Raw genomic sequence first — 72,089 nt, 5'->3', positions numbered from 1 at the left:
GTATTTCTCAAGAAATAAATAAATATTTTCATCACAGAAGAATACACACCCGAATAAGTAAACATGTATCCACCCTCCCTTGTTAGTCGAATGAATAAATTTTTCTTGATAATCATCCACATGTATGTAGCTAAATCCTTGATTGTGGAGGATATAGAATAATATACTACCATTCTCCACATATATTCCAATGATATTAGTATGACATGAATTTCAAACATATTGAAAGATACATAGTCCTTCACTTCACAAATAAACCTTTTGTAAGATGTAACAAGGGAAAAAGCTGCTGTTGAGAGCAAATGTAGGTTATTGATAATAGATATCTGTTCCTCGACTGAATAGAGATGCTTTCAAATGAGAACATCCACATACTGTATGTTATTGAATGTTGCAAATAATCGCTTAATGCTGAATTCCAAATTTCTTTTCACTAGAACTGAATGGAATTATCAATACCATCATAGATCATACCTCTATACCAGGGGTCCCCAAACCCCAGCCCGCAGCTCATTCAGAGACTGCCTACTTGAATTCCTCTCTGTGCTCTTTAGGCAGCAATACAGAGCAGAAGGCAAGCGGGGTGATGTATGTGTGCCACTGTTAGAATAGATCCAATGAGGCAGAGGAAGGTGCACCGCTGGGAGGATTTCAATGTGTGCAGGGAGGAGGCAGGGCCCCGCTGTCAGGAAGCACGGATGTGAGAGTGGCGGCAGAGAAGGAGGTTGGGCTGGGGGAGTGGCGGCAGAGGAGGAGCCTAGAGTGGAGTGGAGTGAAGTGGAGAAGGTTCCTACTCTGTGCAGCTACCACCGCCAGATTTGTATGGAGGTATTGTCCTAAAGCTCTCAGATCAAAGCATTATTCAAGAAGTAAAACCCTTTATGTAATAGTCACAGCCTGCTGTGAAAGATAGCTGTGGTAATGCAGGGAGGGATAGAATGGATCACATTTAGCCCTGGTTCACATTAGCGTGACATGAATTTTGTGCGACTTCCAAAAGTAGAAAAAACCTCTATTGATGGGATTTTTAAGGCAACAAAAAGAAAAGAAAAAATATCTATAAATGATAATTTATATATTTAAAAATTAATTTATTTTGTAAAATAGTTATAAATAGTCACATATACAATTCATAGAAAAATTCATGGAAAAAAACCAACATACATATCCAATTTTTTTAAAAGCATTGTTAAGCCCCATACACACGATCAGATTTTCTGCTGATTTTTGTCTTCAGATTTACCAAAACCATGTAGTGCAAGGGCCTGTCTGATTGCATACAAATTGAAATTCCTAAGGTTTGACCTCATATTATATGGTTTTGGTAAATCTGAAGACAAAAATCAGCAGAAAATCTGATGGTGTGTATGGGGCTTTAGAAAGAGTGATACTGTCCGCTTGATGATCCAGAGACCTCCAGATGACTGGTGGTGATGGAAAAGGCAGTTCATTCAACGCATTTCAACATGTAATAATAAATAGTGCCACTTACTGATATGGATAGGTATAATGCATATATATAATTCACAATAGAACACTACTTGCTGTTGCTTCTTCCAACATATATTACCTAAAATATTGGGACGCCTGCCTTTACCCACATATGAACTTTAATGGCAACCCAGTCTTAGTCCATAGAGTTCAATTTTAAGTTGGCCCACACTTTCCAAATTCCAGCTATAATAGCTTCAACTCTTCTGGGAAGGCTGTCCACAAGGTTTAGGAGTGGGTCTATGGGAATGTTTGACCATTCTTCCAGAAGCGCATTTGTGAGGTTAGGCACTGATGCTAGATGAGAAGGCCTGGCTTGCAGTCTCTGCTCTAACTCATCCCAAAGATGTTCTATCAGGTTGAGGTCAGGACTTTGTGCAGGTCAGTCAAGTTCCTCCACTCCAAATGCATTCATTCATATCTTTACGGACCTTGGGTTCATTCATGTATTTATGAACCTTGCTTTGTGGACTGGTCCAAATCATTTGGTGAAATGGGGATTATGGTGAGAGGTTGTTTTTCAGGGGTTGGACTTGGCCCCTTAGTTCCAGTGTAGGGAACTCTTAAGGCATCAACATTCTTAGCCCTTGTACACACGGTCGGACATTCTGATGGAAAACGTCCGATCGGACCGTGTTGTCGGATAATCCGACTGTGTGTGGGCTCCATCGGACTGTTTCTGTCGGAATATCTGACCGACAAAGTTTTAGAGCTGGGCTATAAAACTTTCTGACAACATGATCCGATCGGACTTTGTCCGAATTGTGTGTAGAGAATTCCGATCGGACAAAGTGCCACGCATGCTCAGATCAAATTGCTAGACCAAAGCTATTGGCTACTAGCCAGAACGTAGTCCCGTCGTAATGAAATAACGTTGTCACGTTACGTACGATCGGATTTTCAACTTTGTCCGACCGTGTGTATGCAACACAAGTTTCAGACAAAATCCGTCGGACAAAATCCGACGGATTTTGTTGTCAGAATGTCCGACCGTGTGTACAAGGGCTAAGATATTTTGGGACAATTTCATGCACCCAGCTTTGTGGGAACAGTTTGGGGATGACCCCTTCCTGTTCCAACCTGACTGCACACCAGTGCACAAAGCAAGGTCCATATGGACATGGATGAGCGAGTTTGGGGTCTAGGAAATTGACTGACCAGCACAGAGCCCCGACCTCAACCCAATAGAACACCTTTGGGATGAATTGGAGTGCAGACCTCATCTAACGGAAGAATGCTCGAACATTCCCATAGACACACTCCTAAACCTTGTGGACAGCCTTCCCAGATGAGTTGAAGCTGTTATAGCTGCAAAGGGTGGGCCAACTCAATATTGAACCCTGCGAACTAAGACTAGGATGCCATTAAAGTTCATCTGCATGTAAATGTAGGTGTCCAAATACTTGTGACAATATAGTGTATCTTTCAGTGCAGATTTCTTTTAACAGAAATATTGATGCCTGCTATTTAAACATCATTTTAAAATAAGCCAATTAATTTTTAGTAGTCGTTATATACTTGCTTTAGTCCTCCAGTGTTACCATTTAATATATTTTTGTAAAAGAAGACAAGAGGTCAGGACAGACACGTCGTATTACACAACGATGTGTCTGTGGCAGCAGGGATGTGAAGTATGTGGCATATCACACTGTAGGTGGCACAGCTAATTCCTTTGGAAAGAGCAGCATGGCATCCTGAAAAATGTACATATACACAGTGATCCTCAGCAGCTGTTAATACAAGTTACAACTGCATCTGTGGAACATGTGTGGGCTTGAAGAATTACATCCATTCCTTGTCAACAGCTGTCTGTCTGCTGGGATGCACATCAGGTGTCTTGGCATGTTTGCCTTTACTGTAATGTCCACAGCTGGCCCCCTATACCTCTGGTCTTCCTACAAATCTGATCCCACAATATAATCCCTATCCATAGCAAGTAATTGTGAGATCACTCTACATTTTTATGCTATTTCCGAATGCTCAAAGCTATCAAAGTAAATTTTACTTTGTCCTATACAATGGTTCTGGGTAATCAGTAAATGGTTAAATCTTTCTCAATGTTCACTGATCATTTTACAATATGATCTATGTGTTTCATTAGTTGGGGTACAGATTTACCTATAATAAATGTGCTTTAGCAAATGATGTATGCATTTGTTTCCACAATGTATGTGTTTCAGTGGAAAAGGTATGTGTTCATCAAGTATGAATAATGTCCTTAACGACACCACATTATATTACTTGGCTGGTATCTGCTCAGCATTGCACATCCATTCCCTCGTGACCGTGAAGACAGGAGCCCGCAAAGACACACATATCAGGAGCTGTCACTAGTTAGATGATGCCTTGCATGTGTTTATGGTTTTCTGGATATGAGAGCGAAAGTAACCACACAGCAAGAGAAGCGGAGATGATTTCCAAAAAAGCATAAATAAACAATGAATGCATTTATTAACTATTTCACGTCAAGGGGTCTGTCTATAGCTCTGGTTGCTGAAGTTAGAAAGATGCATTTTTTTTAAGAAGGCTACAAAGTACTTGTGTTTTCCCCTTATTATCAGTGGCAGAAAGTCTGCTGAGCTATCCATAAACCTGTAAATTTGGATCAACTGAGCTTACGTATTTACTTCCAATGAGAAGGGATGGGAGCACAGAGGAAGAGGATAGCACCAACTTATCAGGAATAACAATAGCAATCGGGGCAAGTTTTCTAATCTGATCATTCATTTGCTCTGATAGCAACTGGCGTGTAGAGTTATAGGCCACCTGTAGACATAAGATTGTCCCTTCATTGGGCTGAAAAATAGAGTATAACTATATCTATAGCAGACCAGGCAACTTTTATGATGATCAACACCATGGGAAGTACTGTAAAAATTGATTTATCATTACGGCAATAGCATTTACTAAATGATTTCAGGCAGTCCCCAGGATACAAACATGATAGGGACTGTAGGTTTGTTCTTAAGTTGAATTTGTATGTATGTTGGAACAGGTACATTTTTTAAGTGTAACTCATAGTTATATAGTTAGTAAGGTTGAACAAAGACACAAGTCCATCTTGAGTGAGTATGGGTGCATGTCTACAATTGTCCCTATCCCTGTACTTTATGTCTCATTAAGGTGCTCATCTATTATGTTATTTAAAGTATCTATATAGCACCATCAATTTACGCAGTGCTCCATACTCACATCTGTCCCTACCCTCAAGGAATCTACAAGCCAAGGTCCCCAACTCACATTCATATACTAGGGCCTATTTTGGACAGAGGCCAATTTACCTACCAGCGTGTCTTTGGAGTTTGCGAGGAAGCTGGAGCAAACCCACACAGGCACTGGGAGAACATGCAAACTCCAGGCTGGTAGTGTCATGGTTGGGATTTGAACCAGTGACCTGTGTTACTGCTAGATGAGAGTGCTACCCACTACACCAATGTGCTGCTCCAGCCAAAAAAAAAAATCTTACATTTTTTGGATAGCATAGGGAAGGGTTACCACCCCTGTAACATTTGTTTTGCTTGTTGTGCCCCCCGTTCAGAAGATTTTACCTCACTTTCTGTCCCTGTGACAATTTAGGTTTTGAAAATTTTGGATTGTTGTAGAAACAAGGATTCGTGATAAAGCTTTAGTGGAGACATCTTTTTCTCATGATAACACTAATGCCCCATACACACGATCGGAAATTCCGCCAGCAAAAGTCAGATGAGAGCTTTTGATCGGAAAATGCGATTGGACTTTTGCAGGCAGAATTTCGGTCAGCAAAAGATTGAGTACATGTTCTCAATTTTTTGGTCGGAAAAAGTTCCTATCCGAAAATCCGTTCATGTGTATGCAATTCTGAAGTGCAAAAACGTACGCATGTTTAGATTCAAGTATGAGATGGAAGCGCTCGGTCTGCTAAAACTACCATTCGTAATGAAGATGGCACATTCATCACGCTGAAATTTTTTAAATAGTTTAATGCAGCGCATTCTCTTTTTCTTTAGAATGCTAAAAGAGTGAGTTTGTTTTGCTACTCATATTCACACAGAGTTCTCACAAACTTCTTTCTTTATTATTTCTTGTGATCTCATGAATAACATAAATTCATTTTTTCGTCACATCTCCATAATAAGTCGATAATAACAAAATTTTGTACTCATCAAGATTTGTTGGTGTCAGAAATAGGCGGAACCGGCTGGCCATTATCCCAAAGGTATTCTCCATGACTCTTTGAGCTCTTCTCCGGGTTGAGGGTCCTCTGGGGGAATTGCCTCATCATATGATCACCCAGACCAAATGCTTCATCAGCAATAAAAACAAATGGGAGTCCTTCGACATTCTCTTCCGCAGGTGGCAATCCCAAGCCACCATTCTGGAGACGTCGGTAGAACTTGGTCTGGGCAAAGACTCCACCATCCGACATGTGGCCTTTCTTCCCCATGTCCACATAGAGAAACTCATATGTTGCTGAAACCACCGCCATCAACATGATACTATGAAACCCCTTATAGTTAAAATAGTATGACCCCAAATGGGGTGGTGGGACTATGTGGACTTGTTTCCTATCCATTGACCCTTCACAGTTGGGAAAGTCCCAACGGTTGGCAAAGTGGGATGCCACAGTCTGCCATTCCTGTGGCATTGAAGGAAACTGTGGAGTAGAAACAGAAAAAAATATAGTAATTTTGCACATAACATTGCAAGCAGATTAGACACAAACATTTTTGGCCAACATCAGCATAACATTTTATTTGAAGGACTCTTTAAAGACAAAAATATCAGGTCCACTTATCAGATTCCCGACCCCCCCCCCCCCCCCATGGGCCCATTCTAAAAAATAATTAGGGGGGGTTTGGACAGGTAACCTTCTCCACTTCATTGAGAGCTGAATGCAAAATGTGTGTTATTTTGGCCAGTCCCTCCTTGCTTACACTATTGGCAGCCCACTGGACAGGTAAGAAGTGTCATAATACAAAAAATAAAAATACACACTGTACAAATGGAAGCACATTTTTAGCATTTGAAAGTATTAAGGCAGGCCCTTGCACTACAAGCTTTGGGGAATTCATCCCTAAATCTGACTGCAAAAGAGGTAGTTTTAGTGTATATGAGTTTGGCAAAGTCAGTAGATAGAGTATTTGTATCAGTTGACTAAGGGGTTGGGTGGAGGGTGGGTTCCAAATGATTTTGGGACCCTGAAAAAAAGCCTCTGCCACTCTGCATGAATTTAAGCACACACATAACATTTGTACACATTTAGGGGGTGTTTAGGGTAAAGCACTACAATGGAGCTGACAAAATACATTGTTAAGTGACTAGGCTATAGGTGCGTATGGGCCCAGGATAGCATGCTGGGGAGGTTAGTGAAGGCAGGAAAAAAAAAGGAGCATTAAAAAAAACCAGCATGCATGAGGATAAAGGGGACATTCACAGCTTATTCCAATCATGGTAATTAGGGAATGATGAAATAAATACAATACATTAGAAAACATTATATACATAAAATGTGATGTTAATAAAGGATAAAACTTACCCTAATACAGTCCTTCTGCAGGACCTGCATAATGGCAGAACAGGCCTCTGGAATAATGATCCCCAGAGCCTGGGGGGAGATGCCTGTCGAGAACTTGAGGTTCTGTAGACTTCTGCCTGTCACCAAGTACCGCAACGTGGAGACTAGCCTCTGCTCGGGAGTGATGGCTTGCCGCATGCAGGTGTCCTGCCTGCTAATATAAGGGGACAGCAAAGCCAACAGATGGTGAAAAACGGGGTCCATCATCCGGAGATAATTCATGAAATCATCAGGGTTATTCTCCTGGATCTCACGCAGCAAAGGGATATGAGAGAATTGGTCATGCTGGAGTAACCAATTCTTGGTCCATGAACTCCTCCTCACCCTGTTCATGGACTGGGCTTGGGTCAAAGTAAGAACCCCACCACCAAGCTCCCGCACAGCACAAACAGTACGATGAGTACGTAACCGTAACATGGCTTCAAAACGGTCAGCTGGTCAGAACAAACTAAACAGAACACACTGAAGGCCTTTGAAGAGCGAGCTGAAAATCAGTAACAAGAATACAAGAACGCACTGAAAAACAGATACGAACTGACTACATGCACTGAAAACCAGATACAAACCCACAAGCACAAACTGAACAGCAAACCCACAAGCACAAACTGAACAATGATCTGAAAAAAGCACAAGTCTGAAAAGCGCGAATCGTCTCTCACTAAACTTCTACTAACACGAGATTAGCAGAAGGAGCCCAAAGGGTGGCGCACTGGCTATTGAACTTCCTTTTTCTAGACCCGTCATACATGTTGTATGTCACCGCGTTATTGACGGTCGGAATTTGGTGTGACCATGTGTACGCAAGACAAGCTTGAGTGGAATACCATCAGAAAAACTGCATTACAGGAGTGAATTTCCCTTCCTAGGAGTAGATTTCCTCTCACTTCCTGTTGTCTCCCTCTGTTCATAAGTATGAGTCATTTGTAAGTCAGATGTTTGTAACTCTGTGACTCCACAGTGGAGCTGTCTTGATTTACTACAGGTACTTATAACGTGCTGCCAATTTACACAGCATGTTACATATATATGGCACATTTACATCAATCCCTGCCCTCATGGAGCTTTCAATCAAAGGTCCCTAACTCACATTCATATACATACAAGGGTCAATTCCAGGATTGAGGATTAGGATTTTGCTTTTAGTAAGTTAGGCAGAGAGGGTTGATTTACTAAACCAGGATAGTGCAAAATCTGGTGCAGCTCTACATGGAGGCCAATAAGCTTCTAACTTCAGCTTGTTCATTTAGGCAAGGGGTAGTCAACCTTAAAGAGGTGCAGATCTACCTGAACAACATTGGATAAGTCAAAGATCACTGGGAGCAGTGTCACCACCTGACACACAGCAATCATGGGTTTAACCTCCCTGGCGGTACGATTATTTCGGATTTTAGGTGCTAAAAGCGGTACCATTATTTTGCATGAAAATTTGGCGTTTTATATTGTAGTCCTGCAATTCTTAGGAATAACTCTCTTAAATCTGTCCAAACCAGAGTCTAGCAGACATCCCGGGTATGATAAAGTTTGAAAAATTAAATCATAAATTATAATATAATAAATAATTATAAATAATTGTACCAAATAATAATATAACAATAATAAAAATTATTCAATAATGTAATCAAATCAAAAACACTGAAATTTGCTCAGTTGCAGAATTGTCACTGTCATTACTTTTCAGTATTTGATGACAGATCTCCCCACAAATTGCTATCGCTCAATTCTGCGAGTGATTCTAATTTATTATCGCTGTTTTCTAGCTGGTCTAAAATCATTTTTGATGTACAGTGACAGTTTTGGTTGCTATGGGCAATCTCCAGTTTCCAGGCATAAAGAACAGTTTTTATTATATAAAAATGCATGCAGGACACTGGGCAGACCACTAGGGACAATGGGGATGTGAAATATTTACATACAGCAATGTAATCTGTAAGATTACATTATACTGTATGTTTACTGTTTGTTTCACTTTTTGAATTTGGCGCCGATCTCCGTGCCCGTGCGTCGCAACGCTCGCAGGGCACGGAGATCGGCGATGTAATGCATCGAGCGAGACACGGCTCGCTCGTACAGCGGGGAGACAACGCTGGATCCGAGGGAGAAGGTAAGTAAACCTCCTCCTGGATCCAGCGATGCAGTCCCGAGTCTGACTCGGGGATACCGCTTTTGGTATAAAAAATCCACCCCGAGTCAGACTCGGGAATACCGTCAGGGGGGTTAAATCAGGTCATGGGGAGGCAACATTTCGCCACCTCACCAATTGTCAAAAACACACTCAGACCACTTTTCAGAGGAGCAGAAGTGCCTCGTGCAGTTGTGAATGAGCCCTTTGTTGCAATCAGCAGCGGCACCCTTGGCTTCTGCAGGGTCCAAGGGGTTAAAGCAGGTGGTAAGAAAGCAACACAACGCTGCTATTATGCCCAGGGTATTGTTTCACAGAGATCTGAAGATCTCTTCTTTCCTGCTGCTGGCACCACTCTGGAGACCACCAGCTGGGATAAGAAGTAGAGGGCAGTTGGTATCACTTCAAATGGGACAGGAGTCCCCTACACCCCTGTTTGATATGGGAGTTTGATAGCCAGGATAAATTATAAAGCATTTTATCGTGTTACTATTTTGGATAACTGTATCACAGACAGTGAGATGTTCAAGGTATACATAAAGCCAAAATGTTATTTTCTTTTTAGTTTTGTCTAGATTACCGTATTTATCGGTATATAACACGCACCCCAAGTTTAGGAGGGAATTTAAAGAAAAAAAACTTTTAGGAGGGAAGTTTGAGGAAAAAAAAAAAACTTACATTTAAATGCCCATCAATGCAGCCTTATCATTGTCCATCTGCAGCCTTGTCCACCATTGCAGCCTTGTCAGTGTCATATGCAGCCTTGTCCACCATTGCAGCCTTGTCAGTGTCATTTGCAGCTTTGTCATGCAGCCTTGTTCACCATTGCAGCCTTGTCCACCATTGCAGCCTTGTCAGTTTTATTTGCCTCTCTTTTTTTTTTAAATGCCGCCGCCGAGATACAGAGCCGGATGTCCTGTGTATCTTGGCGGTGCGCGGTAGTTCTCGGTGGCCTTCGGCTCTTCTCGCCAGATTTTGGCTGCCTTCAGGCGGTCTTGGTAGCTTTCGGCCGCCTTCAGCCATTCTCGGCAGCTTTTGGCCGCCGAGATAGACCGAAGGTGGCCGGAAGCTGCCGAAAACGACCAAAGGCAGCCGGAAGCCGGCGAGAAGAGCCAAAGGCGGGCGAAAGCTGCCGAGAACGGCCGAAGGTGAACGAAAGCCGACGACAAGAGCCGAAGGTGGCTGAAAGCCGCCCAGAGGCTCAGAACTGCGGGGATCGGCGTATAACACGCACTTGCGATTTTCCCCTGCTTTTAAGGGGGAAAAAGTGCGCGTTATACGCCGATAAATACAGTACTTTTTTTGTTCATTGCCTTTGTCCCCACTGTTGTGACTTCCTTTTACCTCCTTTCCTGGTGATGCAACAGTAAATTTAAAATAATTTCTCTACAAAGTAAACAAATATCCAATATAAGAGAGTTCTTACCAGAAAAGGTTTTTTCATTGGACGATTCTCCCTCACCTCCTGCTACAGTCACAACACAAACATGATGGATCCACTGTTATTTTCTGCACCAAAGACAATGGTCACCAGAACCAATAGTGAGGAGTGAATTTTACCAGTGGTGACATGGTTACATAGGGGTTGATTTATTAAAACGGGAGAGTGCAGAATCAGTTGCAGCTGTGCATGGTAGCCAATCGGCTTCCAACTTCAGCTTGTTCAATTAAGCTTTGGCAAAACAAACTGGAAGCTGATTGGTTTCTTTGCAGGGCTGCACCAGATTTTGCACTCTCCAGCTTCAGTAAATCAGCCCCATTGTTATACTGTTTTAAAAAAGGCACAAGTCCATCTAGTTCAACCAACAAAAAAAATGAATGAACGAATGAATAATCAAATAAACCACAAAAAACAAAAACAAACTTTAAAGCAGAGTCCCATTTGCTCCATCAAAAACAAAGCCCTTCTTGATCCTCTAAGGCAGTGATGGTGACCCTTGGCACCCCAGATGTTTTCCCATGATGCTCATACACTCTGCAGTTTAGTTGAGCATTATGGGAAATGTAGTTCCAAAACATCTGGGGTGCCAAGGTTTGCCATCACTGCCCTAAGACAGTTGATATTCCTTGGATAAACAATCACTGGTTATGAAACAGATGACACCCTTAAATCGTCAGCTGCCAAAAAGGGATATTTACTGTAAGAGCTGTGAAATTGTACTTTATGTAAATACATAAATAAGCTAGATGGAAAATTTATAAAAAGCAACTATACAATCACCAGAAAAGACAGAGTGGTAAAATACAAAATAGGACTTAACCTCCACCTGCAATAGAATGGTTGAATGAATAAATGAATGAATAATTTGTATAGCGCTCAAAGCGAACTGAATCGCATCAAGGCGATGTGCTGAGCTTTGTTGTCCAGCTTCTAGAAGAGGAAGGTCTTGAGTTTTTTCCTGAAGACCTGGAGGTTTTCTTCCAAGCGGATGTTGGTTAGTAAAGCGTTCCATAGCCGTGGTCCTTGGACAGCGAATCTCCATTCCCCCTTAGATTTGTACCGAGATTTGGGAACGAGGAGGAGGTTTTGGTTAGAGGATCGAAGACTGCGGTTGGGCGTGTAGTCTTTTATTTTCTCGAATAGGTATTGAGGAGCGTCTCCATGCATGCATTTGTGGGTGAGGCAGAGGGTCTTGAATGTGATCCGATTCTTTACAGTTAGCCAGTGTAGGTTCCTCAGGGTAGGGGAGATTGATTATCAGGATTTTTCCCTGTTATCAGCCTTGCCACCGTGTTTTGGATAAGTTGTAAGCGTGCAAGTTGATATTGGGGTAATCCTAAGTAAAGGGAATTTGCGTAATCAAGCCGTGAATTAATGACTGTTCCAACTACCACTGCTTTGTCCTTCTGTGGGATGAACGGGATTAGTCTACGTAGCAGGCAGAGCAGATGGTGAGAGCCACTGACTACTGCTCGAGTTTGGGCATCCATAGACATTTGCGAGTCAAAGATGACCCCGAGACTCTTGGCCTTGGTCTTTGGAATGCCGGTCTGTCCAAAAATGGTGGGGGTTGTCCAGGGGATCTTGGTTTGGGACTTATGGTTTGCATGGAGGATGAGAAGCTCTGTTTTTCATTCGTTGAGTTTGAGGGAGTTAGTGGTCATCCAGTCTTCTATCAGAGCGAGGCAATTTTCTAATTGCTGATGATGGTCTTTTTGTTCAGTGATACGAAAGTAAAGTTGCGTGTCATCAGCGTACAAGTGAAAGCAGAGGTTCCGATGATCTGATGATATTGAGGAGTGGGCGGATGTATATGTTGAAGAGCACTGGCGACAAGGGCGATCCTTGGGGGACTCCGCAGGAGACTGCCTTGGTTTCAGAGGGGAATTCTTCTAGTTTCACTGTCTGTGACCGATTTCTTAGGAAGGATGCGAACCACTGAAGATCTGAGCCTGTGACTCCTGCTACTTCTGTGAGGCAGATGAGTAGAGTATTGTGGTCCACTGTATTACTGTTTTTCAAAAACTGCAATATTCCTCCACATAAACTGTCTTTAGGGAATACAGTAGATTACTTTAAGCACTTGACCTCTGAAAGATTTACCCCCCCCCCCTTCATGACTAGGCCATTTTTTGCGATAAGTCACTGCTTTACTTTAGTTGACAATGACGTGGTCATGTAACACTGTACCCAAACAAAATGTATGCCCTTTTTTCCTGTAAATAGAGCATTCTTTTGGTGGTATTTGATCACCTCTGCATTTTTGTTTTTTGCGCTATAAACAAAAAAAGACTGTCAATTTTGGAAAAAAAAATATATTTTTTACTTTATGCTATAAAACGTATACAATGAAAAAATGTAAAATATTGAATTTCTTCATAAATTTAGGCCAATATGTATTCTGCTAAATATTTTTTTTAAATAATCCCATTAGGTGTGTATTGATTAGCTTGCACAAAAGTTACAGCTGCTACAAACTATGGGATATACAGTACTGGAATTTTTATTTATTTATTTATTTTACTGGTAATGGTGGCGATCAGCAACTGACACCGAGACTGCGATATTACGATGGACATTTGGACACTAAATTACACTTTTTTGGGAACCAGTGACACCAATATTCTCAGTGCTAAAAATATGCACTGTCACTGTACTAATGACACTGGCTGGAAAGGTGTTAAACATCTAGGGCAATCAAAGGGTTAAATTTGATCCTAGCCAGTGTTTTGGTGTACTGTGTAAGGTGCTTTTACTAAGGCAAATAATGGATTTCATTCCCTGCTTTGCGGGAAAAGAAAATCCATTACTTTCCCACTGACAGGGCAGAGCTATGTCTTATTTACATAGGCAGGGCTCTGTCCTGTGTAAATTCCGGATGATCCAGCCAATAGATTACTGCTGGCACCCGCTGATGGATATCTGTGTTTAATCAGACCACTGCTGGGTTGCCTCCTACCTGGAAATGCCAGATCATGTACCTAGTACTTAATCTGGCACAGCAAAGTAGCCTTGCCACATATATCTATGTTAAAAAATCTATAAATGCTATTTTAAAAACGACAGAAATATCAATAGGGTTACAGTTACATCGTAGAATGGCCCAAGAAATTATTCAGTTGTCGTTAGTGGTTTAGAAGGACTTATCCATGTTATAGAAATGGTATCATTAGCAGTAATAAGCATAGATTCATGAAGAATCGTTCTTGCCAAACCAATCTATTGACCTTCTATGAGGAAGTGAGTTGCCATCGAGATAAAGGCAGACCCTTAGATGTGGTGTATCTGGATTTTGCCTATAGCATTTGACACAGTTCCCCATAAACTTTTATTGTACAAAGTAAGGTCCATTGGCATGGACCATAGGGTGAGTACATGGATTGAAAACTGACTACAAGAGTGAGTTCAGAGGTTGGTGATAAATGGGGAATAGTCAGAATTGTCAGGGGTGGGAAGTGTGGTCCCCCTGGGTCCTGTGATGAGACCAATCCTATTTAATTTATTCATAAACGACCTGGAGGATAAGGTAAACAGCTGAATCTCTGTATTTGCGAATTACACTAAACTAAGCAGGGTAATAACTTCTCCTCAGGATGTGGAAACCTTGCAAGAAGATCTGAACAAATTAATGGGATAGGCAACTACATGGCAAATTAGGTTTTATATAGGTAAATGTATGCTCATCACACCCATGGAGAGCAGACGTGCTGTCTGAGAGCTCTCTGATCCCCGGGATGCTAAGCAGAGTGTAACGGCAAATAGCAGCCCCTGCTGGTCAAAGCATGACTACACGCCACCGAGTAGCATCACAACCAGCCAGTGACAAGAAGAGCATAGGGGAGGAATAGAAGCTTACCTCTCCACACACATAGCGGATGCTGAGCAAGCGGACAAGATGGCACCGGACCGTGAGGAAGAAAAGGTGATGGGGAGTGCAGCAATATCCAGCGGGTGCCCGCTGTAAGTTGGCCACGGTGCTGCGGTAACAGTGGGGGGGGGGCCTCGGTGATAGAGCAGGATCCAATGGCAGTTACTGGAGGTACCCAGATGCCTGGATGAGCAGGAGAGAGATCTCCAGCACAGTACAACGGTGCTCCAGTAGAAACCTATGGCAGCCCCCACTTAAAGAGGAATCCAAGGCCTCCAATCAACAGAGCAGGTCTATACTAATGGTGTAGTATCCTGCATGCTGCAGTAAGTTCAAATGTGTTTGATATTGATAAGGATTGACCTGTGGCTCAAACAGGATTAAATAATGCAGAATTGGATTGGGACCTAAGAAAACATATAAAAGCCCTCCCTACAAAAAGTGATAATCAACCATTGATAGCTGCAGTGGAACTTTCTTGCAAGCAAGCAGTAGTGGGACTCAAAGAAGATACAGTGGCATTGGGGTAGAGAGTGGAGATAGTAGAAAATAGTCAGGATGATATTAGGCAAGCAATGGCAGAAGTATAAGATGCAATAAAAAATCATGAGGTGGTTATGAGCTTTCTTTTGGACCGATTAGATGACTATGAGAACAGAAACCGTAGACAAAATATTCGTATACGAGGGCTACCTGAAACAATTGAGAGTCCTGACCTCCTTCAAAGTATACAAGGTCTATTTTGACAGATTCTGGGAGATTCGGTACCAGAAAAAAATAGGAAAATAGATAGGGTATATCGCACCCTAATGTCAGCACCCCCTAACACAGAAAGGCCAAGAGATATTATTTGCAAGTTACATAAATACTCTACGATAGAAGTCATTATAAAGGTGGTGAGTAGTAAATCTACTATTGATTTTGAGGGAGGTCAGATTTCCTTGTTTATGGATTTATCAAGGCGCACTCTCATGCAATGGAGAGCGGTCCGACCTCTACTAGAGGCAAATGTTAGCTATCGTTGGGGATTTCCATTCTGTTTAATGGCCTCTCGGAATGGTAAGAAGGTGGTGTTACGGACTAAAGATGATTTACAGCATTTTGTGGAAACACTGGACTTACCAATGATTGATTTTTTCAGATTGGAGGCTGAATAGTTCAATGCCACATATACAGCCCCTAGAACGCTGGCAGCAGGTTCAGAACCCCCCAAAAAAAGGGAAAAGGGTAGAGCCTGACTTTTTAGAGTTTAGGTAAAAGACAGTGGCGGGGCTAAGCAGTGATACATACTCAGCCGCAAGAAACAAAATATTATTAGATTTTTTTTTTATCATCTCTCGGGGGAGTAAGAAAACGCTCTATTTAGGAATTTAGTTGATTTTTTTCTCTTTTCAAATAGGTCAGTCCTGGTATAAGGGGCTTTATATTGTGCAAGATTGCAGAGGGGTGGAAGAAGATATGCCCTTTCGCAGACTCTTCCAACCCTTAGTTGGTATATCCTACAAGGTAGGAGATTTTGGTATTGTTTTGGTTTTATTTTTACAGGTGCATTTGGGGGTGTGGGGGGGGGGTGGTGGTTTAAACTGGGCCAGAGTATGGTATGGGGATCATTTTTCTCCTGGGCCGATGGAAGGAAGGGGTATTAAGTATAGGAGAGTATATATAGAACATATACTTAAATTTGAGTGATACACTAAAAAACATGTCATATAACGTGAGAGATTTGAGCTCACCATATAAAAGGGGTTTTCTCTGGCACGAACTGCATCATCTAGAGACAGACGCTATTTTTCTGCAGTAGATGCACTTCGTGGCAGGCTCGACCCCCCGTCTGCATTTGGAGATTTATGATCAATGGTTTCATGCACTATCCCCTATTTCAAGAGCTAGGGGAGTAACAATCGTTTTACAAAAATTGTGCCCCCATCTCTCATGTTGGTACAAGTTGACCCAGAAGGTCGCTACTTGTTTATCAAAGGGGGATTGCAGGGCCATTATTACACTTTTGCTTCCATGTATGCTCTCAATGCAAATACGGCAAAATTCCTCTCCAAGACACTGGGGATGTTGGAAAAGTTTAGAGAGGGCCTTCTGGTATTGAGGGGGGGGGGGATTTTAATTTAGTCTTAGATTCTAGGTTGGTCGCATCTTCAGGTAAAACTTTAATCTCCTTTAGGGCTTTAAAACACATCAAACAAGGCTTACATTCGCTGCATCTAGTAGATAGTTGGAAGGTATTATATACTTGGAAGAAAGATTACAATTACTTTTCAAAAGTACATCACTCATACTCTCATCTTGACTTTCTGTGGATTGATGAATTTTATTTGAGTAATGTTTGCTCGGTTACTATTGAGTCTATTACTATTTCAGATCACTCCCCTATAACAATGACGATTCACCCAATTACAGTGGGACATAGAGCGTGGAATGAATGAAGCCCTGTTAGATAATAAGGAGATTTTAGAGGTCATACTTCAGTCATTGACAACATATTTTGAGGAAAATGATACTAGAGATGTGTCTAACCAAGTAGTATGGGAAGCCCACAAGGTGGTGATTAAAGGCAAATTAATTGCACATGGCTATTAAAAAAGAGAAACAGAAAGAGATTGAAGATCTATTAGATAGAATTCATAAACTTGGGGAAATAAATGTGGTCGATTGTTGGCAAGACAACTAAAAAAAACAACAAGAATCTTGCCACATTCATTCTCTGTTGGTAAATAAAAAACAAGTAGTAGATACTCAATTATTAGCGGCTGAATTCCACCGTTTCTATACATCTTTAAATAATGTTTCCTCTCCTTATTTGAATGCTGCGTGAAGAGAGCAGGTAGAGGTGATATGGGCCTATCTTAAGGAGGCTGCAATCCCTGCGTTGCCATCTGCGGCCTTGGAAGAAATGGAACGTCGTACTATAGAGAAATTGAGTAAAGTAATAGCTACATTACCATTAGGTAAGAGCTCTGGGCTGCATGGCTTCACAAATGTATATTATAAAAAATTCCTTTCAACTTTGATACATCCTATTTGCAATTATCTTAACTCTATCACTGCTTCAAACCCGCTGCCCTCAGAAGCTGCACTGGCCCATGTTATGGTCCTTTCCGAAAGCTGGAAAGGATACACAATATTGTGCCAAATATAGACACATATCCCTTCTTAATTAAGAAAAAAATCTTTTCAAAAATATTGGCCCTTAGATTACAGGAGCATGTGGTGAAATTAATTAATCTGGACCAGACTGGCTTTATGACGAATCGAGAAGGTAGAGATAACACAATCAGAGCTCTTCATGTTCTTCATTGGGCTCAAAATGGACCTGAAAAAACTCCACGAGCGGTAATATCAATGGATGCTGAGAAAGCATTTGATAGGGTAAATTCGGCCTTTATAAGAGAGGTGTTAACGGGGATGGGACTAGGGGGCAGGATGATGGGTTGGGATTCAGCACTATATACTGGCCCTAGAACAAGAGTAAAGGTGAACGATGGGGGGCGTGTCCAAGATGGCGCCGTGAGCGGTCGCACTCTCCGTGAGCTCCACTGGATTTCTGTCAGCAAATCTGCTTCCACCGGGGCTAACCCCTTGATTCACTGCCAGCTAATACCCAGATGAGGCAAAAATCTTCCTGACCACAGTCCAGTAGGGGAAAACGGCTTAAATTCCCCCCCGCCAGAGGAGGCTCTGCTTTCGGCTCCCACTGCTCCTCTGCAGCCACGCTCCAAACGATGCTCACACGTGGCATCGCAGACAGAGTGAGGTTGTGCAGTTGGATGTAGGCCTCATATGCCAGGACCTGGACAAACACCGCTCCAGAGTCATGGAGACAGAGCAGCGAATTGGCCACATGGAGGATGAGGTTATATAGCGATCGGCAGCCCTCCGCACCCTCCAGACCAAAGTGAAGGCACTTGACTACCTGGCAGAGGATGCCGAAAACAGAAACAGGAGGAACAACCTCAATATCATCGACCTCCCAGAGGGGACCAGGGGGGAAATCCGGCTTTGTTGAGGACATGCTCCGTAGCCTCCTCCCTGATGCCCGCTTCTCCTCTCAATACACCGTGGAGAGAGCCCATCGCATCCTGCCCATGCCAGGTCCTCCAGGGCCCCCCAGGACATTCAGCCTCTTCATGCTGAATCTCCGAGATCGGGATGAAGTTCTCCATGCCTCCAGGGTACAGGGAGACCTGCGACTTCACAAGGCCAAACTGATGATTTTTCTTGACTATTCCCTCGAAACGCAGAAGTAGCAAAAATCATTTGATGCAGTGAAGGCAGCACTGAAAGCCCGCAGCATTCGCTATAGTGTTCTTTTTCCAGCGTGCCTTCCACTCTCCGTGAGAAGTTTCAGCTTGGATTGATTCCCTGCGACCGCTTAGCTGATCCAGCAGTAAGTGAGTACAGTGCTTCATCCTCTTCTTCTGTTACAATATGACTGGGAAATCCGGTATGGTGGCAACCCTTCTAAAACCCCTGACCTTGTTGCCTCATCCTCTCCTTAAATGCATACCCCTCCGGCTTGCTGGGGTCTTCCCAGTTTGACTAATCTCCCCCCTCACAGTTTCCCTCATTCTCACCCACACAATACTTGCTACCCAGCTGCTCCCTAGCAACCCTTTTCAAGACTCATCCATGATGGACTAGGGGAGCGGGCCTTAGGGGAGACCCACGATGCCTGGTCACAGACTAGCCCTTGTTTTTTTTGGACCTCTCCCTTTCAGTTTTTGACTTATAGTTTTTCATTTTTCCCCTTTTGTTTTATGCAACACAAGATATGTGCCCCTGATAGGATCAGGAGTTTCACTCATCTCTCTGCCTTTTTGCCTGCTGATGCTCTGGATGACTGCCATGCAGAACTTATATTTCCCAGGTGGACTGCCATATTACTGCTTTGGGATGTTATGAAAATGTACTCCCCTTCCCCCCGGTATAGGCCTCTTTACGTGACCCAGCAGTATTCCCGTCCCCGTTGGAGGAGCACTTTGTGGAGAAATGTTGTGCTTCAGAGACCCCCCGCATGAGATCCGGTGGGGTCTGGCTCGCCTCCTGCACAGGCTCCCCTTTTGCAGCCTGCGTGCTGAGTTGGGGCAGTTCTAGGGGTCCCGGTTCTAGGGGAACGGGCAAGGTGGGGGGGGGGGGCAGTTGGCCTTTGCAGCTGACCATGTTGTGCTGCTGGGTGATTTTAACATGGCCCCTGACCCAAATCTGGATAGAAAAGCTACAGCTGCTTCCCACTACTCAGGTCTCCAGATATGGGCCAACACTTATGGGCTCTCGGATGTATGGCGGAGGCGACACCCTCAATCCTAAATCTTCACATGCCACTCAGCTACGCATAAATCATTCTGCCGGGGTGACCTGATCTATGCTGGGAATTGGTCTTGCCCAGGGTTTGGGAGATCAAAATTATACCCTGGGGCATTTTGGATCACGCCCCCCTCCTGTTAAAAATTGGTGCTCCGGGTCCCCCCTGAAACAGACTTTGGGGGCTCTCCAGGTTCTGGATCTCGGACCCAGAGGTGGATTGTCAATTAAAAATAGAGATGGAGGGTTACTGGGCCACTAACCTGGGCTTGGCAGACCCCACGGTAGTGTGGGATGCCTTCAAGGTATTCTCAAGAGGGCCATAATGGCCAAAGTTAGGAACGAGAGGTGATCCGCCTTGATCAGTCTGCGTCTGCCATTCAGGAAACGCTGAACGTAGGCTCAAGAGACCCCCAGCACTACATCAGACTGCAGTCCCTGACCAGGGAAGTCCTTTCCCTCCATACCTCCCTTACTCAAAGAAAACTGCTTGCACAATTCCAACGCATATTCGAGGGGGGAGAGATTTGGAAAACTCCTGGCTTGGCTTTCCGGGGAACAGTCCGGGGGGTCCAGTATCCCCCACATCTTAGGGCCTAGCGGAGATCTCCTGTACACCCCAGAAGAGATTAACAAATGCTTTGTCACGTACTACAAGACACTCACAATACAATGGGGAAGAATTATCCACTTATCTAGCGGAGGTAGACATTCTGGTCCTGACTGATAGGTATAGGGAGCAACTAGATAGAGCCATTACGGTTGAGGAAACACTTAAGGCACTTAGAACTATGCAAACAGGCAAGACCCCTGGCCCGGATAGTATACCAATAGAATTCTATAAGCAATACCCTGATGTCTTGACTGCAATGCCCCATGATCAGAAATTCTGTAATGGCTGTAATGCCACACGATCAGAAATTCTACCCGCAAAAGTCGGATGTGAGTGTTTGGTCAGAAATTCCAACCATGTGTATGCTCCATCGGACTTTTGCTGGCAGAATTCTAGCCAGCAAAAGATTGAGAGCATGTTCTCTATTTTTCGTTTGGAAAAAGTTCTGATTTCTGACAAGTTTTCTCTTTCATCGAATACAGATCTCCATCGTAGTCTGGTCCTTTATTGATTCATTCCAACTTTACTTCTGTGTGAACAGCCCCTTGCGTAGAGGCTAGGTATTGCTCATCAGATGGCACATGCTCTCCCAAAAGCATCTGTGCTGAGGATTCACTCGGCTCTTCGGTCACTTCGGCCATTTTTCATTGGTTTTTCGCTGCTTGTTTAGCAGTTATATTAGCCAAGTCGTTCCTTCTGGCTTCTTGAGAATTCAGGTTGCCATGTGCTTTAACCTTCAAGACAGCCACTTAGTCAGGCAGGAGTAGTGCATTCATTAAATCCTTGATGGCTGGGCCATGTTTCACCAGTGTTCCAGCCGCTGTCAGAAACCCTCTGGCCCTCTATATGTTACCGAAGTCATGAGCTACTTCAAGTGTGTACCTTGAGTTTGTGTAGATGTTGGCTCTTTTACCTTCCGCTATCTTACACGCTGTAGTGAGGGGTTGGAGCTCTGCTTCCTGAGCAGATACAGTTGGTGGTAATGCTCCTGCTTGTAGGATTTCAGATTCAGAAGTCACAGGATAACCTGTGTGGTACTTACCTCCTCCATCTACATATCTGGAGCCATCCACAAAAAGTGTATAGTCAGGGTTTTCTAGAGGAAGTTCACTCACTGTGGGGAAATGTGTGGTTTCCATGTGCATCATTTCAAGGTAGTCATGTGGAGAAGTACAGGTGTCTCCTTCTTCACCTTCTCCTTCTTGTCCCCCCTCAAAAAATGGCAGAAGGGTGGCTGGGTTGAGAGTGAGACACCTTTGGAGGGTCACATTGTCAGGAAGGAGTAGTGGGATGTGCAACCGTAAATGTCTGGCCATGGACAGGTGTCTGAGTTGCACCTAATTGAGGATGGCAGCAATGTCATGCGGTGCTAGAAGAAGCAGGGGATGTGCTACAATGAGATCTGAAGTTTTGTCAAACAGTGCTTGGACAGAAAAGACAGCTCTTAAACAGGAAGGGTGCCCCTAGCCACAGAGTCCAAGTGGCAAGAATAGTACCCAATGGGTCTAGTCCGTACTCCATATTCTTGGACTAGGACCCCTATGGCGTGGCCTTTCTTTTCCGACACAAACAGTTTGAAGGGTGTGATGGGAGGCACTTTTGGGCACAGGGTGACTGAGAAAATATATTTTGAATCCTCAGCACAGATGCTTTTGGCAGAGCATGTGCCATCTGATGAGCAATACCTAGCCTCTATGCAAGGGTCGGGGGAAGAATTATTCGTATGGGTTTCTTGTTCGGCTGATTGTAGTGTTCATAGCTGCCTTTGTGTTCAGAAATGGAATGGCCTAAATGACTTTAGGCCATTGCAAAGGGTTTCCCATAATCTGAAAGGCCCAATGCAGGAGCGGTGGATATTGTTTGCTTCAGCAGAATAAAATTGTCCAGGGCCTTGCTTGACAGGGTAAATGGCACAGACGTGAGGGCATTATAGAGTGGTTGAATAAGGATTGATGCATCCGGGATCCATGCCCTGCAGTAAGATATGAGTTCTCGAAAGGCATGCAGTTGTTTAGCTGCTTTTGGTTGGCGAATATCCTGGATTGCAGCTACTCGGTCCAATTCGATATTTCTTGGCCTTTGGAAATGCAGTGGCCCAAAAAGGTGACTGTCTTTTAACACCACTGCATTTTGTCTTTGGAGGCCTTACACCCTTGTTCCGCAAGGTAGCATAGTAGACTTTCAGAATTTTCTGCTGTATCAAGTATGGAGGCTTGTGGCCCAACTGATCCTTTGAGTAGCCTCCTTCCCTCACCTTCACACGTCCCCAACCCCCCTCGTGTATGGCAAAGAGTAATCCACAAATACACTCAGGACAGAACATTACACCTGCCGCACTTTGCACCGTGAAGCTTCAGCAGCTGAGATAAACCCTCAGGGGTCTCTCACACTGTCAACTCCGAGTAACCGCCCATAGAAGATTGTTGCATGGTTCCGTCTTCTCAGGGGCCAACAGCTCAACTGAGTCAGGACACTTAAGAGGTTCCGTCTTCTCAGGGCCCAACAGCTCACCTGAGTCAGGATACTCAATTGCAACTGTACTTTCAGTCTGCTGAGTCGCAATACTTCAGGATGACAGACACCGAACAAATAATACACAGTCAGCAGAGATCCAGTGGCAGGTTTGTAAAACAGGCCCAGGTGAGGAATAAAGGTTACCTGCCTCTGAATGATCTCTGGGAGCCAACAAGACTGGTGACCAGACCGGAAAGAAACAAGTAGTACAGTGGTAAGAATAAATATGCTCACCATACTGTTAGGTTTGCGCAGGCCCTCTTGGTCTGTCCTGGCCAGCCACTCAGTCCCTGGTCACCGTCTCCCTTCAGTCAAAGACTGGGGATCCCACATTCGGGTGCCAGTTGTGATGGATCAGAGCCTCAGTCAGGTTCAGCTTAGATGTCTGCTGCTGTTCCTAATTATGAAGTGCAGATGTGTGTGCACGCCGGGAGTAACCACTCTAACATCTGCTCAGGTCGATTACTTCCTCATCTCTGTTTATTGCAGGGCAGTGCCCAACGTTTTATACACAAAGAACAAAAGATTATACGTCACTACTATGTAAATGTGGTCAGTCTAAAAGGTACATCTTATTTGCTGAAATACAAGAGGAATACAGAAACCTGATGTTGGAGGCTTGGTTGTTATTGGTTCTTCTTCTTTACTTCCTCATACCTCCTGTACGGGGGCAGCAGGGGGTAGATGCCATCTTTGGTTCCAAAGCAGAGCTGAGCTGTTTTACTATATAATAAGTAAAGAGTTGCATAGAAACATGTATACACATAAGAAAATAGGCATTTTATGATTATTTATGTTCATTACATTCCTTTACACTTGTAGATCACAGACTTAGCAAAATAATGTAATGTCAAGCTTCAGCTAACAAAGCTAGAAAATACTATCACACATTAAAAGGGAATAACACAGTGAAGAGATAAATCAATAATTCTACCCCTTTACAAAACACTGGTTCGGCCTCATTCAGAGTTCAGTGGCGGGAAACAAAATTAATAAGGGGTTGGACAAGCTCAGCTATGAGAATTACATAGATTATAGTTACTCACTCTGGAGAAGAGGCATTTAAAAGAGGATGTGATTATAATGTACAAATATATCAAAGGTGACTTCAGTAACTGTAGTAAACTGTTTACTCCAGAATGCCCGAGGAGGACAAGTGGCCAGTACTTGATGTTGGAAGAAAGAAGGTTTAACCTTAGAGTGCGGAAAGGATTATTTATTGTTAGAGTAGTAAAAATGTGGAACTCCTGTAGGACTAGCTCAGAGAATCAACAACTTCAAATAACTTTTAGATGTCTTCCTCAGGAAGCGGACCACACAGTTTTTTGATAATTGTTAGAGAATAAAAACAACATACTCATACACAGACATGCTGTAGGTTGACCTGAACAACCCTGTGCCTTGTTTCCACCTTATAAACTATGTAACTATGTAACTTACCTCAGATCAGTTCAACATTATTGCATGTCTTTCTCTTTCAGAATCCAATAAGGGGACTGCTATAGGTCATTCATGGGATGGCAGTTAGTGCTAGCTGTTGATGAGTTCTTGATTTTTAAATGTACAGTGCCTCTAAAGGCAGGCTCCAGGCTAAAGGATTATATAAAAAGAAATGCAAGTGTATGTGTAAATGGAGAAAAGTAGAGATATGTGCTGCTGTCCTCCCTTTTTAGCAAATGGTTCATCTGAGAGTCCTGGACTGTGCTATAGATAATTCCCCATACACCTCTATGATGAAGTCTTTTTTGGCAGTAAAGATGATGTAATGAATCCTTTGGGATCCTAATGGATACATGTTTAGCACAGAGAGCTTTGGGTAAACTATTTTATGAAACAGCACAAAAGCAAATTTACACTTGGACATTTCACCCTATCCACTGTATCCAATTTGTGGTGTTCTCCTTTAAAAAATTATATATTCCTAAAACAAGTTTATGTGCTTTAAAATGTTCTATTCCCCCCTTAGCACACATTGCCCGGTTTGCATAATATAATTTAGCAGCTTTGCTGTTATAAATACATTTGGTAAGCTCCAGACGTTGCCGTGATCATTGTGGAAGGAGATGTGCTTCTCCCCTGGCAATCTGCTCAGCAGTTTGTTGTTGTTATATATTTTTCCCTTCTCGGAAGGTAGCGTGATTGCTTCCTAAATCAGCAAGACATGAAGGAATTTCTGAGTCTCCAGAGATCTGCAGCACTGTTCCCTGATAAAACTCCTCATAGACATATTATTAGATATTATTGATCCTTGATTTAGTATGTGCACCTTCTGAAGTAAACAACCAGCATTGCATCAGAGCAGTTGGAAAGGCAGCATGTACAATTAGAATTTTAAGCAGAATTTGTTCTGAGAGATTTTATTTGAAAAAAGATTTCCAGCGAAATTAACATTTTTAATTGGGTAAATATGAAATATTACATATAAATGTACTGTATGTACCACTTGCAGCCAACAGATGGCAAACTCCAATCAAAGCAATCGTTTTTATTTACATGCTCATTTGAAATCTAGGCAGAAAACTTACCAAATGGTTGACATATGAGAGACACACCTTCCTAGCAGAGTTAAACTTGAAGTTTAGGTGTGGCAATTTTTACAGTTTGTACCAATAAGTATGTTTGTGCTATACCTGTGGGATCTGTGTGGAATCTGGAGGCAACTGTAGTAGTAAGCACATCTACTAAAGAGATCTCCACTAGCTTCAGGGTCCTGTGCTGATCGGCTGTCCTGTTGCATTGGTGGTGGTAGCCCTTGTACACACGGTCGGAGATTCCGACGGAATGTGTCCGATCGGAGCGTTTTGTCGGATATTCCGACTGTGTGTGGTATGCATCGGACTGTTTCCGTCGGAATATCCGTCGGACCAAATTTTCCAACTTGCCGGAAATATTTTCAGACAAAATGCTCCGGTCGGACATACTCCGATCATGTGTAGAGAATTCCGATCGGACAAAGTGCCACGCATGCTCAGATGAAATTCCTACATCAAAGCTATTGGCTACTAGCCTGAACGTAGTCCCATCGTAACGAAATTACGTCATCACGTTCTGAAAGATCGGATTTTTCGACAACTTTGTCCGACCATGTGTATGCAACAGTTTCGGACAAGATCCGTCGGACAAAATCCGACGGATTTGGTTGTCGGAATCTCCGACCGTGTGTACAAGGGCGTAGTGTGATGGTGTGGGGCTGCTTTGCAGCTTTAGGACCAGGACAGTCACTATAATTGATGGAACCATGAACTCTGCGCATCTACCAGAAATCCTGAAGGAGAATGTCCGGCCATCAGTTTGTGACCTCAAGCCCTTTAACGCCATATAGTTCTGTGCATCACTGTACGTTTGGCACATTATATTGCAGTATATTATAGTGTATCCATGGAGTGTGTCTATGTAATGTGAGTACCTAATTTAAAGTGCACCAAGCACCTCTTTACATTGATTAAAGTGCATCTACATACAGATTTCAACTTCTTCTTTACATTTGCTTATAAGCACCACCCCCTCCCTCCCAATAATGTCTGGGAGGACAACAAGGAGAGGCAGATGTTCCCTTGGTACTGTAAGGGGGCCAGCAACAAATTTGTCCACAGGCAAAGGTGGATATGATGGTCAGTCCTTAGGCAGGGCATAATTTCCTCTGTTTAGTGAGTTTGCCCATGCTATCCAGCCACAGCATGCAGAGGAGGTGGTGGACTGGCTTACTAAACCTTCTTCATCCTCTGTCATGCAAGCAGAGACAAGTGTGCAGTCCCCTGCAGTTGCCAGAGTTCCCTTCCTCCTTGTCCACATCTATTGTGCCATAGCCCCAACATCAGCCGTTGAGGAGTCAGCTCACAATTGACTTTAATGGGATTCATTATTTGGGTCCAAACTTTTGCGGTGTTCAAAAGTTTAGGTGCGAACCAAACAGGGGTCCATTCGGCCCATCCCTAAACACAAACACTTCATTGCAGTTGTTTGCCGCCAAGGGTGGAACAACCAGTTATTAGTTGTAGCACCCTCCAAGGTAGGTGCTAGAGAGTGCATCGTTTTTGGGTTTTCCTGTTTAGCAGGGGACTGTCAGGCAAATTTAGGTGATTGCTGCAGTGATTCCTTGATAGGGTCTGCTTAGTGTGGTCAGATGCTACTCATGTAGTCTGCCTGTTATACACGAGTCCAATAGGAAGGGGCATATTGGAGTGTGGGAGGAAACCTGGCAAATGGGAGAATGGGTATAGATACAGCCCTGGCCATCGGCAGAGGAAGGTGTTTCAAGACATTCTGGGTGACTGTATTTATACCAAGAGATGTGCATAGGGTCTTCGGCTGGAGAGTGGAGGCTCGCAGGAAGGGGGATTACGGCCCTTCCTCTGTACAGACTGCCATGTGGCCTCAGGTAGCCGACTGGAGGGCCAGAGTTGCAGAAGCTGAAGCCCAGATGTCCTGCAGAATTAAATGGGAGGGAGACACACCTAGAAGATTCCATTTCTGGCTACTGTGAGTACAGACCTATGTCTAAGGGCCTGTGCTGTGAGGGCCATCCCTGTAAGCTAGTAAAGTCAGTGGACATGTGGCAGCTAAAGGGATTACTGGTTAGTATCATGAAAAATCAGGGTTCATTGAGTCTGCTGCCAGAGCAAGCAAAAGACTTATTCTTTCATACAAATGTTGTACGGTTCAGCAGAGGGTCTGCTATTCAGTTCAACCAAGTGAGGCCAAGTGAGAGTTGTCCTCATCTGTGCATAGTTAAAGTTGGAGTATCCCACTAATCCCTTCTCCTATCCAAGTTCTACCAATAAATACAAAAAAGCAAATCCCCTATACTGGTCATTGGATAACAAGCGGAAGAGTGTGCACCTGGTCGTGTGAAAATACCCAAGCATCTGGCTGCACGATAATCAAAGGGAGGCACAGGGAAATCTATACTAAGCAACCCCTATGGGGCTAGTGCTACATAAGTTTAGAGGCCATTTTTTTTCACATAGGACCATAGGACATCACTTTTTTTATGTTCTTCGTTCACTTGCTGTAGTGTTAATTGCATATCATTGCTCAGGGCTGGCTTCCTGATAATGACAACAGTGGACCATGCCTGCCCAACATGTGTTGGCATATCCTCTTGTAGTCTCCAACCTGGTGCAAATCACAGGCTGACAATGAAGGAGCACAGTTAGAAGACAAACAAGGACCTTTATGTAAGAAACACAGAATTATTTTGGTGAACACACAAGCAGCAGTTGCATGTCTTTGATCAGGGTGGGCTTCCTGGGGATGCCAATGGAAGAACTTGTCTGAGCTTTGGCTCATGGGTGCTTACATATTGTCCACTGGAAGCCCATGTTACAGGATTATAACCCATGACAGCAACTGGGAGACATAACAGGAAATGCATAAATAAGGACCCTTATGGCACCTTACAGAGTGGGTAAATTGTCAGGCTTGGCTGGCAGCTAAGCAGCAGGCTTTCCCAGCTTGAGATTCTCATGCAGTGGATAGGTGGGGCGATGTGCACGGATACATCATAACTCCTCATTGGCTGGTGGGCGGAGCTCCAGAAGTCTTAGGGTAGGCAAGAGGTGAGTGGGACAGGGCTTTCATTGCTGCCTGCGCACAGCAGCGTTACAATGCCCTGTCACTTCTAAAATAAAGCCTGGGCACAGCAATGTTAGGGCCCCTGTCTCTCAAAACTGGGGTAATGCGTTGGGCAAATTAGACAACCACAAGGCCCCTGTGAGCACGAGGCCTTAGGCAACTGCCTAATTTACCTAATTAAAGAGCCAACTCTGATTGTATGTAGTAAATAAAGTATTATATTAACTTACATTTTGGAAAAGCAATTGTTTTTAATTGAATTTTAGATTTTACCTGTTCTATTTTAAATTAAATTTGGTGTTAAAACAAAAAAAAAAAACTATAACAGACCAGTTAGCAGACTTTGTTAATACTATGACTTTGGAAGTCTCTGGTTTGAAACAGACAATATCTATGCTGGAGTCAGCTATCAGCATCTCTGCACTTTATCACCTTGACAAATATCAGCACACAGATAATGCATAATTTGTATCTTGTTTCAGGTCATGGTGCCATTTTGACGCACTGACTTTGTCTCTCACTGTGGAATTAGACCCTGAAGAACTCAACGCTACCCCAGTCAGTGATTTACTGTAAAGGTCTGACTAGTGTTTTCCCAAGACAAAATGACAGTCAAGAAATTCTAAAATATTGTGGCATAAAATTATCAGTTGACAGGTCACAGCGCTCTGTTAGGTAGGCACTGAATGTTCTTAAAAGTCTAAAGCCATAATCGAACCAAGCCAGCTTAAAGTGATTACAGATGTATAGAAAATGATAATTGGTCATTTTAACAGTGTACAGAAGAGATGTTCACGGAAAGGCAAATATACAGCTTTGCCTAACAAATAAATTGAACTTACAGTAAGTAGAATTTAACATGATGTTCAAACATAATTTGATCATACTTACTCGAGCACTGAGCATTGACTGCATTTAAAATATTATTCCTCATCTTATTCAGTTTAATGGATATGGGATTTTTAACTATTGTGTATGATGCGTGTTATTTGATTGCAAAGTGCTATCTATAGATCATAAAAATATTGTAATAAAGCAGATTTGATGCAAGCATAAACAGTGATATACGTAAGAATATACAGATTACATTTCAGTATCTCCAGTCTTGGGTGGAATATATTACTAGAAATGAGTTAGTAAATGAATAGTTATGTACTATTTATAAAAATTTGTATTTAAATTGGATGAAAAAACTGGGAAGATAAATAATTAGTTACAACGGTCACATCGTTATCAAGATGAGCAAACTAGGTATAAATCTTTCTAAAATATCCACACACTGTAAATGTTATAAGATAAAGATGATGTATAATTAACAAACAGCTCTACAATTTATTTGAATTCCATTCATTTGAAAAGCAGTCCTTGTGCTCCAGTCATGTGGCTTTGCCTAGGCTGAGATGATGCCGTCTGTCAGCTGCAGGAAGGAGGAAGCGTTTTCCTAGTCTACGCTCCCCAGTTGATCAGACAGCAACATTGGTACTTTGTCCAGGAAGTAGGTGCTGATTCTGGATGTTGCCTTTACAAAGATGGCGAATGTCACTAAATGAAGGCAATGGGAAGTACTGCGAAAGGTAGAAAGTAACTGGAAAAGTTACAATAACCTATTACTTAGCGTGCATGCACTTAAAGTGTATGTATGGTCAAAACGTAAACTAGTATATATCATTTTTTCAATTGTATTTCATGATTTCTAGCCTAGTCTCAATAATCTGAATGTTCTTGAAATGTGTAAACTTACTTTGTGGAGATCCCCACACATTTACTTCCTTGAATTCTGAGACAAATATTCACTATACCCTGTGTGTAGGCACTGCTGTGTCACCCATTTTACAGAGCCTGCCTTCTGAACTACCGAGGTGCTGAGATGAGAAATTTCAGAAGGCAGTGTCAGTACAGGAATCACTGCTTGCAGGCAGCAAGGTACCATGGGATACATAGTCCTTAGAAAAATAAATTAACATCAGAGGAGAAGCTGAAAAGCATGCTGGGAATCCAGGAAGTTGTGGAAAGCGATGGCCAGCAGACAGGCAGCACTTACCAGATAAAAGGAGATTTTTTATATTTTTTGTACTGAACAGTGAAAAATAACTATTGTTTGTTATTACAATGCTGATGTTATAAAACAAAAGTGCGTGCTGTGACCTTGGATTGTAAATGTATGTAATTTCTTTGGTATTAAATACTGGGGGTTATGACAGCAGCTGGCTTTCAGATATGAGTGGTCACTTTTATAGGCGACGGGAGAGTTGCCCCCCTCCTCCGCCACTTCCCGGTGGTTTCCGAGCTTACTGGAGCCATTCATATGCCCGGGACCAATCCTGTGCAGCCCATGGCTAGGCAAGAAGCCAAGTGAGGGCAAGATAGCCCCCACTCAGCTCTATGCTCTTGTAGGACATCTGATGCTACTTCCTGTTCTTGGACAGACAGAGAGTATTTTTTTTTTTGCTTTTAAAGGTAAATGAGAGATCTGGTGTCTTTTTGATCCCGAATCTCTCAATAAAGAGGACCTGCCATGCTTATTTCTATGACAAGGGATGCTCATGTCCCTTGTAATAGGAATAAAAGTGATAAAAGAAAAAAAGATTAAAGGGACATTGTAAAAATAAAAAATAAAAAGTAAAAAAAAACAACAAAAAAAATGTAAGTGCCCACCCCTCCGAGCTCATACACAGAAGCAAACACATGCATAAGTCGCACCCGCATATGTAAACAGTGTAACTCTAAACAGGTAACCTGTAAACATTTTTAAAGCATCTTTAACCATTTCAGCCCCCAGAAGAATTTCCCCCCTTCCCGACCAGAGCACTTTTTTGCGATTCGACACTGCGTCGGTTTTGATTTTTTGTGCTATAAACAAAAAAAATCTACAAATTTGAAAAAAATTCATTATTTTTTACTTTTTGCTATAATAAATATCCCCCAAAAATATATAAAAAACAATTTTTTCCTTAGTTTAGGCTGATACGCATTCTTCTATATATTTTTGGTAACAAAAAATTACAATAAACGATTATTGATTGGTTTGTGCAAAAGTTATAGCGTTTACAAAATAGGGTATAGTTTTATGCCATTTTTTTTTCCAATATAATTTTATTAATTAATTATGATAAAACCGTTACAACAAGCATAATGCGACATTATAGTGTGTACATACAATGAACACATCACAACAGCACTCTGGATATAGCCATCTTAACACCATACACATTTCTCGAGCGTGAAGCAGGAAAAGGAAGTCTGTATCTGGATCCAACCATATAGTTTACCATAATATAACCAGTAATATCATTCCGTCGTGAGGAAAAGATGGGAAGACACAAGAACTTGTCTTGATGAAAGGTATAATGTAACTTTAATAAGCAGGATTGCCTATGTAATTGTGTGTATTTAGTTATTCCCTTCTCGACCTCTGCACCCCTAATGGGAGCTTGCTGCACAGAGGGAGCTGGGAGATAACCTTCTTGGCGAAAGCCTAAAGTATGAAATGTTAAACTAGAAGCTGTGTACCCCTGGTTTAGAGATTGTGTGGGCTATTGACCTCGGAAAAATGTCTGACATGAGTATTTCGCAGTAAGCCGGGGCAAGTAAAGATCTGCACATGTAAGTACATGTATGGATGGGAGACCTAGAGGATAGTCCCCTTTGTTCTAATGTGAGGCCTCCAGCTGACAACTCGTCTGGCCCTCTGTAAGAGAGAATTAAATGCTGTGTGTCAGGGAAAAGTAGGAGCTGCCCAGGGGCTTGTCCCACTGGACCTTGCGATTTGTCCGGTTAATCCGTATGCTAGGGTGTATAACCTCTATATGAGACTGATGTTGGCAGGTACTCAGGTTATTCGAATATGTTCTTGAAATTGAGAGGAGTCTCTAAAGTGTATCCAACACACCCACATTGTGGTATATTTGGTTGGGGTATCTTTTGCTTGATGAATTAGTTGCTCCATCTCTGAGATTTGTGGTGTGGAGGCATGGTGTAGCAAGAATTGCATAGGTGAAAAGTCGACAGTGTGTGACAAGATTTCTGAGATCTAGTGAATTTTTTCCCAAAAAGGCTTAATCAGAGTACAATCCCACCAAATGTGTAGTAAAGTTCCTGAGTCTTTTCCACATCGCCAGCACGTCGGCGAGACTGAGGGGTAGTACTTATGTATGATGTCTGGTGTTCGATACCATCTTGCGAAAATTTTATATGAGTTTTCTTGGGCTGATATTTTGACAGAGCTTTTGTGAATGTTACCAAAAATAATTTCCCATTCCCTACCAGATAAATCCAAATCAAGTTCTCTCTCCCACTTATGGACCGCTGTCATGTCTTTAGGGTTATGGTTACAAAATAGAAGTGCATATACCTCTGAGATAAGGTGCCTGAGAGGTGTTGTGCTCGTGCACAGGCCTTCAAAGGAGGTCCGTTGTCTACTCCATTGTGTAATATGACCAGCGCTATTCAGGAAGTGTCAAAATTTTTAAAATTGAATATTATAGTCGGGAAGGTGGAGAAATCATCTCGTGGAACGAGAGGATGTCACCATGTTTTACCAATTGGGAGGCCCTAAGGGAGGGCATGGTCAAATAGCCCGTGCGATCACGCAAGGATATCCCCGGTGTGAATTCTGGGTTATCATTGATCGGGGTCGTTTTATGGCATTTTTATTAATAATTTTATTTTTAATGGCGGTTTTTATCATGACTGCAACATTATAACGGACACATTTTTGGGACCATTGTCATTTATACAGCAATCAGTGCTATACAAATGCACTGATTCCTGTGTAAATTACACTGGCAGTGAATGGGTTAACCACTAGGTGGCAGTGTAGGGGTTAAGTGTGTCCTAGGGGCGTGTTTCTAACTGGGGGCGTGGCTGTGTGTGACACGTCACTGGTCTTTGCTCTAATCACAGGGAGCAGAGATCAGTGACACTGTCACTAGGCAGAACGGGGAGATACTTGTTTACATTAGCATCTCCCCGTTCTTCCTCCCCGTGAGGTGATCGTGGGTATCCTCGCGGCGATCAAGTCCGTGGGCACCTGCTGGCCGCCTCTTAAATGGCAAGCCCTTCTGCCGACGTATATCAGCGCGAGGTGGTGGGCAAGCGGTTAATGGAGATTTTTAAGCACCATACTTTGTCGCCATTCCATAAGCGTGCACAATTTTATATCCATTTTTCTCTTCATAACATCATCTTTCACAGTATACAAAAAAATCAGGCTAACTTAAATTTTTTTTTTATTTTAAATTCGGTAATGTATGTTTTCCCCCAAAAAAATGTGTTTAAAAGACTGCTGTGCAAATACAGTGTGACATATAATATTGCAATGACCACCATTTTATTCTCTAGGGTCTCTGCTGAAAAAAAATATATAATGTTTTGGGGTTCTAAGTGATTTTCTAGCAAAGAACACATGTCAGAAAAAGGCCTAGTCTTAAAGTGGTTAACGTTAAAAAATACAATTGTTGTTATGCCCATTATAATTAATTTTTAGTTTTTATGCCTATTATAATTTATTTTTTGTTTTAGCATGATTATAATAAACATAATTACATTTTTTATATATACAGATTACACACTTAAAAATGGGTATTTTCCTTAGACTAAAGGCCTGGATTTATACAGTAATGGTATATTTGCAGATTCTCCTGTATCTATTCTTGTTTCTGGCTTAAAAAAAAAAAGTTTGAAGCCTTTTTTGATCTATAGAAGTGAGCTTACAAACATCTCCCCTTTGTAAAATTGTACCACGCATGGCATTAATGTGGACGGAGGCCCTATAGCAATGCTTGAATGAAAAACAGAAGTACTGAGCTGGTAGATCATGCTCCATTATGCATCTCAAGGCTCCAGTTTTCACTATGCACTTTATTAGTTTTTAAGGTAACAAGGTACAAGTTCACAGCCATGTCCATTCAACATTGAAAGTCAGATTGATAGCTTGTAAGATGTATTGGCAGTGCACACTAGTAGATGAGTGGATTTTGTCCCTGGAGTAATACAAAGAAGAAGGGGCAGTTGATGTGATTTATATCATGGTTCTTTTATCCTCCTTCGTTAAAACAGAAAACACTTTATTATTAGTATATTAGTTATTAGTCATTGTTTTATCTACAATAAAAAAATGATGATTGAAAGTATATTCAAAAATTTACTATATCCTTACACATTAAATGCAAGTTTCCATCCAACAACCCTTTAGAGTTCATTGTATTCCTCCAAAGAAACTATACTCCTGTTTGAAACACTAGAGGTCTAAAAAATACATTTAAAGGAAATCTGACAAGGTAAGAATATGGGAGCTGCCATTACTCCTGGGCTGTCATCCTTTAAAATCAAATAAAAAAAATCAAACAATCAAACAATATAAGCACCTGCTCTAATCAAGAGTGTCAAAGCCTCATATGGACGAAATGGTGAATGATGAAGGGGATCTATTAGTGCTCCAAAGAGCATTGTCTAAGATTACAATACATGAATAAAACAAAATTCAATGAATTTTTGTCCATACAAGGCTTTGCCCTCCTGATTGTAGCTCGCTTGTACTTCATCTACTCTTCACAGGATGAGTGGTCTATTGGTATATATAATTAAATGTGTACTACTGACCCTCTGATTTGCACCTGGACCTGTCCCTTTATCCACTTTGCCTTCTCCTTACGTATTTAATTAGTGAATCATTCACCTAGAAAAATAATACACATCTAGATACCCAAAAATGGCTGCATACTTGTTCAGGATCAGAGGCCAAATAAAAAGAGACAACCCTAAAGTCCACACCACAACATTTCAAAGCTGGCAGTTTCCATTTTCTGGTTCTGTTGTAGTGGTCTAACAGTCAAAGATGGCAGCTTTCATCTGAGGCTTCTCACACTGGTGTTTTGTGACAACCCTTAAATACCAAGAACATGTATGATTCAGTTGTCTTTAGGATCTTTTTTCCCTAAAAAATCTGTTTGAAAGAGAATTGATTCCACACCCAATATACTTTTGTGTGTTGCGTACTAAGATGAACAAGACATGTACAACATGTACAAGGAAGTTTATAACATGTCAGCCACATGAAATTGGAGCTTATAGTTCATACTTCTAATAAACAATTGCTTGCTTGCTGTCTCTTCTAAGTAATCATGATATGCATGAGTAGTGTCATATTTAAATGGAATTGAAAAAAGCTGCCCACTGCCAAATTATTCTCTCTTGTCTCTGCCTTTTCCGCAGTGCCATCCACAGGCTATTATATGCTTAGCTTTCCGAAACTTGCTGAAATTGATTCCATTAAGCATAGCTGTTTGTTACCAGCATTGACAGTTATGCATTGTGATCAATTTAATAAAACAATTTTTTTGCATTTCATATACAACTTACTTTCTCTTCTACTTTTAATTTCTGTATATCAGTTATTTCTTACACCAGAATGTGAAATGGTGCTTTGCCTAACTCACTGAAATGTGAACAGTTGTGTAGTAACTGTAACAACCAATTGGATTTCAGCATTTATCAATTGAGTGCAGTCGCATACATGCCAACAGCCCTGGATTCTGCAGGATTGTCCCAGAATTCCACAAAAAGCCAGTGTCCTGTGGATCTGGGCTCTGTCCCGAAGCCCAGTGTCGGAAAGCTTGTTTCAGCACTCAGGTCAATAATGTATAGCGGAGCACGGTAGTGAGGTAGAGTGTCCCCTCTGGCCCACCATTCCGATTGCTCCCAGAAGTGTAGATGTATCCATGGTGATGGGAGATGCAGGAAAAAGTGCCATGTAGAGGCACTGTAAACATTGAGAGTCAGCAGCAAGGGTAGACAAATAACAGCAAGATCAGCAAACAACCACTGCCATTCTCCTGACACAAGCAGCTTTTGGAACTTTCAGTCTTGAGAATTCCCTTCCAGGTTCAGAGAATCAAATTTCTTGGATGCTGTGTGTAGCACGTTTATATTACCTGTGTGCAAAGTAGAAGGTGGAGGCTGGAGGAATTAATTAGTGACCTGGCATGCTAATTCCTAGACATGTGCACACTGAAATATTTTGTTTCGGAATTTCGTTTTCGTCTGAAAAATGTATTTATTTAGTTACTCCCGAAATTAGTTTTTATTTATTTCGTTTTGTTAAAAAATGCATTCGTCTGAAAATCCGATATAATTAAGGTTGAATCTGTCATTGAAGGCTTATGGTGTCTGTCGAATAGAAGATTCAACAGAGCAGCTAAACTGTACGACGCTGCTTTCGTACATTTCCGGTCGAATGTTCCGCCTACAAGCTATAGTAGAATTCTAATGTTGTATGACACTAGTAATAATTATATTTATTAAATATTATTACTAGTCAAACAACATTAGAGTTCTTCTATAGCCCATGGGCAGAGCATTTGACCATAAATGTCCGCTCATGGCGACTGCTTCGTCAAATCTTTTTTTTTTAAATCAGAGAAAGTTTATTGAATAGCAACAAAAGCATTTAAGTACAACTTGCAGCTTACATCTCAAGTTCAAATCTTTGGCACAGTGTACAAACTTGTTCATCTTTACAAAAGGACTATACAGACAGTTATTTCACCACTTCACATGCCTCGGCACCCCAGCCTCCACAGATATTGACGTATTATCTTCCACCTGTCCCCTGATTCACCCATACAGAGTTATTTAGGCAGCACAGTGGTGTAGTGGTTTGCACTCTCACCTAGCAGCAAGAAGGGTTGCTGGTTCAAATCCCAACCACGACACTACCTGCCTGGAGTTTGCATGTTCTCCCTGTGCCTGCGTGGGTTTCCTCCGGGAACTCTGGTTTCCTCCCACACTCCAAAGACATGCAGGTAGGTTAATTGGCTTCTGTCCAAAATTGGCCCTAGTATATGAATGGGGACCTTGGATTGTGGGCTCCTTGAGGATAGGGACCAATGTGAGTATGCAATGTACAGGGACAATTGTAGACACTCACTCAGGTTGAACTGGATGGACTGGTGTCTTTATTCAACCTTACTAACTATGAAACTATGTATTTTCAGTGGGTGTCTAACAGTCACTGCCCCTCCTATTCTAGCTTCACTCCCCAGCCCTTATCTCAGCATTCTGTCCAGAACTAATCAACCAGTGAAAGACCAGGAGTATCTAACCAAAACGCCCAGAGTTTCTCAAATTTTTCCGGTTGCCCTCTATGTTGAAAAATGTACTTTTCCAACCTAATAGTATCCCCCATTTGGGCGATCCATTCCCCCAGTGTTGGGGGCTCGGCCGCCTTCCGGTGCCGAAGAATCATCTTCTGTGCTTGGAACAGGGCCCTGGCCACGGCCTGTCCACTATTGTTCCCCATGGAAACGTCATCCAGGATCCCAAGGAGACATGGTTTCGGGTCTGAAGGTATAGTAATCTGAAACACTCTGTTAATAGTGTCCAGTACCCCTGTCCAGAATAGGTGTAGTTTGGGGCATCTCCACAGCAGGTGGATCAAATCCCCGGGGTCCCTAGCACACCTGGGGCAATCTGGGTCCTGTTGCACCCCCATCCTAAACAGCCTATCCGGCGTGTAGTGTACTCTGAGCACAATATATAATTGAGAAAGCCGCTGGGCCACATTTAGTGAGCAATACTGTACTGCCTGTAGAGCCTCCTTCCATTGCTCCTCCTCGAACGCACCACAATCCCTCTTCCATTTACTCAGTGCCATCTGCGGGAATCCCCCGAGGCAGGCACTGAGGACCATGGAGTAAGTTCTGGAGATAAAGCCCTGGAACTGCGGTACATTAGTCATAGATCAGAAGATCGGGGTCGGTGAAAGAGTCCACGGGCCCCCCCACCCGTTTGCGTCTTCACCGCATGTTGCAGTTGCAAGTAGTAGAAAAGCATAGACTGCAGCAAGTGAAATCTCTCCCGCAAATCGGGGAAGGGAGTCAGCCTCCCCGCTGTAAAAATTAGTCCCAAGTGCGTGACCCCGTGCCTCCTCCACCGAGTACCACAATCCAGCAGGAGCAACTTCTCGTAATGCCTATTCTCCCATATAGGGCTGTACTCAGTGAAGCCCTCCACCCCCTGCATTTGTCGTAGTTTATTCCAAATTTTCTGCATAAGGGCATAGGTGGGCAGTCGTTTATTCGATTTTGCGTAGGCCAAGGCCTCCATTCCCGTGGGTACATCACTGTAGCCAGAGGTCAGGCACATCAGGGCCTTAACTGGGTCCAGGCATAGGGTCTCCTCCTCTCCCCCTGTCCCCCCCCCCCCCCCGCATAGCCCTTGCTATATGTTGTGCCTGTGCTGCCAGGTAGTAGGCCCAAGGATTAGGGAGGGCGAGGCCCCCCGCCTCCTTGGACTGTTGCAGTTGTTCCAGTTTAATCCGTGGGGGTCTATCTAATCAAATAAAAGCTCTAAAAATTGAGTTAATAATGCGAAAGAATTTCAGAGAGATTACCATAGGGGTATTGTGCAAAATATATAAAAGTTGGGACATAAAGATCATCTTTATCAAATTGACTCTACAGACCAGTGACATCTTAAGATGGGACCAAATTTTAGTTTTATTTCGAATTCTATTTAAAAGTGGGGTTTGGTTAAGGGAAACATAATCAAGAGGTTCCAACGTGACCTGTATACCCAGGTACTTCAGACCCGTGGACACAGGCACGCCGTGTATCATCCGACCGTCACTGTCCGAATTTGCATCCAGCAGCAGCAGGGAGGATTTGGTCCAGTTTTTAGTTAGTCCTGAATACACACCAAACTTTCCTATCATCTCCATAGCCTCCCGCAGGGAATCAGATGTGTCTCCCAGAAGTAGCATGGTATCACCTGCGTATAGCATGATTTTTTCCTGAAATTTCCCATACTGGAAGCCTCGTATCCTCTGATTTGCTCTAATCAAGGATGCCATGGGTTTGATGGTCACGGCAAAAAGGAGGGGCGACAATGGGCACCCTTGTCGAGTGCCCCTGTGCAGGGCGAATGGGGCGGAAATGTCTCCCGCCTCTCTAATAGTCGCCCAAGGCGAGCAATATAATAGCTTCACCCATGACAAAAACCCTTCGCCGAAGCCAAACTTACCCATGACGGCCCATAAGTATTCCCCCTCCACGCTATCAAATGCCTTGTGGGCGTCCAGCGAGAGCAAGGCCAGATGACCCACATTCTCTCCTTGTGTTTGAAGATTCAGGTAGAGCCTACGGAGATTAACGGCTGTAGACTTTTGGGGCATAAAACCTGCCTGGTCCGCGTGTATAATGGAGGAGATGACCCCATTCAATCTCAAGGCCAAAGCCTTGTCCAGGAGTTTGATATCACTCTGCAGAAGGGATATCGGTCTATATGAGCCTGGGTCTAAGGGGTCTTTACCTGGTTTTAGAAGGAGAACAATATTAGTCCTGGTCATGGAGTCAGGCAGACTTTGGCATTCCCTTGCGTAATTAAGAACTCTCAGAATCGCCTCCCCATATTGTTTAAAGACCTCCATTGGGAGACCGTCGCCCCCCGGGGTCTTAGAGTTCGGAAAGAGGCTAAGAGCCCCTTGCAGTTCCTCCAGGCTAATTGGAGAGTCCAGGAGTGCTCTGTGAGAGTCAGAAAGTTTAGGCAGATCAATTCCCTGCAGGTATTCTCCTAAATCAGTGGTCGAATAAGACATCCTGGATTTGTACAAATCTGAGTAAAACCTCACCAATTCTGTCATAACCTTAGTTTGGGTGTTTACCAGCCTCCCTCCATCAGTACGCAACGCTCCAATAGACGGGGACATCTGGGAGACCTTAACAATTTTGCTCTCCCTCCTCATAGAAGGCCTGCTTGTGGAAAAATCTTTTCCTGTCCGCCGCCTCCTTGGAGATCCGGGTAACTGCCTCCTGCGCGGCTAGCCACGCTGCCCTAGCTGTCTCAGAGGGGTCAGCAATGTAGTCTGCCTCCAGTCGGCTAACCAGTCGTTCTGTCTGTTCCCTGATAGCATGTGATTTGGATTTAATTTCCGCCACCTCATTAATCAAGAGTCCCCTAAGATGTGCTTTAAATGTCTCCCATACAAGCCTTAAATCAGAGTAGTCCTCATGTCATCTCCAAAAGTCAGAGATCTTAGTCAACACCCTGTCATTAGAGGGGAATAGATTAAGCCAAAATGCATTGAGTTTCCATGGTGCCCTCAGCAAATCCGTGGCCGGCTTGGCAACCAAGGAAACCAATAGGGGTGAATGATCGGATATACCCCTCTCCAGATACCTAATATCCTCCAATAAATGGATCGCCTGAGGTGAGCAGAGACACAGATCAATTCTCGACAGAGAGAGGTGGGTCTTCGAAAAACAAGAACATTGTTTCTGTAGTGGATTACGATTGCGCCACGGATCAGCCCATCCAAACTCCTCCGCAAACTTCCGCAATGTCGTTCGAGCCCTCGTGTTGAAGGCCACCGGAGGTGGGTGCTTATCCAGGACTGGATCCATGTAACAATTGAAGTCACCCACAATAATAAAGGGTACATCCGAGTGACCCAATTGGTACGTCAGCATGACCCTCAACACCTCTGTCGTGAAAGGAGGTGGCACATATACAGCAGCAATTATACAATGCAGTTGGTAAATTTTACACAGTAGGATCACATAGCGCCCCTCAGTATCTATCAATTTATCCAGCAGTTGGAAAGCTATGGCCCGGTGCACCAGTACAGTCACCTCCCTGGAATACGAGGTGTGAGTGGAATGGAACGCACTACCCACCCAAGAAAATCCCAGGCAGGAGATCGTCTCCAGCACCAAGTGAGTCTCCTGCAGGGCATAAATGGCAGGGGAATATTTCCTAAGGATAGTAGAAACCATAGATCGTTTCAGAGGATTCTGAACGCCCCTAATGTTCCAAGACAACAAAGGTACAGTACTCATTAAGATAGTCACTCAACGACATAATAGGGTAAGGCATCGTGTGTGCCCTAGGCGTTTTAGGGTGTGCATATGTGTGGGGCGCCAAGTGTGACAAAATCTTGATACCTGAGTCCCAATAAACTGAGTCTGCCATGGCATGGAATGTGAAACAGCTTAGAACACAGTCCCTCCTGTATGCCTGCCGGTTCCTACTTGAGCTGAAGCTGCGGTAACAACAGAACAGAAACAAAAAAATAAGAATCACAACTGTAAAGCAAAAATTCTCCCGAACCCCGCGGGGGCAGAGAGGGTAACCCTCTCCAAAAAGTGAGAGCGGACCCTCTATGCGGCAAAATAGGGGGTAAATAACAGTCAATAGAAGAGGGGAATACCGAGAGAAAAAGTGTACAAAAAAAAAAACTTGGGTTGAACATACCCAAAAACACCAAATGGCTCTTCAGCTAAACTACTGAATGTTCCAAACCAAAGAGTTGCTTAACTGTGTTATAGGTAACTTCACTTGCTCTCATCGCTTGTGGAAAAACAGTAGGTAATGGCTTCCCAGCTCAATGGTGTGAGGATAATCGCTATACAATCATGCTGAAATGGTGGTCTGGTCAGTCTCCTTCTGCCGCATTTCTTCCCGCTTGTCTGATAATGTGTTCATTAGCATCCAACCACGCGGACGCCTCGGCAGCCGCCTCAAAAAAGTGGGATTGGCCCCCCGCCGTAATCCGCTGTTTTGCCGGGAACAACATGGCGTAAGACGCTCTAAGCCTTTGCAATCGTTTTTTGACATCAGTAAATCTTGCTCTGCGCTTCTGTATCTCCGCTGAGTATTCACGATAGAATGAGATGCGTGCCCCGTTATATTGGACATTGTGTCGCTCTCTTGCCTGGCGCAGTACTATTTCTTTATCTTTAAAGTTAAGTAACCTGGCTATCATAGTGCGGGGCAGGTGCCCTGGTGGAACGGGCCTTGGGCGGTACCCTGTGCGCGCGGTCAACAGAGTACAATGGTGTGAACACTTCTTTCCCAAACACCTCCAATAGCCATTGTTCAACAAAGTCTGTGGGGTCCCTACCCTCCGTCTTCTCGGGGAGCCCCACAATACGGATATTATTCTGTCTCAAGCGATTCTCAATTTCGTCAGATTTCAGTTCATTCACTCTAGCAATCCCGGCTGTAATTTGTGTGTCTCTCAGCAGGGGTGTCAGCTTGTCCTCTATCTCACTGATGCGGCCTTCCGCCGCGGTAATGCGCTCCCTCGTTTTCTGTAGGTCATGCCTAATAAACCCCAGTTCTTCCTTCAGACCACCAAACTGATCCTGCAGAGTATGAACTGAAGCTGTGCATCGCTGTATTGCCCTCAGTATGTCTGCTAAGGAGGGCTGAGCTGCTTCCTCTCCCTCATCCTCCTCCTCCATAGCAGGAAGGCTCTGGCTGGGGGACGCCACAGGGCCCTGTGCGTCGCTCCCCTCCTCCTGCTGAGTATGAAACACTGCAGGGGTGGCAGACATGTCCTCCCCACTCCCTTGGGCCGTCTGGGGCACTATTTTCTGGGCATAGTATAACATGTCCCTCGGGGGGTCTTTCGCTGTGCTTGTAGGGGTCTTAGGAGCCTTACCGGGATCTTTGTGCTTCTCCTTGCCACGAGCACGCTGTGAGAGAGGAGCTGCGGCGCCATGTTGGGAATCTGGCGTCCCAGTCTGCGCGCGTTTTTGGGTCATCATAATCTCCACGGACCGTGGCCGCGGTTCCAGGCACACCAGTGGGATCCCCTGTGCTGAGATCAGCCCGATTTCGGGTGTATTAGCTGGCTGGGAAGAGGATCTTTGCAGGATCAGTACGGGAGCTCCATGATGCACGTCCTCTCACATGCCGGTCTCGGCCACGCCCCCCTTCGTCAAATCTTTATGTCAAATCTTTTCACTCTGTCGAATAATCTTGGACTAATAGAGTTAGGTTAGGCACATTCTACCTTTTTTGCTATTGTCTCTATAATGTCGAATCTTTTCTCTCTATGTAGAAAAATCTTGAACTAATAGAGCTAAGGTTAGGTACATTCTACCACAGGTTCGATGGACACAGATCGTTATTGTCAGTGTCATGTCGAATCTGCTATCTATATCGAACTGTTTGGACGAAAACAAATGCACATGTCTACTAATTTCTGCATCTGTCCTGGAACTCTTGATTTAACACACAAAATATATAGTGTCTTGTTCTGTACCCTGCAGTATATTTTCTTTTTTTTTCACACCTTCTGCTTTCTGTACTCTTCACTATGGGGTTGATTTACTAGGCAAATAGTCTGTGCACTGCAAGTGCACCTGCATGTACACCCACAAGTGCATTTCAAGTGCAGTTGCTCTAGGGGAACACACAAGCAAAATAAAACAAAACAGCATTTTTGCTTGCACACGATTGGATAATAGAAATCAGCAGAGCTTCCCTTCATTTTAGAGCTTCCTCTCAGAGCAGTGCACAGTATATTTGCCTTTGGTAAATAAACATCTATGTGTTACGTATTCCACACTGCTTTATTATGTACGTATACTGTGCTGTGTGTTCTCTATTCCACACCACCTCATTCTGAACTTTGCATTGTATATTTCCTATTCCACACCACCTCATTATGTAAGCTGTGCTGTATATTCCATGTTCCACACTAGCCCATTTGGTACACTACACTGAATATTCCCTATTCCACACCACCTTGTGTACTTTGTGCTGTGCATTTCCTATTTCACACTATCACATTTTGAACTCTGGCCTCTGCATTCTCTCTTTTCCACAAGAAGGTGGAGGCTGGAGGAATATGCTAATTTCTGCATATGCGCTGTAACTTTATGTATTTTGGCTGGTTCAGTAGGGACAGGGCAGAAGCCCATCGTTAGATTGACTTCCATCAAACAGACCTGCTAGAATAAAAAAAAAAACCCTACTCTGCGCTAAGGTTACCCCCCAAAAAAATGAGTTAAAAATAAATCAAAATATTAAATATGTTAAAGTAAGATTATTTATGACACCACTGCTGCCACTATAAATCCCTAATACAAAAAACAAAAAGTAACCAATGAAGATAAGTTACTAGCAGCACTGTGTTTACACTCTAGAAATATATATACATTCACAGAAAATAAATTCAATCCATATATGTGAACATACAGTGACTTGCAAAAGTATTCACCCTCCTGGGGATTTTTTGTGTTTTGTAGCCTCACAACCTGGAATTAACATGGATTGTTTGAGGATTTGCATCATTTAATTTAAAGAACATGCTCACAACTTTGAAGATTTTTTTTTATTGTTAAACAAATAACAAATAGTACAAAATAACAGAAAAAGTCAATGTGCATAACTATTCACCCTATAAAGTCAATATTTTGTAGAGCCACCTTTTGTGGCTATCATAGCTCCAAGTCGCTTTGGTAAGTTTCTATGAGCTTGCCACATCTTACCATTGGGATTTTTGATCATTCCTCCTTGCAAAACTGCTCCAGCTCCTTCAAGTTGGATGGTTTGCGCTTGTGAACAGCAATGTTTAAGTCTGGTCACGGATTTTCTATTGGATTGAGGTCCGGGCTTTGACTAGGCCATTCCAACACATTTACATGTTTCTCGTTCGAGTGTTGCTTTAGCAGTGTGTTTGGGATCATTGTCCTGCTGGAAAGTGAACCTCCACCCTAGCCTTAAATCACAAAGACAGAGTGGTACAGGTTTTGCTCAAGAATATCTCTGTATTTAGCACCATCCATCTCTCCCTCAACTCTGACCAGTTTCCCATTCCTGACTTCTGAAAAACATCCCCACAGCATGATGCTGCCACCACCATGTTTCACTGTTCTTTGGGTGATGTGATCTGTTGGGTTTGCGACAAACATAGTGTTTTCTTTTATGGCCAACAAGTAAAATGTTCTCATCAGACCAGAGCACCTTCCTCCATACATTTTGGCGAGTCTTCCACATGTCTTTTCGCAAACTCAAAATGTGCCATTTTATATTTTGCTGAAAGTAATGGCCTTCTTCCAGCCACTCTCCCATAAAGCCCAATTCTATGGCATGTGCAGCTTATTGTCGTCCTATGTACAGTTACTCCAGTCTCTGCTGTTGAACTCTGCAGCTCCTCTAGGGTTACCTAAAGTCTCTGGTGTGCTGTCTCTCTGATTAATGCCCTCCTTGCCCGGTCTGTGAGTTTTGGTGAGGCTTTTTTTATAACCTAACCCTGACTTGTACTTCTCAATAACATTGTCCCTTACTTGTTTGGAGAGTTCCTTGATCTTCATGGCAGTGTTTAGTTAGTGGTGACTCTTGCTTAGGTGTTACAGCCTCTGCGGCCTTTCAAAAAGGTGTGTAATGACAGATCATATGACACTTAGATTGCACACAGGTGGACATCATTTCACTAAATATGTGACTTCTGAAGGTAATTGGCTGCACAAGAGCTTTTTATGGGCTTCATAACAAAGGGGGTGAATACATACGCACATGCCAATTATCATATTTTTATTTCTAAAAAATAGTTTTATTTATATATTTTTCTAATTTTACTTCACCAACTTAGACTATTGTGTTCTGATCAATCGCATATAATTCAGATTAAAAAAACATTGAACTAAAGGCTTTAATGTAGCAAAATAGGTAAAAAGCCAGGGGGGGGGGGGGGGTAAACTTTTGTAAGGCACTGTATTTGTGTCATTCAAACAATGTTAGAGTCCTCAAAACACCATAGTGTAAATGTAGATCAAGATATCTTCTTCTGCCACACCAGTAGTGTGTAAACTGCTTGTCTCAAAGAAGGTAGAACACTTACCAAACAACATTGCTTTTCACAGACAAGCGCTATGCGCTTCATACAATAAATCTCCACACACCTCTTTTTAACAAATCTTGTTCGAACTTTACTCTGCTCCACAACTCCAAACCAGATGTTATTAAGTAGGGATCACATGCAAAGAAAAAAAAAAACGCTCCACAATAAAATTCAAATAAAATCTTTATTTAACCACTTCAATACTGGGCACTTTCCCCCTTCCTACCCAAGCCAATTTTCAGCTTTCAGCGCTGTCACTGTTTAAATGACAATTGCGCGGTCATGCTACGCTGTACCCAAACCAAATTTTTATAATTTTCTTCCCAGAAATAGAGATTTATTTTGGTGGTATTTGATCACCTCTGCGATTTTTATTTTTTGCTAAACAAATAAAAAAAGACCAACATTTTTGAAAAAAAAATAAAATAAAATAAATGTTTTTTTTTGTTTCTGTATTAACATTTTATTAATAAGTACATTTTCTCCTTCACTGATGGGAACTGATGAGGCTGCAGTGCCGTGCACTGGTAAGGTGGGCACTGAAAGGTAGCACTAATATGCAGCACTGATGGGCATTGACAGGCGGCACAGATGGGCACTCATAGGTGGCACAGATGGGCACTGAAAGGCTGCACTGATGGGTACTTATGGGTGGCACTGATAGGCACTGATAGGTGGGCACTGATAGGTGGCACTTATGGAAACTAAAGAGTGGCACTGAATAACACTGATAGATGGCACTGATTGGCATCACTGATCAGGAGGCATTGGCAGGTATTGCTGGTGGGCACTGATTGGCATCATGTGTGGGCACACATTGCCACCCATGGCCACCAAGGATGCCATACCTGGTGGTCATCAGTGGTGGCCATCCCTGGTGGTCCTGGGTGGGCATCCGAGGAGAAGCTGCTCTGATAAACAATCAGCGCAGCCCCCCGTCAGAGGAGCAGCCGATCGGCTCTCCTCTACTCTTGTCTGTCAGACACGAGTGAGGAAATGCTGATAAATGGCTCTTCCTGTTTACATTGTGACCAGCTGTGATTGGGCACAGCTGATCACATGGTAAAGAGTCTCTGTCAGAGACTCTTTACTTAGATCGGAGTTGGCGTGTGTCAGACTGACACGGGGGGGGCGTGCATCGGCTTGTTATCCTTACCATGTCATATGACATACGGGCAGGATATCGCAACCACTTTGCCAATGTCATTTTGCTATATGACGGGCGGCAAGTGGTTAAACGTTCTTGTTAAAGACATAGCAATAAATTTCACATAACTCGATCTCCAGTAACAAGTCCAGCACCTCATAAAGAAGATGACAGACTCTAACCACTATATTTGGCCACTTGAGCACTTATACTATCAGTCCAGTCTTGTCACTGCTACTATTCTCTCTTAATGGTTATACTGAAAATGATCCTTTGTGCTGAGGGATTTGTCTGTCTCTAAGACTCTTATTTGTACCTTCTTCAGGAATGTTCTGTGAGTATAAATAATGTGTTGTTTACTTTGTGTGCAGACTCTTTTAAGCCATGCGCAATTTTCCATTTTGCTGCAGATCCTCTGCTCCCTAATGTGCATTGTGTCCCTCTTTCTCAAGTTCTAAAGTTGGGTAGTTAATAGTTATACCAATTAGCAATGGTTTCTGAGTGGCTAAAGTGGGTAACACAAGATACTGCTCTCTACCCCAAACTATTGATTTGAAAGCTAAATAGTTTTACATAACCCCTGTCTTTGGGTATGCACTGACAAAATTGTACATTAAAGTGTTTGTTAACCCACTGTACTAACAAAGTCTTATCCCCTCTGTATCATAATAACATTTGTCCCTGTGTCCCTGTGTCTGTGTAAGGTTAAAAAAATCCACTCCTGTATAAGCTGCACTCCAGGTGCTCAGCTGACATGTCCGCTCCCTTGTTTCTCCAGCTCACAGCTCTAGTGGGTGGGGCCGAGCCATCTTGCTGATGTCAGCCAGTGGAGCTGGGGGAGAGAGGAGAGAGAGAGCACCAACAATCAGCTGGGCGCCAGGAGCCCTTTATACAGATACACATCGGCTGAGTTTTTACATTGCACGGGGACAGATGTTCTAATGATACTGAGGGAATAAGAAGATTTATTATCAGATACAGAATGGAGCAGGTGCGGGGGGGGGGGGTGCAGGTACGAGCAGGGGGAAGGACAGAGGAGACAGACACAGGGAGAGCTGCAGATAGCAGGCTGTGGATGACGGAATCACGTAAACAGACCACGATATCAAGGGCTCAGCAGCCATGATTATTGTCATCTGCAGAAGGGAGGGTATAACCAGGCAGGATCAGCCAGTTTTTTTTAGGGTATACAGGGGGCCAAATGACACAGCACAAGTGCTGTGCTGTATAACATGCTTTAAGGAAACAGGATCAAGTTATTTTGTTGGGGTTAACAAACGCTTTAAAGCCCAACAACAGCTAACTGAGTATATGTTATGGATAGCAAGTGGAAGGATTTGAACATCTGTCGACTTTTATTGCTGTGTCAATTCCTTTTTATTTATGGGTGTCAGACAGAACAGGATGTTCCTAACGGGGACACAAAGCAGCAGTAGTAAAAAATGTTCTACTAAAGTGCAGAAGGGCTAAAATCTTTCAAGATTGTTTTTAATGTGCTTGTCGTCATTTAGGGAGAGGTTACTTCACTACTATACAATTATATCTGTGAAATTATATATTTGTGATATATAATTCCAAGAACAAAATCAAAGCTAAAACATATAGACGTTAGGGGCAACACAAAGATTACAAATGTTGAGCAAATTTTTTTTTATGGAATTTTCACCAATTTTGTATCATCATACTATTAATGGGGGTATCCAGCTTTCTGCGATCATGTACAGTCATATGTCAATGTATTGATTGTTTCAAACAAATAGCATTTTTTTTATATGTGGTATTTAATAAAGTTTTTTTTTTTTTTTTACAACTTTCTTTTTGTATTTTGTGCTTTATGCTTATGCTTTCGCTTTTGTTTTTGTTGATGTCTTCAATTATGGCGTGGCACCCAGTAAAAACGTATTTTTGGGCTTCCCACATTACCACCCAATTGGAAATCAATCCCAGCTTCTCCAAGAGCAAAATGTTCAGAAATATACTGTATGTCTCACAATGTAATTGTAAAAAAAGCAAAAAACAAAACAAAAGCATTTCTCATGCTAATTTGATTACATAAAATGGAATGAATAAAATTATAATTTATGTATATTTTATAAAGGTAGGAAGTAGTGGTGCTGAATCCTGCACTTGTCACCATGCAGTTGGGGGGAAGGGGTGTGGCTTTGTAGCAGGTCTATAGCCTGCATGTATCAGCCAGCATTACATTTTGTGTAGTTGAGAGCAGTTAGATTATGGCGGAACTGGCCTGTATTAGAGGAGCCCCACAGTTGAGCTGACACAAGAAAATCCAGGAAGGAAGGAAGCTTCTTTATTGGCATCTGGGCTTTAGCAGATCATTCTATGCAGATTCAAGGTTGGCACTTTAATACACAGGGCTATCAGTTCCTTTATAATCCATTATAATCTTTAAGAATCCACTACACAGGCCTGCAAGACAGAAGGCGTAAGATCATATCCAGTTCTGACAAAACAACGACGAATTAAGGTTCAGCTAAACTGAGAACATGAACTCATTGATATCAACACTTCCTAAGAATTGCATCTGTTGTAAATATTATGAATTAATATTATTGCTCAGGCCTCCGCATTTTTTTCATTTACACTACAAACTGTTTAAAATACCTGCTCTTTAAAGCATTTTGTTTTTATTGTCTTAGTTATTTAAGCTACACAACTTGCAGCTTATCGCTGGTGAAGTTATAGTATTTTGTAGGCTATGTTCAATTAAAATTCACATGACTATTTGGATACTGATGGCTTGCTTTAAGAGACAGGTTCAGCCCACCACACCAAGCCCCCTAATCTAAGCTAAACTAGAAAGCCCCTCCACATGTGTTAACTTACATTTTCAGGACAGTGTTGGCATCTTAAATTGTTTACCTCATGTAGTCTGGTATCTTTGGGCATCTTTAGTGTTGGAGTATAAGCAGGAATAAGTTGGGGAATATTATAAAAAAACAGTAGCCTACCACTTGAGACCCTTGTCTGAATTTCTCAAAGGATATAGCAGTTGTTAAATACTCCTTTGAAGATGTGGTCCATAGATGTCCAGCCCAGCAGTCTTTACATATTTATGGTCATATTTATGGTCAGAAGCTTAAAATGTATTGATATTTAGTCACACAAAATGCCCACATCACTTTTTTGTAGCCCAGAATCTTTATTGCACATTAAAACGGTAGACATAAGCTCAAAAATATAATTATATTTCTAAAGTCAACCTTTCACCAATTGGTTCAAATCATACTGAGCATATGATTAAAAATGCATATGCAGTGGTCAGCTTTGGTTAGGAACAGCTTGTCAGAACAGTCAGTAGATCCCCAGATACAGAACACAAAGAAAGCGCTTCTATGTGCAGCAACACAAGACTTTAATATACCAAGAAGGGTTAAAAACACCTGCAAGAGGTGATAAATGTACAGGCTCAGATTAAGAAGCACACCCAGCGAGAAGTTCTCCTAATACTATCCTAACCAACCACTTGTGTGGAGTGGCATGTCAAGGAAAGCAGGAAGTGCCGCGGCCAGCATGGAACGTAAGCACCCGGCTGTAACCTCACATCTGGGTGCTTGCATTCCATGCTGGCTCTGGCAACATGTTCTTCCGAAAGAGTCACTTTATTACATTGAGTGGAGTGTACAAAGTACAGTGGTTTATGTGTTTCGGCAATAAGCCTTAATCATGAACAACACTTGAGGACTGTATATCATATGACATTGTTCATATATGCTACTCATATCCTTTTAACTACTTCATACCTTTTTTTATTAACAGATTTGCATAGATGTTTCCTTCTCTTGCAATTCAGGAAACTACTTCCCTCTAGATCAGTGGTTCTAAACTCCTGTCCTCAGGATCCACTAACAGGCCAAATTTTAGGTATTACCTTGGGGAGATACAGACTAGAAAATTGCAATCACTGAGCAGCAAATGATCTTACCTGTGATATATTTCAGTTATTTTCCAAACCTGGCATGTTAGTGGGTCCTGAGGACAGGAGTTGAGAACCACTGCTCTAGATGCTCATACATATTATTAATTTATTTGGGCTATAAGCCTGCACAAATCACTTTATTTGTACCTGCTTCTTTTATTTTTATCTTTTATTCAACTGGTTATGATTAGGGCTTATTGCCGAAATGTATAAGCCACTGTACTTTGTACACTCCACTTGAAGTAATAAAGTAACTTTTCTGAAGGAGGAGTTGCTGGCTCTTCACCTTATACCTCTATGTTCCATTAGTGTTGGGAAGACACTCTGAGCAGGAGCACTGTCAGTCCACCTCTGTGGGGAATCTGTCTGGTCGTTGCACTTTGCTTCTCATGCCCCGTAGGTAGTTTCCTGTCTGACATCTTTTGATCTAAAAATTGAAGGAACAAGGGTGGAACATTGTTGGTGGAACACAAAAGGCAGTCGCTGCCTGTGAAATCTTAAAAATATCTGACAGTGTATGCCCAGTTTTATTATGTTTTTTGCAGGACAGAACGGAAATGAAAATGTTTTCAATGGAAAAAACGACCTGATGGGTTTAACCATACCCTACTATACATAACAGATGTGCGTTCGATAATGTTTAAGACACTTTTGTTCCAGCTTTTACAGATCAGCCGCATTCTACCAGTAGCTATATGTGTTTGTTAATAATACGTAGAAGAACATAGAAGAACATAAAAACGCAGTCTAACTATTCCCAGCTTTTACCATTGCAAACATATCTACGGTATCTTTGTTGGTCTGTTGATTTGGTAAAAAACATTTTTTCTGTTCACAGATATTCTACAATGTTAGCACCATGGCATACTCAAATATTCCAAATTAACTTGGATAATGAGGTAAATTCAGCACGGATCCCATCAATCAGAGAAGAATACTTTCCTCCTGGTTGTGTTTCTTTTTCCTTAACCATGGCCCTATATATTCTGCACTTGGTCAAAGTTTGGAGCATCAAAATATGCAACATTAAAGCAGAACAAGTCCAACAGAATAAGTGGAAGCCCCGTAGAGTTTGTGCATTGTCAGTGTGAAAAAAAAAGAATATAAACAGGACCCTAAACAATCTGTTATATCTGTTTTTGTAGTTTTGACAGCAGGGTAGAAAAGTATATTTGCCTGATAAGTTTGGGGTATCTTGGGGACCCTTTATAATATTTCTAGTACATCATTCTGATGTGTGGCCTATATTAAACAACTGTATACAGGAATCAAGATGTAGCACAGCACAATGGGACTGATTTACTGAAGGGTTTGAGAATGTTCACACAATAAAATGTGTGTAGATTTACTTCAATTATCCTATCATGTGAAAGGAAAATCCCTGTTTATTTATTTAATCGGCACATGATCAAAAAATGAAGCTGACTGTGTGAACATTCACAAATACTTTAGTAAATCAAGATCATTGTCTGCCATTCCATCTTTTTAATGCTAGTAAGGATGAGGGAAAATCTAAGTGATCTATATAGACCCAGATCTGACCCAAATGTGATGCCTTTGTTGATTTGAGGGGAAAACAGATAATATCTCTGATAATAGAAACCTGTGAATACAATACACATTTATCATTTACAGTATATTGATGTTACAGTGCTGTTGTATCTCGGATTACATGAAAAATGTCTGGAATTTTTATAAAAAATATTCACATATGAAGGGGGAAATTAAAGTAAAGCAAACATGGGATCTTCCTTCTTTTGGAGAAAATGTACACTTTTTTCCTGCCATGACCATGGGACAGAAATCTGGCAGAGGTTCTTACCCTTCCCTATTGTATAAAACTCTAAAATGAAAACACACATTTGAGTTCCACTTGCAGGCAGTCTTTTTCAGATAAACGAGAATTCATGCTTGATGACTACAGACAATCTATAATGTAATTGGAGGTAAAGGCTTATTTGATTATAGTAAGGTAGGGAGTTTAGATAGTAAACCTGATGTAGGTCTAGGGCATTGTCTTTTAATCTTCAATTAAAAAAAGCATAATTGTTAATTAATAGTATGTCATTCATGTTTTATTGCTAGGTGGTAGACCAACTCTCCAACATAATGTAGACGTACATTTTGGCATATTACACTTCATCAATATCATTTGTTAACTATACATTACATTTCATGCAGATAACTGTTCTGGGAATATACATTTTTCAGGTATATACAGCATATATTTTTTCATTAAATGGTTGATTTTTTTTTTTATATTAGTTAGATTCACAACAGTAATTAACAAAAGAGAACCAGAACCCAGTACCAGGCTGGTAACATAATACAAGAAAAACCTTGGAGGATGGAAGCCCACGAGGCAAAAGTACTGAAGCAGAGAGATGAGCAAAATTGTTAGTGTGCATTTACCAGAAAACCAGAGCTATAAATAGCGTTGGGTGAATGGTTTAAGCCAAGAAAACATTCGGGCCCAATATCGCCTGTTGGCCCCTTAGCGAACACCTGAATTTGTTGGGTGTTTGGCGGGATGTTCGCCTGCCGAACATCCCACAATGCACTGCGTGCTTCTCATCGCATTCTAGGGCCCTAATTGCACCGTCAGAGTCCTGACTGGACAAAGTGATGATGACTTTCTCCAATCTCCAATCATGGCTCAGTACTCATAGTCCCACCCCACAATATAAAAAGTAACTTCCCATAGAAAGCTTTTGCAGTGTATTGGAGTGGAGAAAGATAGAGCAGGGCTCAATTTTAGAGTAGAGTGTTAGTTTAGTGTTAGTATAGCGTGTGAGCATAGTGTGTCAGTATAGTGTCAGTGTAGTGTGTTAGTGTAGTGCAATGTTTAACACAGTATTACATACCATTTAGTGCTGTATACCACCCTTTTCTTTTTGGTTGCTGTGTGATTTATTTATTTTGTTTTTTGTCTTTTTTTTTTTTGTCCCCTGCATCCCCCCCTTTTTTTTAATTGCCAGCTGCAGTTTTCTGACTGCGACATCAGTGTTCCCCCTTTTTTTTTTTTTTACATTTCTGTCAGTCCTCAGTTTAAAGTGCACCAAACACCACTTTTAATTCAATAAAGTACATCCATTCACACATTTCCCAACTTCTATTAAATTTGGGTAATAAGCCCCCCCATCATGTCTGGAAGGCCAACAAGGAGAGGCAGATGTTCCCATGCCACTATGAAGGGGCTAGCAACATTTGTGTCCACAAAGGTAGACATAGTCTGTCCTCAGGCAGGGCACATTTGCCTCTGTTTAGTGATGTTGCCCGTGCTATCCAGCCACAGCACGTAGAGGAGGTGGTGGACTGGCTTACTATATCATCCTCATCCTCTATGACCCAAGTGGAGACTAGTGCACAGTCCGCTGCAGCGGCCAGGTCAACTTATTCTGCCTCCTTGTCCACAGCTATTCCTGCCATAGTGCCAGCATCATGCATGAAGGAGTCAGTTGAATTATTTAAACACAGGGTTAGCCACTTGCTTCTTGAGGATGCACAGACATTACTTGAACCTGATGTTGATTCTGAGGTAGACGAAGGGAGTAACATGAGTATACAGAGAGTGGAGAACACTGATAAACAATAAATTGGCAGTCATGCTCCCCAGCTGCAGCGTATTGCCAAGTTGACTCCAGTGATGCTGAGAATGAAGGGGGTGATGATGATGAGGTCAACAACATGACTCAGATGCCATATGGAGCAGAGGAGGAAAGTGAGATGGAGAAGCAACCCCAACGAGGTAGGGTGTCCTTCTGAGGCAGCCATCATGGAAGAGTAGAGAACAACCCTATTCCATCAGATTGTGGAGCTGTTATCTCCCAGCCCACTTCCCACAGCTCAGCTGTGTGGGCCTTTTTTAGCACATGTGCAGCCGATTGCACTGTTGCAATTTGCAATCTCTGCTACAAGCAGATCAAGTGTGGCAAAATCACCAGCCATTTGGTTACCACATGTTGACAAGGCATTTAACTTCCAGCTCCCACCAAGTTCTTTGGCAAGAGCACCTGAAAGCCACACACAAGGAACACAATTCTTCTCCTCCACACTCCTCAACTTTCCTGTCTACCTCTGCTATATCTCTTGACCTCTCAGAAGCCTCTACTGACAGGGATGATGGTTTAGCAAAGGACAACACACCACCAGCTGTATAGTATAGCAGGCAAATTTCTCTGCCCCACACGCTGCAGCAAAAAAAAAATAAAAAAATACACTCCCTGCTGCCCACATGCCCAACATCTAAATTCCAGCTTGTCCACATTGCTGGCTTTAGAACTCTTGCCTTTCCATCTGGTGGATTTTGCCCCTTCTGTGAATTTGCATAATGTGCTGTACCACAAAGGTAGGTTCAGTTGCTGTTTCTTTTCACGTAAGGTCATTCCAGCTGTGTACCATCACGTGGAAAGCAATGTTTTAGCATCATTGGGCAAGGCAGTCAGCAGCAAGGTCCACCTTACTGCTGACATGTGGTCCAGAAAGCATGGTCAGGGGCGATATATATTTAGTTCACAGCACATTGGATAATTATACTTGCAACTAGGAAGGACGCAGGACAGGGCTCAGTGCTGGAGCTTGTTTTGCCGCCATGTTTCAATACAGCTGGTAGGGATGATGCGAGATCTGTGAGCTCCAGCCCCTCCTCCTTCTCCATGCCCTCCTCTGCTGGATTGTCCTATGAACCACCAGTACCCCCTAAACATTAAAGTGGCCCTTAAACAAGCCAGGCTAAAAGATGCCAAGCAGTGCTTCAGCTGGTTTGTCTAGGGGACAGAAGCCACACCGGAGCAGAGATTCTTTCAGCTGTGCTGGGGCAGGCCCTGAGGTGGTTCATGGAAGCTTGAGCCAGGAATGGTGGTGTACAATAATGGCACTAACCTTCTGTCCGGCCTTCAACATGGAAAATAGACACATGTTCCATGCATGGCACATGTATTTAATTTGGTGATGCAGCGTTTTTTAAACAGGTACCCAGGTTTGCAAAATCTTCTAAAGCAGACCAGAAGAGTCTGTAGCCATTTCAGGCGGTCATATACATCCAGGTTTCGGTTGAATGAAATTCAGTGGGAATTCCACCTGCCCATAAACCACCTGATTTGTGACATGCCCACCAGGTGGAAATCAACTTTGGCAATGCTGCAGTGGCTGCACATGCAGAAGAGGGCCGTAAATTTACTTTTAGTAAATTTTAGCCAAGCAGCTTCCTTAATTTCTGCAGCAAATCAAACTCACCAAAATCCCTCTGCTAATCCCAAGTGAGGAAAAACAGAACAGTGAATGACTGGTAAGTGATCAATTTGACAAAATCCTAAAGCACATGCAAAAAACAGTATACATATTTAACTCTCAGCAGAACTAGGCTCAACTAAGGTATTTTATGTGCAGGAGCAATGTAGAATAAACATTTTTGCTTTTTTAAAGTATGTGTACAAACAGTCACTGTAAAAATCTAATATAAGCTTATAAGTAAAAAAAAACATATGTCTCCCTATTGAAAAAATGTTCCTTCCCTCCTCTACCCACAAATCCTGCTTTGCCTGTATAAAATATTTTTAATCTGCTCCAGTCCGGTCACATGATCCCACAGCTCCCCTGTGTCAGTGAATGGCTGCTGCAGGGGAGAGAAGGGAACACTGACAATGGCTGGTCTATCGGAGCCTATGGGAAAAGTCATGGCTCACAGAGTTCCCAGCCATTGCTTAGCACTCCCTAAGCCTGGAGCAGGAGGTTTATGTAAGCAGACCAGAGCAGATTAAAAATAGGTGCGTACATGCATCTTTTATTATACAGGTCAAGCAGGATAAGTAGGAGGAAGGGGGAAAGAACATTAGTTCAGAATAGTTAGACTTAGGTTTTTCTTCAACTCTAAAGTGACCCTGGCAGAAGACATTGATAGATACACTGTGGACAGTTGTCATTTCAAATTAAATTTCTATTATAGAGCATTATATTAGAATTGAAGATTTTTCAATTATGTAAAAAATAAAGAAACAAAGAAAAAGAAGCCTTTTCTGCCCCCCAAATGTGAAAAGTTTCACAAGGTTTCTTAAAGTGTAATCAGATAAAAGAAAATAGAGAACGAGATTTAAGATAATAGCATTTCAATTTACATGTGCCAAAAAATAAATGGTGTTCAATATAAATCTTTATTCTAGTAAAAATAATCTTGCAAATAAGGGCACTACTTTTGATTATTTAGAGGCACACAGATAACTATATAGCAAGGGCATGAATTCACAAGCAATCTTCTGTCCACAGTGAAATCTCAAGAGCTCAATTAAAGGTGATTTAATGAGTTTTACTAAAATTAATCCAATGAGATTACTTTACTAAATGAAAGTAGTAGTGGTAATAATAATAATATTCGAAAAAATTCCTTCGGTTTGAGTTAACATTTTCTGACTAGGATCAGCTGTGATCTTTGAAATCTCCCTGGAATATATTGAAGTTATGGTAGATTTTAATAAACTGAAGCCATGCAAGTAGATAGATGGCAGCACAAGCTTAATTCTGTAGATTGTCCCAATCCACACATGAAAAGTTATGTTTTATGAGACTTGAAACATTGAGAATGCTCTTTTTATAGCAAATGCTTTCCAGTGTCTTGTGCTACACAAATGCTTTTAATGCTTGTGACTGTTATTATCCACTTAAATTAGTCAGCCTATATATTACTATTCCTGAATGGGCTTCCTCTCCTAAATATATGTAAACTCAATCATTAAAATGGCATACAAGGTTTAACCACTTCAGCCCTGGAAGAATTTACCCCCTTCCTAACCAGAGCACTTTTTGCGATTCGGCACTGCCTCGCTTTAACTGACAACTGCACGGTCATGTGGCGTGGCCCCCAAACAAAATGGACTTCCTTTTTTTTCCAACAAATAGAGCTTTCTTTTGGTGGTATTTGATCACCCCTGTGTTTTTTTTTTTTTTTTTGCGCTACAAACAAAAAAAGCAACTATTTTGAAAAAAAGCATTATTTTTTACTTTTTGCTATAATAAATATCCCCAAAAATATATAAAAAAATTTTTTTTTTCCTCAGTTTAGGCCGATACAGATTCTTCTACATATTTTTGGTAAAAAAATCGCAATAAGCGATTACTGACTGGTTTGCGAAAAAGTTATAGCGTTTACAAATAGGGGATAGGTTTATGGAATTTTTATTAATATATATATATTTTTTTTAAATGGATGCAATTAGCGATTTTGATCATGACTGCGACATTATGGCAGACATTTTTGACACATTTTTGGGACCACTGTCATTTATACAGCAATCAGTGCTATAGAAATGCACTGATTCCTGTGTAAATGACACTGGCAGTGAAAGGGTTAACCACTAGGTGGCAGTATAGGGGTTAAGTGTGTCCTAGAGGAGTGTTGCTAACTGTGGAGGGGCGTGGCTGTGTTTTACACATCACTGATCTCTGCTCAAATCACAGGGAGCAGAGATCAGTGTCACTGTTGCTAGGCAGAACAGGGAGATGCTTGTTTACTTTAGCATCTCTCCATTCTTTCTCTTCGTGAGGTGACCCACGACCGGACTCATGGAGCTTCCCGCGGGTGCACGAGTGTGCTCCCCCGTCGCCTCTTAAAGGGCAGTGTACAGGTACGTGATTCTGCCTGTATGTGCCATTCTGCCGTATATCGGCGTGAGGCGGTCGGGAAGTGGTTAACATTTTAATCTAAGTATGAAAGTCATTTTCATTACTTTTAATTCTGTAGCTTTCATTACAGTAATATCTGGTTACCTTGCAATAAACGCCCTTCTTCAGTCCCCTCTGTTGTAGGGCAACACCATTCTGTTCATGCTTCCCAAAGTTGTTCTCATTTCAGGTCACCCTGTCGTTTCAACCAGGGGAGGGTCCAGGGGGGCAAGCCAAGATATTAGTTGCGCGTGAGCGGCGGGCCAGTCAACGGGTGAGTGGGAGGGCAGTTCAGCGGGTGAGTGGGAGGGCAGCTCAGTGGGTGAGTGGGATGGCAGCTCTGCAGGTGGGTGAGCGGGCGGCTTGGTGGGCGGGCGGGTGAGTGAATGGGCGGGCAGCTCAGTGGTTGAGTGGACGTGCCAGTCGGCAGGTGTGCGGGTGGCTGGCCAATCAGCGGAGAGATGAAGCAGCGTTTGTTTGGCTGGGAGGAGAAGCCCCGGCTCTACCCTCGGCTGGTCATCTCCTAATATAAGGCCGATCCTGCAGGGGAAGGGTTGGCGGTGGTGCAAGTGAGGGGGTGAGGTTTGTTTGCCCCCTAAAATATTGAGCACCAACCGCCACTGATGGATATGTATCAGTAAATGAAAAAGGTGAAAACAAGTATTATATTTATAAAAGGGAATGTTTATGACACATTGTTTTAGTGAACTACATGTTTTTCTGGGTTCACATTAAAGAGAAAATGTTGTACTTATTAGTTCCAGAGATCCTGGAAATCTTGGATGGTAAATAAAAAAAAAACACATACAAAACATGGACTTTTTCAACACTGCCAACTTAAAATCTTACCAGGTTCATTACATACATATCTTGTTTTCTTGCTAATCTCATGAGATGAAATCTGGAAAAATAAAATACTTTCATCCTGGAAGTTGGTTATCAAAAAAAAAATGCAGAATATTCTGCTATAGTGTTGACCTACCACAGGAGACCAATATAGTCATTAAACAGGAAAGAGCCACACAATCTAAAACATCTAATTGTCCCTAAAAATACAGAAATGTCAGCAGTGGGATAGCGAAAAGGAATATAAGCTGCTGGCGGAGTTGCCATTAAAGTTGTCCATCTATGATTACTTTAAGAAACTATACATTTGTGTATGAAATACAACAACAACATGAAAGAAAAGGAAATTCAAAATGGAAAAGTCACATCAAACTGTATTTTTTCTCTGTATATTTTTTAACCACTTGCCGACCGCCCTATAGCAGTTTTACTGCTACAGGACGACTGCTGTGTTCAGGATCACGTATATATATACGTGATCCTGCACTTCCAGGAGGGTGGGCGAGAGTGCGCCGCCACCAGCTCGCTCCTGCTTTGATTATACATAGCAGGAGCCGATCGGCGTGTGTGGCAGACTCGATGTCCACTGACACCCGCCGATCATCTTGCAAAGAAGCAGAATGGCAGTCTGCTTATGTAAACAAGAAGGAGGGAAGGCATGGATCCTGTGTGTCTGCGAAGCAAGAAAGTAAAAGCACCTCCCACACTGTAGTAAAATACTGTCTAAGCACACAGTTAACCCTTTGATCGCTCCTGATGTTAACCCCTTCCCAGCCAGTTTCATTAGTACAATGACAGTGCATAATTTTAGCACTGATCACTGTATTAGTGTCAAAAGTATCAGTTAGTGTATAGACGCTATGACTTTTGCTTAACCAATCAATATACACTTATTGAGATATAGCAGAATACATATTGGCCTAAATTAATGAAAAAATTCGATTTTTTAAAAAAAAATTTGGGATGTGTTTTATAGCAGAAAGTAAAAAAATATGTATATTTACTTTTTTAATGGGCGATATATTTTTTGTTTATAGCGCAAAACATAAAAAAATACAGAAGAGATTAAATACCACCAAAAGAAAGCTCTATTTGTGAGAACAAAGGAAAGAATATTTATTTGGGTACAGTGTTGCATGGCCATGCAATTGTCAGTGCCGTATCACAAAAAAAATGGCCTGGCCATGAAGGGGTATAAATTTTCCAGAGCTGAAGTGGTAAACCAGTACCTAATAGGATGCCTATCCTAAGGGTACTTTCACACTGGATGGGTGCCGGCGTTAGTGGTAAAGCGCCGCTTTGGCGCCTCTTTTCGGGCTGGAGTGGGGTGTTTTTCACACCCACTTTTATACACCGCTCCCACACCGCCCCAAAGATGCTGCTTACAGGAATTTTTTTCCTGTCCTGCAAGCGCGCCATCCCAGTGTGAAAGCACTCAAACTTTCACACTGGGGTGGCTTGAGAGGCAGTTTTAAGGAGCTTTACATGCTCTCTTTTTAGTGCTAAAATGCCTGAAAACCGCCCCAGTGTGAAAGGGGTCTAAACTGGCAACACTCCCCTACTGTCCAATCTGCAGATGACCTAAAAACCCCTACAAGTTTCAACTTTGTGAAAGTAAAAGTGGGGTAAATCAGGCTTCCTATCTCTATGTGACAAATGTCTGGCCTGACTTTTGGCTGCTCTTAAATAGATATTAATAATATTAATAATAGAAATAAAGGGCTACAAAGAGAGATACTTTTTTGTATTATTAGTTTTTTATTAAAGATTAAGGCAGAATAAAAGTACAAACAGCGCCAAAGGTGCCAGAAGCAATAATTACAAAACAGGTACAATAATAATAAAGTTGGACAATGATGTGCTCAAACATTTGAGAGCGTAAGAGGGTGGAACATTAAAAAAAAGCTTTTTGGGTAATGATCACTAAGTTGTTTAAATGAACTCAAATACAATTGAAGTATATATTGGACATAGTCAATTGTAGGGTCCCAATGGGACTTCCCTAAAATTTTACCAAAATCTGGAGATTGAGTGTAATAGGGTTTTTGAGTCAAGGTTACAGGGAGATTTAAATATCTTTATTATTACTTATATGTATAACAAATTTTAATACTATAACAAAATATCAATTACTTTAAACATGTTTCAGACTGCAGGGCTACAGATTCAAAGGTATGGTAAAATATCTTAATTTGTTTTGTATTCCAACATATGCATAAATACGGTGATAATGTCTATATATATTTATTTTCCACTTAAAAAGATCCATGTGCTGGCCCAGGATAAATGGCAAGTATCTTGTGTCAATATATCCAGATAGAAATCTCACCATATAACATGGGTGGATCTTACTGGAATCTTTTCTGTGGCTGGGCTGGAAATTTTGTGAAAGCTAGAGGCTAACAAGCCTTAGACAAAGTTCCAACTGCTCATAGTCTAGGTACTATAAGACAGATAAGTCCAGGAGTCTGACCTCTGTGTCCCATTGGTGTGTTTCACCAAACAAGCTTCTTTAGAGCAGTGAATATGCATATATTGGAATATGAAGCAAAATTTGATATTCTTCCATTTTACTGATTTTTTACAAGATTGTAATTTCTCAAATGGTCGCTTAATTTATAAGCACGCTTATGCTACTGCCATGCTATTATCAATATAAAAACTGCATGCATATTTGCTACTGGGAGATAGATTCCTGTATGTGCATTAGCAATTTAAGGGATCATCTCATTCTAGAATGACATGTTGGACATATATCTAATAGGATTACAATATAACTATATATATGCAAATATATGATGTTGTAGTGTTCACATGCATCTGGAAATGTATGCTCCATAAGGGATGCTGCATGAAGGCTGATCTCTGGTTTAGTTTAAGGAAACTATTAAGAGTATGCCTGGGTTTGACTGCATATGCAAAATGTTCTACAAGTTTGTGGACATTTCAGTGTACAACTACATAGGAGATAACCAACTACTTTTGGCCTCATATGGTGGCCCCACTATAGTTTAGCCTTTGTGTACACGACTGGAGTTCAAGTATACAATAACATTTTATCAAGTATCAAGTGTTTTACTCTATGCTGATGCCCAAGAAACACATCTCCAAAGACTACAACTCTTGCATATGCCACTTCCATAAAAGCACCAAGCATTGTTCTCTAAAGTGGTGCCAAACAAATTGCTGTTGTGAGATATTGTTGTGAGTGAACTTGCTAGATTTGGTACATTTGGCTTATTTTTATATTATTATTTATATCATTAAGACAACTTTGAAACTATGAGGCTTGTTACAGGTGTTAGGTGCCCAAAGAATGTACAAATAACACATATTGAACAGCAGCAAGGTACAGTTCCAAAAACAATGGCATCAGCACCTCAGTAACACAGTCAACACAGGTACAGAAGTTCTCAGCAATGTTAGCGGCATCACTGGAATGGTCTCAGCACTAAGGTTGTCACTCTAATAAGGCTTATGTTACCAAAGCATCTTCTGAATGGAGGGGTGGCTGTTAGGCAGTGTAACGCACATGGAGGAGAAAATACCAGAGCTTTATCACAGCGCATGATTCCAAGAGACCGAGCAGCCAGGAATGGTATTCCTAGTCTGTCCTCTGCATCAGAAACTTCGCCCAAGGGTTAACTAAGCTATCCCTCTCCAGCATGGATCCTGTCCCTACTCTATCCAATTTGCAACTGTGTGCCAACTGCAGCTGGGCACTGCTTTCTTTAGTGGGTGCTTTTTGCATTCACTAAAGATAGCTACTGAGGTAATTCAGTGTTCTGAGGTCCAATCGAAAAACTGCTCCCCTGATGACCCCTACGGAGGCTGTGGAGCAACAATGTTCCTCTCATCCTCTTCCCTCTGTACAACTGCCAGCAAAACATATCTCCTACAGTTGGGAGGGTAAACTGCCTGCAGGTTGATTTACTAAAGCAAGCGCATTTTAAAATTGACATAGCATGGTCATCTGTAACTTTTTTAGCTTATGTTTGATAGCTGTGTGATCTGGAATCTGGGCTAACTTGCAAAAGTACACATTTTATGACTATATCTTAAAAAAACATGACAAAGAAAAGTATGTTTGGGGATGAAAGAGAGGCTGTGGGCTACACACTGGTGTAGTAGGTGGCTAGCAAAATTACGCCAGGTTTTGGCTCACTTATGCAGCATAAGCAGCATTTCTTCTTAAATTCCCATGCATATAATGGTGGTATTAACTCCACATGCTGACACACGAATTGCCACCTATGGCTATCATTGGATTTGCATCTTGGTACAATTGCAACAAAATTTTGGATAGTAATCATATTAACATATTTGGGAGTTTTTACTTTGAAATATGTTTTAATAAAATTATAATTTTAATCTGTTTTTAAAACTTTTATCCAGGTTATAATTATAAGATTGTAAACTCTACTTCACTGTATCACTTTACAGAGATTTAAGCTGGATACACACTATACAATTTTCTGTAGATTTTTTTCCTTCAGATTTACTAAAACCATATAATATGAGGTCAAACCTTAAAAATTTCAATTTGTATGCAATTAAGCAGGCCATTGCACTACATGGTTTTGGTAAATCTAAATGAAATCTGACAACAAAAGTTGTTTAGTGTATATGGGGTCTAACTCTCACTTTTTGCCTGGTTAACACAACCACTGGTACGGTAAGGGACATTCCAACATTTAGATTTTCATAAGAACAGGAATAAAGGAAATGTTTTCCAATGGGGACAATTGTTGCAATTGTTGCAGGGGACAATTGGTATTAGTTGTTTTATCAATTTTTGCAGCTGCACCATACTCTACTTGCCCAATTTACTTCTTCCCCTGTTTGATTTGCTATGGTGCCAGTGTTGCAGAGAGTAGTTCAGGCAACTTCTACCAAATGCCTTATTTCTGTTATCTTCTTGTCTCTATTAGAGAGCACATTCCACAAATTTCATTTGCCCTCTAGAGCAAAGTGGGAACAGGATATTGGGCCCATTCCTAATAATGCCTGGAAAGAGAGTGTTTGGGTTGTCCTCTTTGTGTCTCTTTTACCTTTGCACAGGCTAACCTAGTTCTTTATATTGCATAGGGTGTATAAGACCCTGGAATTTCTGTGTGCTATTGGCTTAAGAACCGACCCGGCTTGTCCTGAATGCGGCAATTCGGGGTCCCTAATACATCTATTATGGCACTGCACAAATCTCCAGGTATTGGGCAGAGCCAATAGGATCTTAGATGTGAATCTTCTAGTGGATCCTCTTACATGTTTACTGAGCTATGTTGACTGTTCATAGCTTAAACCACCAAAGCGGGTTACTTTTATATTTGCGCTGTTTGTGGCTCTGAGACAAATTGCCCTTAAGTGGACTTCCCCGCATCCCCTGATCATATCTGACTGGATATTTGATCTTAATAAGTGCATTTACTATACTGTGAGTGACATATTTTCCTTCTTTCTTAGAAACTCATTTAAGATGTTCAACTCGATTTGGTCACCATGGCTAGCCCACATGAGTTTGGTATCAAGCTAGGGGCCTTTTCAGACACAGTTGTATTGTTAAAAAATAGGTCCAAAAAGCAATGTTTCCGGCTTTTTTTTTTTTTTTGTGTGTGTATTTGGTTGTTTTCGCTTGGTTCTTTGAGATATGCTTTCTTTGTGTTTTTTGTGTATGTTTATGTGCTCATAAAAACAAAAAATGTAAAATAAAATCTGAATTAAAAAAACAATTATATCTTCAATGGGACACAGACGTGCAAAAAACAAAACAAAAAAAAACTGGCAGGTGCTTTAACTATTCTTACTGTACTTTTTGTCACATGGTTTTTAATGGTGTAATGATGGACTTTAAATGTTTCCTGGGAAATATGGGGATTTTGCAATCATTCTGGAACTATTCTTGTTTCACAAAACCTTCTCTCATTTGCCTCATTATTTTACCTTTTTGACAGAAAGAGAAAACAGAGAGTACACAAATAACAATTAAATCCACAAAAAAGAAAAATCACAAATATGAAGTACACTAAATGGAGCTGAATAGGCGTGCCAAATCTTAAAGACTATCATGTTGCGGCCATTATCGATCAGCTTCGATTCTGGTTCCACTCTCCTGAACTGAAATATTGGTGTAGCTGCGAACAACATCAAGTAACCCAAGGATCCCTAAGGGAGCTAATTTACGCTACAGCTATTGGTGACCCAAAATTGTATTCTCAACACCCCACGATAGCCGCAACAATTCAGGCGTGGAACTATCTTATGCATAACAGAGATGTGGCGAATAAACATAGAAATATTCCTATCCCTTTGTTGACATTATCGCTTTTTACTACAAATTTAAACCTAAAAATCTGGTCAGACCATGGTGTATCTTATGTACATGATTTAATGGAAGGCTAGCAGGTGAAGTCCTTTAAAGCTCTTCAATCCCAATTTTCCTTGCCCGCGACTGAATTCCTGACTTATGCCAGATTGGCTAGTATAATACCTAAAACAGGCAAATATCATCTTGAAGTTCCAGAAAGTGTGTGGGAAATGTGGCAGCCGGAGTTTGGTCGCCGGAGAGGAATCACAAGATTATACAGTATCATTGGAAGCAAGTCTAGATTTGAAGTGTTACCCCCACTGCTTAAATGGGAGAAGGATTTAAACATTTGGATCACACAAGCCCAATGGTTGACTGCTATTAACTACAACTATACACTCACCAGATGTTCCAATTTTAGAGAGGCAGCCCAGAAAATAATTTGGAGATGGTATAGAACCCCTTACATTATAGGAAAATATAGCAGAGGGGGATCAAATTTATGCTGGAGGGAGTGTAATAAAGTGGGTACACTAGCACATATGCTCTGGTACTGCGTGTCTGTACGCAGTTTTTGGGGCTCAGTCTCTAAGGTAATAGCACGACTGACAGGTATTCTAAACCCGCTCAAACCAGAGCAAGCTCTCCTGAGTATTGATATGGATATTTATCTTCCCTCGTGTCGCACTTTAGTTATGCACATAATATATGCAGCCAGCTTGATTATTCTGAGAAGCTGGAAGTCCACTGTGATGCCTAATCTAAGGGAAGTATTGTGTTTAGTTGATGATTCTTACTCTTACGAAAAAACTATTGCTTTTAAAGAAAACAATATTAAGTCATTTTACAAGAGATGGAAATTGTGGGAACCATTATACAACAAACATTGTTAAGTGTTGGTAGGTTCCTTAAGCACATTTGTGGTGACATAACTCTGTATTATTCTTTATAATTTTGCTGGTGGAGATGGAGTCTGCGTACTCCTAAGTTATATTTCTTTTCATTCCGTGTAACAATCTTGTTGTTGCAACTTGTATACATCATAAAAAGTTAATAAAAATCATTTGGGGGAAAAAGAAAAAAATGGAGCTGAATAAACTACTCTAAATACACCCCCAACCAAAGAAAAAAAAAACCCCTGCACCTTCTAAAAAAATTCAAAACAATTTTTCTTAAGCTGCTCATTGAGTTAAATTGAGTCTCCTCTTTGGCGATACAGTCAATTTCTCAGCTAAATTGATTTCACAAAAAATCACTTTTCTTATCCCTACTTAGAAACCCAGCACCTAATTGTGGGAGATGGAGGATGTTCCTACATATCCAAATGTAGCAGATTTTTAGTTAAAGCATATAAGATCCTAATACTGAAAATGTAATTTATTTCAGGACTTAGATGTGGTGGCTGCATTATTTTCCTTTATTTCTGGTTAAGAATAATTAAGCAAGAACGGGAAATACTTCTTGATCTTGGCAGAAATGCAGTGTCCCTGTTACTTCCCGGGAGCTGAAAAGAAAGCAAAACTAATGTTATTTCACTTTTGTAACCACTAGTTTTCATCAATCCACCATATTATGAGGATGAACAAAGGTTCAGATCAATCAGATATGATTGATGTCCAACCTGTGTGACAACCATGGCACCTTCAACATATACCATGCAGAAGCAAATGTAGACACTAAGGGAGAAGAGGTGTATTGTTCCCTGTGGTACTAAGTAAAAGGAAAGTGAAAATAAAGCACAGAAAAGTAAAAACGAATAAAACTAGTAAAACTAATACAATCAACACATCTATGGACTGGTAAGCTGAGATATATTATAATTCTGTTTTTGGATTTAGAAATGCTTTACGTGAACTTGTAGTAAGTACAGGTTTGCTTTTAAAGGTTTTACAGTATTTATCTGATTCAATATGCAATGACAAATCTTGAGCTGCATTAGTGATTTGTACACTACAAGCCACCTTAACCACTTTAATACAGGGCACTTTCACCCCCTTCCTGCCCAGGCCAATTTTCATCTTTGAGTGCTATCACAATTTGAATGACAATTGCACGGTCATGCAACACCGTACCCAAATATTTTTTTTATTATTTTCTTCACACAAATAGAGCTTTTTTTTGGTGGTATTTAATCACTGCTGATTTTTTTAGATTTTTTTGCAAAAAAATTTAAAAAGACCAAAACAAATAGTTTTTCTTAGTTTCTCTCAGCAATTTTTTTCCTACACTGATGTGCACTGATGAGGCTGCACTGATCGGCACTGATGAGGTGGCACTGATGGGATGGCACTGATGAGGAGGCACTAATATACAGCACTGATGGGCACTAATAGGTGGCACTGATATACAGCACTGATGAGCACTGATAGGTGGCATTGATGGGCACTGATGGGTGCTGAAAGGTAGCACTGATTGGCATAATTGATGAGCACAGATTGGCCTCACTGATGGGCACATACAGGTTCACTGATGGACACAGACTGGTATCACTGATGGGCACAGAGTGGCATCACTGATAGACACTGTTGGGGCTGCATTGTAATCAGTGCACTGATGATAAGTTCCCTGATTACCTTTATACATTTTTCCTGTGAGGAGATGCTGCTTATCAGCTCTCCTCGCCTCACACACTGTCAGTGTGAGAGAGAAAAAGCCAACAAACGGCATTTACTTGTTTACATGTCATCATGGCTGATCACATGGGTAAAGAGCCACAGCTGCGATCGCCATGCGTCCCTGATCGTGTCTCAACTAGGCACCATCACATGATGTCGTCCAAGAACGAGAGCTGTGTCACTCCGCTATCCTTTGACGGTGGGCAGGCAGGAAGTAGTTTAATAAAACAAATGTGAGAAAAATGGTTTACTGTCAGACTCATCAGCTGCTTCTAAGTTCTGCGCTATGACGATGCAAGAGTGCTATGAAATCTTCAATATGTGTATACAGTGCCTTGAAAAAGTATTCATACCACACATTTTGTCATGTTACAACCAAAAATGGAAATGTATTTTATTGAGATTTTATGTGATAGACCAACACAAAGTGGCACATAATTGTGAAGTAAAAGAAAAATGATAAATGATTTTCAAAATTTTTTACAAATAAATATGTGAAAAGTGTTTCAGGCATTTGTATTCAGCTCCCTTTATAAATTTGTGCAGAAGTTTAAAGCAGATTTAGGTTTTAAAAAAAATATCTCAAGCTTTGAACATCTCACGGAGCACTGTTCAATCCATCATCCGAAAATGGAAAGAATACGGCACAACTGTAACCCTACCAAGACATTAAGAGAGAGAGAGAGAAGCAGCCAAAAGCCATGCTAACTCTGGATGAGCTGCAGAGATCCACTGCTCAGGTGGGAGAATCTGTCCACAGGACAACTATTAGTCGCACACTCCACAAATCTGGTCTTTATGGAAGAGTGGCAAGAAGAAAGCCATTGTTAAAAGAAAGCCATATGAAGCCCCGTTTGCAGTTTGCAAGAAGCTATGTGGGGGACACAGAAAACATGTGGAAGAAGGTGCTCTGGTCAGATGAGACCAAAATTGAACTTTTTGGCCTAAAAGCAAAATGCTATGTGTGGTGGAAAACTAATACGGCACATCACCCTGAACACACCATCCCCACCATGAAACATGGTGGTGGCAGCATCATGGCTTGGGGATGCTTTTCTTCAGCAGGGACAGGGAAGCTGGTCAGAGATCATGTGAAGCTGAATGCAGCCAAATACAGGGTAATCTTAGAAGAAAACCTGTTAGAGTCTGAAAAAGACTTGAGACTGGGGCAGAGGTTCACCTTTCAGCAGGACAACAACCTTAAACATACAGCCAGAACTACAATGGAATGGTTAAGATCAAAGTATATTCATGTATTAGAATGGCCCAGTCAAAGTCCAGACCTAAATCCAATTGAGAATCTGTGGTAAGACTTGAAAATTGCTGTTTTCAGGTGTTTTCCATCCAATCTGACAGAGCTTGAGCTATTTTGCAAAGAAGAATGGGCAAACATTTCACTCTCTAGATGTGCAAAGCTGGTAGACACATCCCCAAAAAGATATGCAGCTGTAATTGCAGCAAAAGGTGGTTCTACAAAGTATTTATTTGTAAAGAATATTGAAAAACATTTAGAATTTTTCTTCCACTTCACAATTATGTGCCACTTTGTGTTTGTCTATCACATAAAATCCCAATAAAATACATTTACGTTTTTGGTTGTAACATGATAAAAGGTGAAAAATGTCAAGAGGTATGAATACTTTTTCAAGGCACTGTAAATGTGATAATAAAGTGGGGTAATGCTAGGGGCTGAATCTAAATCAGGTTGTACCTGAGGGAACCGGTGGAGGCTAAATTAGAAGGTGGCTACACTCAATGCTACACTCTATGGTGGCTGCACATAAAAGAGGTTATATTAAGATGCTAGCAACAACCTTTGGTATTTCTTATAATGTTTACTTTTGAAACCTCATGTTAAAGTAGAACTAAACTGTATCTGAGCACCACAAAATGAAAACGCTATTTAATAAATGTTTAACCACTTACAGACCAGACCATTTTGCTGGTCAAAGACCAGACCACTTTTTGCGAATTCTGCACTGCGTCGCTTTAACTGACAATTGCGCGGTCGTGCGACTTGGCTCCCAAAAAAATTGACGTCCTTTTTTTCCCACAAATAGAGCTTTCTTTTGGTAGTATTTGATCACCTCTGTGGTTTTTATTTTTTGCGCTATAAACAAAAATAGAGCGACAATTTTGAAAAAAACGCATTATTTTTTACTTTATGTTATAATAAATATCCCCCAAAAATATATAAAAAATTTTTTTTTTCCCTCAGTTTAGGCCGATACGTATTCTTCTACATATTTTTGGTAAAAAAAATCGCAATAAGCGATTATTGATTGGTTTGTGCAAAAGTTATAGCGTTTACAAAATAGGGGATAGTTTTATGGAATTTTTATTAATATTTTTTTTACTAGTAATGGCGGTGATCAGCGATTTTTATTGTGACTGCGACATTATGGCAGACATATCGGACATTTTTGACACATTTTGGGACCATTGTCATTTATACCGCAATCACTGCTATATAAATTCAGTGATTCCTGTGTAAATGACACTGGCAGTGAAGGGGTTAACCAGTGGATGGCAGTGTAGGGGTTAAGTGTTCCTAGGGGTGTGTTACTAACTGTTGGGGGCTGGGCTTTAATTTAGTGAACACTGATCTCTGCTCCAATCACATGGAGCAGAGATCAGCGTCACTAGTTGCTAGGCAGAATGGAGAAATGCTGTTTACAACGGCATTTCTTCATTCGGCCGCTCCGTGAGACGATCGCGGGTATGTCCGCGGCGATCGAGTCCGCGGGTCCCACGACCGGACTCACGGGGGTTCCGACCAGCGCGGGAGCGCACCACCGGCGTCACGCTCTCGATGGCAGGGCGCCAAATTTAAAGAGACGTACAGGTACGCCCATTTGCCTGCCCGTGCCATTCTGCCGACGTACATCGGCGTGTGCTGGTCGGCAACTGGTTAATGTAGCCACTCTACCTTAACTAGTTGACGCCCGCCCCACCGTCATATGACAGCATCCCAGAACGGCTGCCCTCATGCACCCATGGTTCTTTAACCATGTGATTGGCTGTGTCCAATCACAGCCAGTCACAAGTAAACACGGAGATGCCGGTAATCTGCGCTGCTCGCCTCACACTGACTGAGTGTGTGATGAGGAGATCTACACATGTAATCAGGGCACTGATCATCAGTGTCCTGATTGCATTAGAGACACCAGTGCCACAAATCAGTGGCATCAATGAGTGCCCACCAGTGTCAGCAATCAGTGCCAACCACTGCCAGCAATCAGTGCCCACCATTGTCACCAATCCGTGCCCATTAGTGATGCCAGTCCGCGCTGGATATCAGTCCCGCCTATCAGTGCTTTAACAATGCTGTCCATCAATGCCCATTGGTGTCGCCCATCAGTGCCACCCATCATTGTCCATCAGTATGGCCTGTGTCGACTATCAGGGCCCACCAGTACCGCCTATTAGTGCCAATCAGTGCCACCTATAAGTGCCCATCAGTGTCACCTAACA

This window comes from Lithobates pipiens, unplaced genomic scaffold (genome assembly GCF_037356315.1).
Source record: "Lithobates pipiens isolate NorthernLeopardFrog02 unplaced genomic scaffold, aLitPip1_a1.2 Scaffold_13, whole genome shotgun sequence".
Taxonomy (NCBI): domain Eukaryota; kingdom Metazoa; phylum Chordata; class Amphibia; order Anura; family Ranidae; genus Lithobates; species Lithobates pipiens.
The sequence above is the reverse complement of the archived record's forward strand: the minus strand, read 5'-3'. Positions refer to the sequence as shown.